Here is a 72,089-nt window from a genome sequence, read left to right on the forward strand (position 1 = left end):
TGACAGCTGACATCAGATACCCGTGAGTAGCTCTCGTATGTCCTATCCGTAATCGGCAGAGGACCACTTCCTCACAACGGACTTTCTTGTATGAGGAGCCTCATGACAACATAGAATCTTTAATGTACCGGAGTTTGTTATCTATTGTAGCCGTCCAGCCATCTTGCCACTATGCGTGAAGAGTGAGTTTTACACAGTTAATAAAGTCTCATGTAGTAACACGGTTAGTGAAGGACGGTTGACTACATGCGTCTTTAGCAGCGGAATCTGCACGTTTATTATTCGGAATCCCCACGTGGCTGGGGATCCAGGAGAAGCTCACTTACGTGTTGCGATGGTTCAACTTGGCGATTGCATTGTAGATTTCGGTGACGATAGGATGCGTGGAATAAAACTTTTCTAAGGCTTTGAAGAACACTATGCGAGTCGCTAAAAATAAGGATATTACGGTTCTTAAGGTTAGTGATATTCAAAGCCTTATTTATATCGTATAGTTCAGCTGTAAAGACACTCGTAAATACAGGTAGGCCAAACATACAGGTTCGGTTATTAACAATAAATGCACATGCAACGGTATAGTTCTGTTTCGATCCATCTGGGTATACTACTGCGTCCGGGTTTATCTTGGAGGGAATGTGGTGAAACATTTGCTGTAAGAAAACAGATAGTGTTGATTCTTTATTGTATTTTGTGAGATCAAACATAAAATTTATAAGATTGTTTGATTGCCCACGGAGGATATGAACACGGATAAATGGAAGGTGTGTCAACATTCATAAGGTGCAGTAAATGTCGGGTACGAATACCTACAGGCGCAATATATCATGGACGGTCCTCATACTTCGAAAATAAGTATTTTCAAGAACTGCGTCAAAACCGGGTCATTTGGCTCTCGCTTAAGGCGGGTAAAATAAGATGCTAATACCTGGTTCTGTCTATTCAAAGTGACGGCTCACCGCAGTCAACAAGGATGCTTACGACAGGGCTTGATCTAAAGGCATCTGTAGCAAGCCGAAGGAAAGCATGATATACAGCATCTAGCATTTTAAGCACGGTATTACGCGCTGAAGAGTAGGCGAAACAACCATAATCCAAACGGGAACGAACTAAGGAATAATAAAAACGCAACACCCACGTGTTCAGCACCCCAACTGGTATTGCTAAGGACTCGCAACATATGTAACGTTTGGAACGCCTCTTTTTAATTCTTTGATGTGTTTAACTCACGTAAGGCGGCTAATAAAAAAATAAAATAAATTTTTTAAAAATCTGACAGCAGAAGAGATAATAATTATTATCTTCCCTGAGTTCTCCACTGAGAAAGACTTGTGGAATAAAGGGGTCCCGCGGCGAGAAAAGACTACACATTTTGTTTTCTCAGGTGACAATGTGAAGCCAGTAACTTTGGATCAAGCTTCAAGGTGAGATATAATGTTCTGTAATAGCCTTTTTGCTGTGGTTGTTGAACGGGATGCAATATTTAAAACAAAATCATCAAAAAATAAAGAACATGAAACAGCGTCTGCACACATTTAGTTATACCGTTGATGGTTATAGAAAATAAGGTGGCACTTAATACACTTCCTTGAGGTACTCCATTCTCCAAGTCGACGCTACCCGAGAGAGAATCTCCTAACGAAACCGGAAAGTTCGGCCATTCAGGAAACCCCTAATAAAAGCACTTGACTCCCCATTCTTCGAGGGTGTTTAGAATACCACATCGCCAGGCTGTGTCGAACGCCTTCCTGATATCAAAGAAGGTAGCGACGAGGCGCTGGCGTAGTAGGAAACCGTTTTGAAAAGCTGTTTCCAATGACACTAAATTGCTAATGGGGGAGGATCGTCCTTGTCGGAAACCACACTGTTCTGGATATTAAAGGTCCTATCTCTCCAAGTACCGCGTAGTTCTGCGGTTCACTATCATCTTTATTCCCTTGCATAGGACGCTTGTCAAGGAGATAGGGCGGTAGCTTGAGGGGCTTGCTTTGTCGTTACCAGGTTTAAGTACTGGTATGACAACGGCTTCCGACCAGATGGGTGGGAAGACTTGTGCGGAGAATAGATCATTATAAACGTTCAATAGATGATGTTGTGATGCCAAATGAAGAGGTGCGACAGCATACCGAAACGAACGTTGTCAGGTCCAGGGGACGTGTCACGCGAGTTTGTAAGTGCGTGTTGAATGGGAACACGTAGAATGGGAATGAAGGATTTAATTCCCGAGCGAATCGACAATGTTTCCATGTATCTTGTATCTCTGAAATTCGTTACAATATAATGAGGTGAGAGACACCGAGCGGAATGTATTTGCTAATATAGTTGCAACGCAGAAGATGATGAAAGGAGTTCTTCTTCATGAAGAAGCCCGAGAATAGATTGGTCTGGTGACCCAAAATCATACGGATCTTTACGGTAGTCCTATACAATTTTATAACTTTGTATTTTCTTAACCTGACAAAAGAGAAATTTAAAAAAAGTTTTTTTTCGGCTTTATCGGTGCAGGGATATTTTTCTAACTTATTTTAGTAGTAAAGAGTGCATTTTTAATTAAAAAAAAAGAATAGTTTATTCAAATTGGCCAAAGTATTTATTTATCAAAGTCTTATTTATAAAAATCTAATATACCTAAATAAGTATAATTGTTATAAGTAAATATAATTTTACTTAACCTTATATCGATTGGGGGCGGGTTTAGTTTTTTATTCCTCTGTAATTGGTGGGAGAAATTCATCAATATATTCAGTTTAAACAAAAAAATTAATAAGTAGATAAAAAGAGATAATAAACATATTTTTATAAACAGAAATAAAGATTGAATTAAAAATTACATTTCACTGATGTTTGATTATATTACATTATTTCTTAGGTGTGTGTACATGAAGGTGTCATAAAAAAGTGGTTGTATTCAAGTATAATGGATCTTGTACCAAGCTTACCGGATGGTATGAGGAATGAAATGATGAGGTGAACCAAATACGGATCTATCTGCTTATCGGTATGCCAAGTTCACCGAAATGACGGTGATAATTAGCTCTGCAAGTTTTATCTTAATTGTTTGTAATGAACATCATCACTGTCATGTTAAAAAATTGTGATTGGCATTTCTTGTACCTTAAGCGCTTTACATGCATAACTGTTATGAAGTCCGGCACACACAGAGTAAACACCAATTAACATAATCCTTTACTTATGTTTTGTTTATACTAAACCTCCAATCAGAAGATGGAGATTCTTAGGATTTTTAGTGAAATACATAATACACTTTGTAATGTATGAAAATAAACTTTTTAAAGAAAACAATATAAAGAACTTTTCTACTGGAGTGGTGGTATCTTCGGTTTCAGTCGGATGGTTCTGGATTATATCCGGTTACAGCTCGGAATTTTTCATGCGTTACAAATACTATATATTATATCTCTATTTAGAAACTTTGAATTTATCTGTTGAATTGCTTGTCTACTAAAAATCGTTCAGAAAATGTGGTTAATACGTAATAAAAGTAATATTTAAAAAGAAAATTACAATTGCTTGGAGAGAACGATTAAAGATATTGATGAGGTGGACATCGAAGAACAAATAATTCTGAATAGAGAAGGTAACAAAGAAACAGCGAAAAAAAAGGTTTTTGAAGATAGTGATTGGAAGTTAGGAGTGGGATACTCAGAGGAAAGAAGGAAAGCAGCAAGAAGTGCTGGGAGGATGTAAGATAAGATCGGGAAGAAGAGTAAATAAGGATTTGTTGTACGTGGTGGTGCATAGATGGCTTGGGCGATAAAAGTAATACAAGATCGTCGAAAAGGTTGCAACTGTAAAAAAAAAAAAATCATCTCCCTATGTAGTTGAGATAAAGTATTAACTGGAACTGCAAAATAATCGGGATATCAAGTTTTTTAGACGTAACCAGCTGTGACCTTGAGGCAATGCTCACAACGCACAACGTGCGTTGTGCATATGCGCCTATTATTACAGGAAATGTTTATTTAGACATGCTACAACTGTACGTTTACCCGCAAGTTGACCAAACTGAACGAGAAAGTAACGTTGCTGTAATGTTTCATCAAAATGAAAACTTAAAAATTATTCTGCGTTTTATTTTTGATTAGTTTTTATATTAACTTGATAGAGAAACTACGCCCCAAATTAAAAAAAAAGATTACAGAATACGTTACACATTTTTTAATTGTAAATTAAAATGTTCTCTTTTTAAATGCTTCCCAGGAAAATAAATAGTATTCGTTAAGAGCTGGCGGGGAGGCCTACAAATAATTCGAGCAAAGATGTTTTTTGATCGCAGTTACGGTTAAAATAGAATCATGTTCCGAATTTCGTTACGATCGGGAAAAATACAGACAAACGTACTTAAACTGATATAAAGAACCTTACTGTTGCAGTTTTGTATAAACTCAGAGATTTTTAAAAGAGGAAATAGGATGTGAAACACATCGACTGGTAAAAATGTTTATTTTTTATCTTCTTGGGAGAAAGTCGTATGCAGAATAATACAAGTTTTATTAATGGATTTTATTCAGTAAATAACTATTATTTTCTATAAAATATTGTTTGTGATAGTTTAGTTGATTAAGAATGAATAATTTTTAATATATATATATATATTTTTTTTTTTAGCGAATAAATTCAATTAAATGCATTTGTCATATCGTATTATTTATGACTTTATATATTAAAGTATTTTGTATCAACCTACTTCAGTTATTATTTAAATATTAAAAGCAACTGCTTTCATTTACAGTCTGTTTATACTCGATTGTATTTTATGAAAACGCGATGATCGTATTTAAATCTATAAAGCGATCGATTGAATGAAAAAGAGAGATTTAAATCTTAAGATTATGATCTAATCGATATAATAAAGAAACAATACTTTTACGTAAGGACCGCTGATTTATCGATCCGATTGAACTGTTGCCAATATTATTATATCCTTGTGAAAGGAGCGCATTTAATAATTTAAAGATAAGTAATTTGTTGAGTGGTGAAATAGAAATTTATCGGTAATAAATAGAATAGCGGTCGCCGTTTTAAACAAACTGAAGTCGTAGCCGGTTCACCGGAGAATTAATAATATAACCTTTTATGTTTTAAAGCTTTAGGATATTATTTGTTTTTAAAAATTAGAAAAAATGTCTAGTAACGTAAAGAAAATCCATAAACGTACTTACCAGTGAAACACAGAATTGACTATGAAAACAAAATATAAAATTTAATTTGCAAAAAAGGAAACTTATCCTCATAAGAAAAAATTTATCAGGAAATTATTTTAAAATAAGATAATACAGTTTATTTTAACGGTTTGTGTTTATCTGTATTAGTAAAAACTTTGTAAGAATTCCGATAATATGAACTATATGGTATATAAAAAAATTACTATTTGGTAATTAAGGAAAATTTAACCATTAAAAAACCGGTTTATTCAAATCATTTCCGTGGTTTACCAGTTTTCTAAATAAAAATATGTAAAGTGAGAGTTTCTTTGTTTGTGTTGTTTACGAATAAAATTTTAATAATTTAAATAATATAATTTAAAACAAAGTTTATTTTTAAAAAAAGTCACATCCATTCATTACTTGGTACAATTGAACAATCATAATTATTATAATAATTAATATCGTAAAAAATAAAATAAAAAAATCCTTACACATTTATGAAATATAAAATTAAATAAACTTATGTTCTAATAACTTATTTTTTAAATCATATCCGGAAATAATAATAATTATTACATTTATTAATAAATTAATAGATCGTCTCTCTTTCTTTTATTTGTTTTCTTATAATTTAAATTTTATTAAATTTCACTATCACTGCTACAGTCTTTCGATGTATTTTTGTTTGTTCATTGTAAAATTTACATGCACATCGTGCATCGGTGAAGTTTATATTACTTCAGTTCAATCTTCCAGCAGGTTTGAAGATTTTAATTTTTTTTAATTTTATTTTTAAGAAATTATGATTTCTTAGGCTTTTTGTCATCTTCTTCATACCAGTTTTCACTGAAACAAAAATGAATAAAAATAAATAAACATTATTTTGAAAATACGAATTAGTTTTTATTTTTAGTTTCATTTCATCAATCTTGATCTTATTTCAGAATATTCTTACATATTTTGAGTTACTAGTATTTTGTATAATGTAAGTAGAAATTCTTTATTTCGTTATTGCGAACTATCTACTTATAAATAAATGAGAAGTTTCTTAAGTTTTTAAGATTGTAAAAGATTTTTATTTCTAATTCAATATTTTCATAAGAGAAGTAAGTCAGTGATACGATTACTGCCTTATTACCGCCGAACAAAAAAGGTAATTTTCTTAAAGATATTCATTTAAATAATAATAAAATATTATATTTTATTAAAATATAATATTTTAAAATACAGGGTCCGGCATATAAACCTGACGATTTTTGAGGTATAAAAATTAAACTGTGTTTCGCACTATTAAAACATTTAATATATCAAATTAAAAATCAATTTTTGCAATTTATAGTGAATTACTTACATAGATTTATTTTTATTTGAATATTATGTCGTCCAAATGTTTTCCATTAATCCTCACACACTCACATAACCTCATTCTAAAATTTTACATTGCTCGCTCAATCATCACTTGTGGTACTACTTCAATTTCTCGTTGAATGGCCTCCTTGAGTTCTGCAATTGACTGTGGTCGACTACTGAAGACTTTATGTTTGAGATACCCCGCAGAAAAAAATTACAAACAGCCAGATCAGGTGAACGCGCCGGTCAAGGAATGTCGCCAAATCGGGAAATCAAACGTCCAGGAAAGGTTTCTCGCAGAACATCCATTTTGATTCTCGTCGTATGGGCGGTGGCACCATCCTGTTGAAACCAAATTTCTTGTCCTTCGGTTTCGGTCGCAGAAATTCATTCGACATGTTTACGTATCGATGAGATGTTACTGTTACTCTGCGATTTAACTCCTCAAAAAAATACGGGCCGATTATGCCGAACTTTAAAATCGCACACCACACTGTAACATATTGACTGTGAAGTGGTATTTCAAGAATTACTGCCGTTTTACTGAATTAATTTATTAATTACGGCATTAATTACTGAATTAATGCCGTGGATTATACGAAGCCCAATAACGGTAATTTTGTTTCTTCACAAATCCTGACAGATGAAAATGCGCCTCGTCACATAAAAGAATAATGGCATCCTGGTGGACATTTTCGAGGATGACCTCGCAAGCTGCTTTGCGAGACGCCCAATCATTTGCATTAAGTTGCTGCACTAACATCGTCTTATACGGATGGAATTTCAGGTCGGCATGAAGAATTCGTCGTACACTTCGATCAGAAATGGCTAGCGCAGCAACATGTCTCGCTGCTGAACGTCGTGGAGACCGCTTAACAGCAAACCTTACAGCGTTAATGTTTTCAGGCGTTCTCACAGTCCGTTTTCGTCCTGTTGGTTTCATTTTTAAAGCAGACGATGTGTTCCTAAAATTCTTCACCCACAACAATAACGTATTCCTACTAGGAACAGACGCGTGTCGATTTAAATTGAAATGTCTGATAAATAAACGCTGTGTTACTACAATAACCGAGTCATTTTGAAAATAGGCTTCAATCACAAACGCTCGTTGTTCACTCGACCACGACATACTGGCTACTGAAATAGCATGAATAGACCTGTCGATGTACAACACTCCCGCCTTCTCATTGACAGTGGTGCCAACATAACAATTACTACAAAATCGTCAGATGTATATGCCGGACCCTTATTAATATTTTAGGTGATGCGGAATATTGTTTCTATTTTCTTATTTTACGGGGAGTTCTTATGTGTTTACCGTTGTGCATATCTAATGTCTTAGTAATTATTTTAAATTGATTTTGATGATTTTATGTGATCGCTTGTTGTTTTAAGAGCGTGACATTCCATCGGTGGTTCTTTTGACCATTCTAAAATATTAACCGATTTAATGTAATATTTTTCAGAAAAATGCCTACAAGTGTTGAAAATATACTCGTGTGTTTGTTGGTAATCAACTCGTACATAACAGGCAGGCGCTGAACAAGACCGAGACCCGGTCTCTGGGTGGGCGGGCCTGGGAACGACATAGTCGGGTCCGGTTACTCTTCCTGGATATGAAGAGGCAGGCACCCTAACCAAAAGAGCCGGCCGGAATTACTCCCGGTGGTTGGGGAGGCCCCTTAGAGTAAAAGGACACTCCCCTGGGCTGTGCTTTACTTAATTGTACATCCGGTTCATGGAAATAATTTTTCAGTTAAGATGTCACGGCACGATCCATTCGAGATGCTAACCCTTTCTGCAAGTTGTTTGACAGTCGATCGGCGATTTGCCCGCACCAGATTATTGATTTTCTGAATTTGGGTGTCATCAATTGAAGTCGAAGGCCTTCTTGGTAGAGGGTCATCTTCAATTGACTGTTGACGACCAGTTTTAAATCGTGAAAACCTTTCACAACATTGCGGACTCAGAGCATTATCTCCGTAAGGTTGTTTCAAAACATGAAAAGCTTTTTGTGAAAGTTTTCCCCGGTTTTACGCAAAATTTGACGTTGTATCGTTGCTTCCAAAAAACGCACATTACAAAAATTTCTACTAATACTTAAACACGTTGCATTCAAAACAATAATACGAAAACTAAACGGGATTCAATAACCCAAGAACATGTGGTTACAGAGGAGGTTATGCGGAACACAGTGCTGCCAATCGCACGTGACTAAGTATCTCCGTTGGCGCGTAATTAAAAACGTTCGGTTATTTTCTGAGCAGACCTCGTATGTATGCGTGTTTGTTCACCGTAAAAGCTTAACGGCTAACCAATTTAGATGTATGATACTGCGTTGGAATCCTTACGTTACCGGGAGTGTCAAGTTATATATTTTATATATATACGAAATGAACAATGTCATTTCCAAAATATAGGCAACGGGAATTTTATAGTACGTGGGCATTTTAACCAAGTAAAATATTTTAACCAACTCGTATTGTCATAAATCCTTCACAGATCTAAGGTCTGTTCTTGATGACACAAGAACTTTAAAGCTTATTATGTCGGTTTATTACATTAGGGCCCATTACGTTTATATATATATATATATATATATATATATATATATATATATATATATATTGTTCAAGTTGCCAATAAAATTAAATTGAATGGAAAAAACAATATCCTAGAAATGACAAATTTATTTAATAAAACTATTCATCTCTATATAAACGTTTAATTTTTTACATTCCGAAAAACGGAACGACTTAAATTAATGATTATTATTTCTGTGAAGAACTTATCAGCGATTCCAAATTTAAATGATTAAATTTACGTATTATTAAAACGTGATACATTTAAAATATGCCGTAAAGCAGGATTATTTTGCTAATTCTTGACATATGGTAATTCTAAGACAATATCTTATAAGAATGACATTCGAATTATAAAGTTTAAGAGCTCCTGTCGAACAGTGATTTCTCGGAAAATTATATAATACTTATTGAGAATGATTATTTTAACTTCGCACTAAGGTAGATTGTTAATGCCGCAGATTTTAGTATCTCTGAGCCACATTATTTAAATTTATCGTATTACTTTTGGATTTGAGTATACTAACCGCTCATTATGCTATTAAATTATTTTACCGCTTATTTATTTCCTAAATTCGTTGTTTCTACGTAAATGAATTACGACAAAAAATTTAAAAATATTACTTTTATAAAATACGTAAAAAGGATGTTTACACATCCGACTTAAAGAATTTTTTTTAAATTTAGAATTTTCAAAACTTTTACTGATAAAGACGAATTATTTTTTTTACTATAAAAATAAGTCTACTTCTCTCAATCTGTCCATAAGCGTGTTCATAACTTTATGTTGGAACCGATCCAACCGATTTTCCTTGAACTAAAGAAATCGGGAGAAAAGTTTCTATACGAAGGTTACGTGTATATTTATTATAGAATTAATTCATATTAATTATTAAAAACCACTTAAAATTAAACTAAATAGAAAATTCTTTATGTAGGTGTGAAATAAATATATACACAGTTTTTTTTTTTACCTAGCCACACGTGGTCGAATTTTTGTTGGAATATATAGTTTAATATAAGCTACTGATTTTATTGTCATTGAGGTTACGCTTTACTCTATTATACAAGAAACCGGTTCTTTAAGAACTTAACTAGTGACCTGGTGGTGGTCAGGTTTAGACTGGTATTATCTGAACTGGCCCTATAATTTTTTTTTTCTTCCTGGTCGTGTTCCACGTATGTTACACGTAAGCTAATATGAAAGTAAAAGCTTAAAAGTAAAGTAGGGCTTATCTATTAGTATATATGTATTTATAACAAATCTTTGAGTTAAATTACTTTAGACAAATAAAATATTTTAATTAATTCATTTAATTAGTCGTTTAATTTCTGGTATTTTCTTTAGTACGTTCACATATGGTAAAAATATCCTTTGCTCAATTAATGAATGATGTCTTTATGTCCTATTTATTCAATCTCTGCTATGTATTTTTCTTCATCTGCTGATTTGTAAGTAAATTTTTGTCCTAGAATTTTTCCAATAAAACTTGAAATATTTTATTAAAAATATTTCTGTTGGGAATAAAACGTTAATTTTTTTTTATACCGGGTATTATTTTTGATTTCAGTATCTTTGTTATTGTAATAACAAACATTACCGATTGAAAATTAGATAAATGTAAGAACTATTAAGATGTAAATTTAACGTGTCATGCATCCAAATTATAGTAAATAATTTATAAAAGATTTGAATGGATACTAAGTGAAAATCATTAATTCGGTTCAACAAAAGTATGAGGACATATACAATTTTACCATAGATTTAAAAGACAGGTTGAAAAAAATCGAGGCTATATGCGACATTTTTAGATGTATAGAAGTTTTCGATATTGTAAATGGAATGTAATATTTCATATTTTAAGAAAAGAGGATTGTAATGTACAAAAGAAGTGTTATTTATAGTTTGTGCACGAATTTCATGTAGCTCTAAGAATAGTAAACTAATTTGAAAATTAGTTTAGAATAGTAAACCAATTTCAAAATTAATTTCTATTCCTCAAAGTAAACTGCGGAACAGAAAATTATAAGAAAATAATACAGCCTATTAACCTTATCAACAATAATTCGTTATAATTTTTCAATTTTATAAGTATGAAAAATTAAAAGAATTCAAAATCATTGTAACAATTCAAAAACAAGAAAAAAAATTAAAATTCGCTGTCTTAATAAATGGTCCAATCAACCTAAGTTATCCTTTAACTTTGTTACGCTTTCACCAATTAAATAATTTGTAAAATTCTATTATTGAAACCTCCTCGTTTTGTACTTTATCATCCCGTTGCTTATTCTGTCCTTCGGTTTAGCTGCATTTCAAAATTTCTTTTCCTTCTCTTTCTAGTTTTCCATTTGTCCATGTTTCGATGTCATAAATATTTATTATTTTATAAAAAATATTTTGAAGAATTTCTTGAATTTCTATGTGGTTTGGTAGTAACCTTTACTGCAATCTGTTTTTTATATCTTTTTTCTTTGTGTTCATTTTTTGTAATTTTACTTTCTAATAACATTTTTTAACTTTTGGCTTGTATTTACCTATTTTAAAATTTTATTCTTATTACATTCAAAATTGTTACATTTTATAAAACAGGTGTTATTCTATTTCAAATTGGTTTTCTTTTAGCAGTTATAATTTTTCTCTTAAAAAACAAATATGTAACATCTCTATTTTCTTTCCATGTTTTAAATTTTGCTTTAAATTTTTTCTTAAATCATTTCTTTTATATAAAAGTTGAAAAATTACTTTCTTATTAATTATATGTCCCACTACTTCTTAATTCCTCTTTATCTTTTGTTACAGTTTGTTAGTTATTGAAAATGTAACTCTCTTCTTCTCTATATTTTAATTTAATTTTTCTTAAGAGTTAAACAAATTTATTTTATTCAAATTAATAAATTCCTTCTGAATGTCTTAAAGTTAGCTTCGTTTTTCTTAATCCTTTTAAAAAGGTTAAAATAATTTAAAAAAAAAAATATTTTCCAAAGATTAATCAAATTAAAATTGCCTTTCCATGTCTTTGTACTTTTATATAACGAATTTATCTGCTTGTTTCACTTCTCGTAACATTACTTTTTATTTTGATTATATAATTTTTTTTTTGTTTAACTTCCGGATCCACTGTTAGGTATTGCTTCAGAGGATGATTTGTAGGGTCTGTGAAAATGCTATGCCTGACCGGGATTCGAACCCGGGACCACCGGATGAATGGCGGAGACGCTATCACTCGCGCCACGGAGGCCGGCTGATTATACATCTTGTCTTTTATTTATCTTCTCGTGCTTATTTTTTAATTGATGAAGAAACAAGGAAGATTTTATTTTTTTCCTAATTTGTACGTTGCGATATGTTCAATTTGTGAACAATAAGCAACCCCTTCCCTCCGGGTGGGGGGGGGGGTAATTTTGTACAGATTCAGGCCGACCATTCCTGAGATAAGTGATTAATTGAATCCCAACTACCAAAGACACCGGTGTCCACTGTCTAGCATTCAAATCCGTATAAAAGCAACTGTTTCACTAGATTTTAAACCTCAGAACCTTAGACTTCGAAAATCAGCTGTTAACTGATTTGCGACTACAAGATAACCACTAGATCAGCCCGGTGTGCTAAGATCTTATTTAACAAAGCGCTTTTGAATTTACTGGAATAGATATCAGTTTTTAAAATATAACTTTCTTTTTCCTATTCTTGGAAGTTTTCGGATTTTCTGTTGTGTCTTTTTTTTATTTCTTACTCGTGAGAACTCTTCTTCTGGGTATTTCTTTAATAATGTGTTGAATTAAAAATTTTACTTTGAATCTGCTTTTACGAATCATAATTTTCTTAATATTGGCTCTGAGGGCAATGGAATTAAATTTTGAATCTGCTAATGTCTGAAAGCTTAGACGCAATACTTAAAAGAGAGAAAAAAGTTGGTTAAGTTAGATATTATCCGTATCACATGCAATATTTTCTTTTACGAATAATGACTAAATCTTAAAAAATTACAACGAAGATTTTTTTTAAACTTAGTTATTTTATTCTTAAGGTAAACAAATTAATGGTTTAATTATTTTGAGGGATAATATAAGTACTTTTATCGCTTGATCGAATAATTAGTAAAAAAGGGATGCTAACTTTCATCTGTCCCATATTTTTTTAATTTCTTGATATCTGTTTACCTTTTCTTTCTTTTTCCTGTTTAGCCTCCGGTAACTACCGTTTAGATAATACTTCAGAGGATGAATGAGGATGATATGTATGAGTGTAAATGTAGTGTATAGTCTTGTACATTCTCAGTTCGACCATTCGTTAATTGAAACCCAACCACCAAAGAACACCGGTATCCACGATCTAGTATTCAAGTCCGTGTAAAAATAGCTGGCTTTACTAGGACTTGAACGCTGGAACTCTCGACTTCCAAATCAGCTGATTTGGGAAGACGCGTTAACCACTAGACCAACCCGGTGGGTTGATATCTGTTTACCTGTATTTCTTTTATATAACCTCAGTTTTAAGCTGTTTTACAAATTCCTGTTTCGAGTAAACAGGAATATGTTCAGTTTGTCCTTAATTTTATTCTTATAGACTGTTTAATAATCTTTCTAGAAGGCTTTTTTTTAGGTATTAATCTGGTTTTTATTTGATATCAACTGTTTTGCCTGAAAATCTACCTTGTGTTTTTTTTAAACTTGAAAAATTTAATTGATTATTGTTTCTATTTTCAATTAGTAATCATATTTTATACTATATAATAAAAATTATTTTTACGAAATTTTTTCCTCTTGTTAACGTTTAATTTATTTTAGTGTTTAGAGTACATTTTTTTCAATCTAGATTATTTTTCTTTTTAAGTTATTTGATCTTTGTCTTTTAAACATTTCTCTATTTGAGAGAAAGTTTATGGAAACTTAATATTTAGTTAAATTTACTATTAGGTTGAATTCTAAGCTATTATATATATAATTTTGTTATTAGAATATTTTTAAATAAGTTTTTAAGTTATTTTAATTGAACTATAATGATGCCGAATGTTTTGCAATTTTTTTCTCAATAAACTACAATGTAATGGAATAGTGATTGTAGAGAAATTTATTTGGAACTAGAAATGGATTCGTGTTTTGAATATGCTTTCCTTTAACTTAAAGAAACGGTAAGAAATAGACTATTTTATCAATTCTATTTATTTAAATAAAAATTTACATATTTAATGGAAAAAATTGTAAATAGGTTTTCAAGTAAATTTGTATTAAATCTTTTACGGATTCCTTGATTCTATTTTCTTGGTAGATTTTCTTTTGTTGTTACTTTACAAAGATTTTGATAGTATATGAGAATAATAAATAATATAAAATATTTTAACAAGATGCTATTCTGAAGAATCTTTATTAAATAAACAACTGTATGGGGTTTTTTAAATGAAAATATCATATATTCTGTATATATAAAAAATTGTCTTAATACACTACATATTCTGTATAATAATGAAATGTTATGTGGCGACTCGTTTATTAGGATATTGATACGGTTACATTTTCCTGAAAAACGTCAACGGGACGTTCCTCCTAATATAGTTCCTCTTAATCTTGGTGGGATTAAAATAGCAAGTGAAATTTTACAAGAACCATTTTCTTTTAATCAATCCACGTTGTATTAGTTTACAATATTCTTTTATTTCAACGTCTAATCTATTTAGTAATTTTATGGTTTTATTAATTTATAACCGTAGATTCTTTATAATAAAAAAGTTCTTGCTGTGAAAACTTATTTTATGGCTCTGGATAAAAATCGGTCGTATTTTATTTTAAATTATTTAATCAGAATAATATTTAATATCATTGCCAAAATAAACTTAACAATATAGTTATTTTTATATACATACCAGCCGGGTACACTTTCTGGGTCATCACATTTGAAATTGACATCATTATATACAGTTCCAGCCGGACAGCTACCGTGTTGTGGAATTACACCGTTTCTACAAATGTAAAATTTTTGACAGTCATCTGGATGAGGGAATGTCGGATGCGGTTGTGTCCTTCCGTTTGGTAATGTTACTTCACCGTCAGGGCATGAAAATCCATCCTCAAGAGCATCTGAAAAATTTAATCAAGATTTTAAATTATTTACGAAAATTGACTATTTAATTATTATTATACTTTTTAAATTATTTATAAAAATTTTTTCTTCAATTATTATTACACTATATATGTATATATTTTGTCGCGTTTTCGCGGCTTGATCAGGATAGTGAGAGATCCACAATTGAAAATGTTTATATAATTACAATTTATTAGTTAAAGAACATAAGTAAAACGAAGACAAATCAGTAATGATGACAATAGTAATAATAATGAGAACAATAATAATAAGTGACAATAATAAACAACTTACAATAATAATTAGAATAATGACAATAATAAATAAATAATCTTAGTAGTAATCACAACCACAACAACAACAACAATAATAATAATAATAATAATAAACAGTGATTACATACAAAACACAATTTACAGTAATCGTCAGGATTTATTCACAGGTAGATAAATAATGAAAAGCAGAATTCAGTCCTATGACAAAAGACATTAGCATAACCGCTAGTCATAATACTTTTAACCACTAGTCTTGCATTAACAATGTACAATAGATAAGACAAGTATAAAGTTCTTTAACTGCAATTACCTTTGCTGCTTACAAATAAAACTACCGCTAACAATTTATGAATGAAATTTAGTACATTATCTCTTTCATTTAGTCTTACAGTAACCGAACCATTTCTTGTTTTTGTGTTCTGGAATTACTTGTGGCATCACCTTAATCGCGTCGAACGTGTACGCCTAGAAATTAGCTTCTTCACTGACCTCGCAGAATACTGTCGCTGACTAACATCTCGCAGAACTCTCCTCTTAGACTCACATCATAACGTCTCGCTTAGACTGATCATAACGTCTATCGCAGACTGTCCTCGCCGACTCACATATCGCAGACTGACGTCATAACATCTGACTTATATTGACTTCAACCGGTCTTCCCCACTCTTATTCTCTTTACCAGCCGGACTGGATCCAACTCAAAGCGTGAGAATGATCGTCGGCTCTCACATTTTCCCATGAAATTGCAAATCTAGGTCCGGTAACCCTTCTTAATTTGGGACAGAATTTGTTTAGGTGTATCAGCGTGCAGTATCACAAAGGACGATTGTTAAACGGACCTGTTAGCTTTACTAAAAGAGTTCCTTTTAATCCTTTTCTGGATTCTCCCATTATTATATTTTCTACTACTTTCTTCTTAATTGATAGGAATCCATTACCCAGGTCCGTTATACCGGTCTTGTCACTATATATATATATATATATATATATATATATAGTATATATATATATATATATATATATATATATATATATATATAGGGAGAGAGAGAAAGAGAGAAAGCTTGTATATCTTATCTGTATATGTCCGTGGTAATCTCGGCAACTAATGATAGTGTAACAAGTCTTGTATAGCGGCCCTGAAAAACGGATTCCTACCAATTATTATGAAAATAGTAATATAATAATTGAAGAATTCAGAAAAGAACAAAAAATGTATCCTTTTAGTAAAGGTAACAATCGTCTTTTGTGATACTGTTTTCTGACACACAATAAACACCTGTTTTTACCGCGAGTGAAGCTACCGGAGCTGGTTATGAAATTCATGGGAACGAAACACTCGGTCGATCGTTCTCACGCTTCGAGTTGGGTCCGGTCCGGTAGGTAAAGAGGCTAGAAGTATAAATAGTACGGGGTAAACCATTTAAAGATCAGTTGTGTGGATTCTGCGACCAGTCCAGCGAGAAGAGTCTGCGGTGTAAACTGCGAGACGCCAGTCAGCGAGAGTATTCTGCGGGGAGGAAAGTAAACGAACGAATTTCCAGTGTGAATTATGTTCGATACGATTAAGGTGACGCCACGAGTAATTTCAGTAAACAAGAACTGCTATCGGTGAGTTACTATAAAAACCATAAGTGAAAGAAACAATGTACTAAACTTCATTCATAAACTGTTAGTTTTATTTGCAGTAAAGGTATTTGCAGTGAACTTTATACTTGTCTTATCCGGGATGCTGTTGTTTGTTAATACAAGACTAGTGGTTGAAAGTGTTAAGATTAGCGATTATGCTGTATCTTTTGTTAAGGGGTCTGAATTCTCGTTTTCTGTTTATTTACCTGGAATAAATCCTGAACGATTATGTTAAACTCTGTGTTGTGTGTAACCTCTGTTTATTAATACTATTTGCTGAGTGGTATGATGTTAACCGTTTTGATTATTACTCTGTGGTTGTGATCAATATGATTAATATTGGTGTATTTACTATTTTTCGTTAATTGTTTTATTGTTGTCAGTTATTATTATTATCATACCATTATCATTAATATTGATTTGTGTTGTAATTATGTTGTTAAACCAATAAACTGTAATTACATAAACATTATAAATTCTCATACTCTTAATATCCTGATCGAGCCGCGATCACGCGACAGTACTTTTCGAAAAATTCCTTCACTTAGCGATTGCTTACCTCTTTCCGAATGAAATAGGCTGGCTATATCGTAATTTATATCATTTCTGCTAGCTTCAGTCTCTGTGGTGGTATTACTTCGTATAATATGTGATTAATTATGTAAAAAATAAATTATATCTAATTAAGAGGAAAATATTAACTTTGGATCCATAAATAGAAATTCACAAATCCTGATAAGGGTCCAAACTCTTATAACCCTCCCACTAATCCAAATAACTTCGGTGGTGGTTAGGGAAGTGAAATTCAATATTTGTACCGTTCCAGATTTAGTTTCGGTGTCCACCCATATATCTTACATCTCCTTGGAATCTTAACAAAATTTGAAATTCGAATTTAAAACAGTTTAAAAAACTTTAAAAAACAGTTAAAAATAATTTATTATTGGTTAAAATTTTGGGATCTCTTGCTATCCCAAGCCCTCTAATATCCTTCAATTAATAAAAAATTGAATTATGGATGTCTTTCAACCGTCGACCGTTTTCAATTTTCAAATTGATCTCTCAATCGTTTTTTTATAATATTTTATTTTTTGTAACGAATAAAATGATTATTTTACTCGTGGTCCATTGATTAATTATATATAAACGAATTGGGTCCATCGTGGTTCCCCAGGACTTCATCACCATTAGGGCATGAACTTGTTAAAAAGAAGTACAAAATTCTAATTTACCTCGCGTTTAAAATGAAGGCAACATTTGAAAAAATGAATTATTCTTAAATTAAGTTACGTATTAAGTTAAAAAATTAATTACAATTTCTACAATAATCCTCATAATAAGGTCATAGAATTATTTTTCTCATAAGCCCATTTGGTTCCTATTTCAAACGGTTTAATTGTTTATTCATAATACATTAACAGAGAAAACAGTTTTAATGAAACCTACATGTGGAGTTAATTATAATTGAAATTATCTTCTAAGATAAAATTTCTTTTGGGAAGTCTACCTAGATTTTTTTTTCAGTTTAATAATTCAGGTTTAGTTTAATAAAGTGTTAAAACAAAGAACATACAATTTGCAGGAATGTTGATGGAAATCATTTTATTTTAAATTTCAGATGGTGGATTTTAGAAAACATACTTTTTCGCGATTTACTTACTAAGAGTACGTTTTAGTAAAATTGCAAATTAAAGTATCTAAAATTTGAAATAAATTTATAGATCCTTCGCTTAACTAGTATACGTACAGAATTCGGTAAATAGTGTTAAACAGAGCTTATCGGAACTGTATTGTGTATCGTTTTTTATTTTATAAATATTTATTCACCAACTATCTGGGTGAAGCCGAGTATACTCGCTTTCATTTTTAGAATGTTTTCCTGTAATTTTATTGCAAGCTGATTATTAAAACACAAATATGACAACATTAACAAATAAAAATTGTTGTTCGTGGGAAATAACATTTGACTAACCCAATTCAGTTTTATTTTAATAAAGATCACACTTTCTTTCAGCACAATTTTGTAATGTTTCTATACTTATTATTCCCCCCGGGGGAATCCGGAATCAAAGGTTGACAACATGCGAATTTACAGAAAGTGCTCAAATATAACTGCGATCCAAAAATTCACATAAAACAATTTTTGAGAGAAAAGATCATCCCAACCCCGTAGGGGGAAGACGCCGCCCACCTTGTGACGTTACCGGTCGCCACACCACCCCCTCCGATCCAAGCCCTGATGGGCTTTACCGGAGGTCGTCTTTAGATCCTCTAATTGATTACATCTCACATTCATCAGCCAGGCCTCGGTCGGGGTGCCACCAAACACCTCGACAAACATTTGCATCAGTAAAATCCAGATAAAAGTTTACCTTCACGTAGGCCTCAAACGAACATCTTTACATCCAATCTAACATGATCTCCTCAAACTAACTAACCGAAACCGCAGATCCGCGGACCCCACGCCTAGATCAAATTTGATAGCACCGTTTGTGACTGTGAATGCCACAGAAAACGAACCGGCTGAAAGTTAAATTAGTGCTATACTCATATCGATCAAAGTTGTTTTACGCAACATAGAAATTCAGACCTACACCCAAATAAGTCGACTAAATTAAGTCACCTAACAAGGGGAACGTAACCTCATTCCGGTCCGTACAGGAACCTGGGAAAAACTCCGCACCACCACCCGGTCCCATCATGGAGTCTCGCGTGGCATTACCAAGTCACAATCAGGACCGCCACCGGCGGAACGAAGCCACGCCCTCGGTCGCACGGACTACCATACCCGGTAGCGCGGCCACCCCTGCCAGCGGGAGCTGGTTAAGATCAACGAGTTAACAATAAATCGACTGTTTTAATAAAATTTCCACGAATGATTTTATATGCACACACATGTTTGTTTAATGAAGAACAAGCTACATAAAAATGATATACCTTTGTTACGAGAATTGAACCCAATACAAACTAGAGGGCTGTTTTCATCGTAACTAGTGTTATCCATGAGCTGGCGAACAAAGCGCAGGAATCACCGGTTAAGCGGGCTAAGCTAAGAGGTGAGCAGTTAATTATTCTTCTGTTTCAAGCATTACACAAACGGTGGAAGCGGTTTTGTAATAACCGGCAAAGGTGTACATGAGATCCCAACCCCGTAGGGGAAGACACCCGCCTAGTGATGTTACGGTCGCCACACCCTGCCCGTTCCTAGCCCTGTTGGGCTTTATCGGGAGTCGTCTATCGCCCTCTGACTTTTTACATCTCATAGTAATAAGTCCGGCCTCGTTGGGATGCCACCGATGTAAATGCCTCGGTAGACATTTGCATCGGTGGTTTATTAACTCAGCTTTTGCCTTCGCTCTAGGCCTCGTCCGGACATCTTGAATGTTCTACAACGTAGTTCGCGGAAGCACGAACCCCGCGCCTAGGTCTACTTATTATGAGCCAATTTCGTGAACGTCTCGTAAATCGAGGCAAATTAAACACAACATACCACCAACGATGTTGATCGCAACAACGAAATTTAGTCTGAGTTTCCCTTACTGAACTCAACTTCAGTTCAAACCCCAGTCTTAGGTTAAATTAAATTATGGACTCCGGTCTGGTCCACTAGGGAAGGCGGACAGACCTCCTACTCCCACTCGGCTCCATCGCAGAGTCCCGCTTGACATTCACCTCATAAACCATCGTCGAGATGTCGCTACACCTCACGGTTGCATGTTCTCCCATAACCATCTGCAGTGCAGTCGCGGTTCAGCCTATAGCTTTTGCAATTATAATACCTCTTGTCTACCTAACCGTGGCTCGCTGCCAAAGCGCCTATCGAACTTATCAGGCCAATCAAACTTTCCAGGCGGACTTTAGCCACTCAGGTTCCTACTCTACTAGATCCCCTCGGCCACCCTGCGCAGGGGGAGGAATCGAAGGAAGCCAGCAACAATTGCCCAGTCTCTGCGAGTCCTCTAGTTGACTCGCAGAAGGTTTACATGACAGTTAATATACCTGTAACCTAATTAATTACACTGAACATTACCATTAATGAGCCGGCGGTATATTCAAGGATCATACCGGTATAAGCTATCGGAAGTTCTCATCTGGTTCGAATTTACTGATCGGAAAGGCCAAATTAAACAATTAAAATAGATCACACCGCAGAGTAATTACTGTAAATATATATGATTGTTTCTATCCTTTCAGTTTCGTTTTTAACTCCTCTTTTTTATTATGTTAATTATATCCGTTTTTTAAAATAACAATTTATCTTTTGTTTTAGTACTTATAATCTACAACACGTCCCCCCCTCGAAAAATATTCTGTTTTATATATAGATTAATTTTTAATTGTATTAATCTGTTAAAAATTAAGCGAGCTCTACTTGTGTCCACCACTAATTTGAGATTTCCTTTATATTTTAGGCTACAGTATTATTCTAATAAAATGAAAAAAAAAAAAACACATAATTATATTTAAAGAAAACATTTTGTTTTAAAAATGATAATATCGTAAAAAAACTGCACGATTTTTTTTGCGCGGAACACATTGTTACTTGTCTTTATCATTCTCAGTTTAATTACTACTACTAGAGTAGATTGAAAAAAGGCGCGGTTTAGTTTATCTTTTATTTTTTTTTTATATTGTGAATAGTATACATTTACCAAACAAAAACGGGTAGAGATAAAACTTTTTTAATCTAATAAGTTCATTAATTCACGCCTTCTTCACAATTTTATTAATCTTTATCCAAATATTGTTTTTTTGACAATAAAGCGTTTTACATTAGAACGTTGAATTTTTAATTATTATTTTAGGTTTTTTTTTACTATACTATCTCTTAAATAATCTAGGATTTTTATATTCGGGTTTCATTGAAAAAAGTGTGAATTTTAAGAATTCACAATCGGTAATTTACCGTAAAATTAACATATAAATGTTTCATTTGTCATCGACTAGTGCCCGGGCGTCATAATTGTGTAATCATTTTTCTGCATTTGCGTTCATCCGGTGGTTATTCTATTTTTAGGAACTGAAAAATATATACATTTAAAAAAAAAATATTTAATTGATTAACTACTTTAAAATTCTGATTCAGTCAAGAAAAATGTTTAAATACTGACTATTATTATTATTAAATTTTATTTTTTTAAAAATTATTAAACATTATAAATAATTTTAAAAAGGATAATAAATCAATTTATTTACCTTTTTTATTTAAAGTAACAAATATATTTCAAAGTACGATTATGTTTTTGGAATATGATAGTCCTAGCAGACGCATAATACGTAACGCCCTCTACTATACCGATTATAAGATTTGAAACTATTTTTATTTATTTTTCCTTATAATTGCTTAGTATTACAGTGTTAGCTTTTAAAATTACCTATGACTTGGCGTCATTCTGTTATTCAATCTTTTCATGCGAAATTTTAATTAAATTTATAAACATTGAAGGTGAAAATAATACATATTTCGACATTCCCGCTGGAATGTCGTCTTTATGAGCCTTAACTCGCGGTCGGCATTAATCTCTTGGTGTCTGTGCACTCCACTTTTTATTTTTTTATCTATACTTTTTTGTTTCTTACAAACTACTTTTTTTCATTGGTGTCTGTTTTTTTTATAAGAATAACTATGTTCTAAAGTAAAATAAATTAATCGAAAAAAGTGAACTCTACCTAAAAAATGTCTTTAAAAATAACAAAGTATAGTTTGTAGTTAGTAATACTGTTTTAATTTTTCACCGACTTCAAAAGAATTTGTAATTTATTTTTCCTGCTACGGTTATGTTTTTTAATTTTATTTTTACGATGAGGGATGAATTAAATTATATTGTTAATTAAATGTTAATTTTCCTTGTTTTTCTAGTTCTTTAAAACAACTTTAATAATAATTGTGCTTGTGCAAGAATAATATTTTCCACTAACGTAAGAAATCCTATTATAGGTAAATACTTGTTGAACTTAATGAACGATTTGTTTTTTTTTTTTTTTTATTGTTAGCTGTAGTATCCGCTCGTAACGAGAATGATAATGCATATATTTCAAGGATCTGTTGGTTATTTTTTTTTTTTATTTATACACGCATTAAATCATGTGTTAAAGAACATTATATAATTTTTATGCTTTAAACAGAAACAATTAAAGGAGTATGTTCGGGATTTCCACCTTTGAATATTAATTTTTATGAAATGGCAATTGAATAATAATGTTTAAACACGTTTAACCATATAAAGTAATTCAATCACAAAATACGGCAATTCGAGGAACATTTACCTCATTTTTTTCTTGGAAATCCCAGAAAATTTGTTTAGTAAAGTGGGTGAGGCTTTATCAAGACCTTGTAATGGAAGTTAATTTATTATGTTATATGTTGCATTTTGTAATAGGATTAAAGGTATTAAATTTTCTTCTAATCTTTCAATTATGAATAACTATTTAGTTCAATTTTAGTATTCAGTTTTAATTTAGAATTAGAAATATCAGGTGTTTTTTAGGAGTAGCATTGACTAGATATACTTTACCTAATTGTTTAGGTATAAATCATTTTAAAATATATAAAAAATTTAATTAAAAATAAATTGCTATATAATATATTGATCAAAGACTTTTTTTTGTAATGTTGGTTAAGAATCCACGAATTTTTAAAAAAGTTTGCGTGACAATTTAATGTAAAATTTTTTGATTTTACATTTTTAAATCGGGTATCTTTCATAGAATACTGTTTTTTTTTGTTTTTTTTTTTTTTATATGGAATTTTACGGGCATCGACTGCTAAGGTCATTAGCCCTCGTCACAATCTTTAAAAGAAATTACTATCACCATCTGGATCGTCATATGTAAGGGTGTAAAGGACCCTTACATTTTATTTAAAAGCACAAACTACACAAAACATTTAAGACATAAAAGACAAGGACAATCACAAACACTTACGGGGTGTAAAGGGCCCCGATATTAAAATTTGAGATAAGGTTCTCAAAAGACCATGAAATTAAAATTAAACTTATCAATACCATTTATTTCTTTCTTTATATATATATATATTATATATATATATATATATATATATATAAACTACCGCTTAGAGTATCTTTTACCACAGCTTTAAACTTTCATTTTATAGACTTTTAAGAAGTTCACTGGCGTGTAGAAATGCAACTATATTTTCTTCATTTCCATTATCCAGATCAGCACTAATATTATTTGTAAGACGGAACCTCTTTCTGAGGTCCTCATATATGGTACACTCTTCTATTAGATGCTTGATTGTGAGTGTTTTATTACAAACACCGCACATTGGTCTCACTTCGCCGGTTAACAAATATAAATTTGTTAATCGCGTGTGACCGATTCTAAGTCTGGTCACAGCTACTTGTTCACGGCGAGTCAACTTAAAGTCGCTTTTCCATTTATAAGGAGAAGTTTTTACTGAGTTTAATTTTGTATTTAAACTCCTCCATTCAGCGTTCCACTTGTTTCTTACTATGTTTGTTAGACGGTTTTTAACATCTGCCACTCTTACAGGAAATGCATCCAAATCATCGCAGACTGTTGCCTTTCTGGCAGCTTCGTCTGCGATTTCATTACCTGTAATACCAGCATGCCCCGGAGTCCATACAAATACGCATCGCTGTTCTCGTTGTTTTAGTACGTATAAAATGGACAGGATGTTTACAATTAGGACATCCTTAATGTTCTTGTTCCGAATTGCGACAAGTGCACTTAATGAATCGGAACATATTAGCACTCTCTCTTCGCAATAGTGTTCAGTGTAGCGAAGAGCCTGCTGAATTGCAGTGAGTTCTGCCGTGTAGACACTGGCCACATCTGGCAGTTTCCAAAAGTGGGCTTCTTCATTTACATATATTGAGCATCCAACACCATGTTCGGTTTTAGAACCGTCAGTATAAATTCTAATATGTTCTTCGTAGCTACTGACGGTTGCCAAAAATTCCTGCTGGATGATCACTGCTGGTTTCTTTTTTATTTCTCCTTCAGAGAGATCCAAGCTTGTATTTACCGCCATGGCAAGAGCCATGGCGGTATTTCTCTAGTAGAAATTGCCAATGTATCTGGAATGGCAGTTTCATATTTATTTCTTAATTCGTGGTACCTAATTCCGGCTGGTCTGGAATAGGTAGCACGACGTTCGTATAATGCAGCCATGGGATGATTCGTAAATAATTTATTATTTATATGAGCAGGGAAAGCCCATACATTTGCTGCATATCTTAACAAGAGGATCTCTCTTCTATAATGTAGTGGCATTATTCCGGCTTCAGAGATCAGACTAGCCGCCGGACTTGTGCGGAAAGCGCCTGTTGCATATCTTATTCCGCTATTATGAACTACGTCTAACTTTTTTAAATGCTACTTTCTAGCGGATGAATATACGATACATCCGTAGTCTAGTTTAGATTGAACCAATGCTTTATACAATCTCAATAATGTCTCTTTGTCTGAGCCCCAATTTAAGTTCGATAAACATTTTATAATGTTTAGGGCTCTTTTGCATCTATCACTCAAGTCCTGTATATGTAATCCCCATGTAAGGGATTTATCCAATATTAGTCATAAATATCTTACGCTGTCTTTATATTGTATTGGATTATCATCAATTGTCAACGCAGGACTTTGATGAGGAATTCTCTTCCTACAAAAGTGCACACAGCACGTTTTTTCTGGTGAGAATTGGAATCCGTTATTCTTTGCAACTTCATTTAGAGCATTGATCGCTCGTTGCAATTTGTACCTCACCATAGCAGTCTTGTTGCTGGCATACACAATTGCCAGATCATCAACATAGACGCTTTTGCTGATTTCTGCTGGAATGGCTAATATCAATTTATTGATGGCAATGGTAAACAAGGTACCGCTCAACGGCGAACCTTGTGGTATGCCATTTTCCAAATTTCTTACAGATGAATATTCGCTACTGACTCGTACTTGGAAAGTACGGTCATTCATATAGTTGCTCAGTAAGACTGGCAGGTTGCCACGAATGCCCCATACATGTATCTGGAGCATTATACCATGACGCCAGGTCATATCGAAAGCCTTCTGAAGATCGAAGAAGACTCCGACACAATGTTTCCTTTTAATGAAGCTGTTATATATAACGTTCTCTAAGCTGATCATTTGATCAGTGGTAGAATGGTATTGCCGAAAACCTGCTTGATACGGTGATATCAGGTTTTCTTTTTCCAAAACCCAGACGAGTCGATTATTAATCATTTTCTCCAATATTTTTCCCATAGCACACGTCAAAGAAATAGGACGATAGCTATTGGGGTCTGTTAAATTTTTCTTTTTCTTTGGTAAGGGAACAACATGAGCTTTTTTCCACTGCTGCGGGTACGTTCCATCCCGCCATATTTTATAATAAAGTTCTAATAATCTACTCTTTGCAGTGGTATTCAGCTGCCTGATCATATTATAGTGGATTTCATCCGGACCAGCAGCTGTGTTACCTGATTTTTCCAACGCTTTCGCGAATTCTTCCATTTTAAAAGGTACATTATATGAGTAATTATACTCAGTTCTGAAGTTTAGTAGACCTTCAAGTTGTTCTTTTTTAGTACGAAAATCTTCTTCGTAGTTGGCCGTTCTGCTGGCCTTTTCGAAGTGATTGGATAACAGCTCTGCAATTTCATATGGAGTGTCTTTTATTTCATCTTCATCTTGAAGGCTAGTTATGGGAACAAAATCATTACGCCCACAAATCGCCTTCACTTTCCTCCAAACATCTGATGCAGTAGTAGTTTTGTCAATGGATGACACGTATTGCTGCCAGGATCGTTTTTTCGAGGCTATCATAAGACGTTTTGCATACGCCCTGTATTTCTTAAAGGCAACAAGATTTTCTATACTAGGACGCTTCTTAAAGGCGTTATACGCCCTTTTCTTTCTTTTTATAGCTTCACTTATTTCATCGTTCCACCATGGAACGGGTTTCTTCGTAAGTTTCCCAGATGTTTTGGGAATATATTTCGATGCCGACTCAATTATTGCATTTGTTATGGCGTCGACATCGTCTCCGATAACTCCAGTTGTTTCTGGGAGTATCGTTCTAGCTGTGAAGCTCGTCCAGTCTGCCTTTTCAAATAACCATCTTTTAGGGATGGGATATATTGTTCTTGTAACATCAGTTACAATTTGCACCGGGAAATGATCACTTCCATGCAGATCGTCTATGACATGGAAGCTATGACGTGGTGCTATCGATCCGCTTATAAGTGCAAGATCTATACAGGACGTCGATCCATCTCTGGCATTGAAAAAGTTTCCTGATCCGTCGTTTAAAATAATAAGTTCTGAATTCATCAGGAACCCTGAATACTGAATACTGTTAATCCCCTCACGTACGTAAGATATAAACTAAAAAAGCGAGTTACCGCTCAGTTTTTCAATACATTTAAGAAATATTTCATAAAGATCGCGCTAGATTCCTAAATATTTCCTATTTTGTTTAATTATTCAAATATAATTCCTTGTGATCTTGTGAGATATTTGTAGATAAGACGTTAGTTAATTAAATAGCATTTATAATTAATCTCGATTAAATCTGTTTGTTTTTAATTAAGATACATTAATTTGTAATAATACATATAATTTATATCAATTAAATATACCTTTCTTAGATTGTGTACAGTCTTTACGTACTGATTCTGTCGGCCATGCGCATGTAGATTTAGTATCGTCGTATATCAATCCTGGCGGGCATGGAAGTTCATTCGGTACGCCATCGATACAATTAATAAATTTATCGCATACACCTTGGTCGTAATGTCTGAAAAATCCGTTTGCCCTTGGGCAACCTTTAGTTGGTTGTGGTTCCTCTGAAACATATTAGAAGTTTTTTAAAAATTATACTGATAATAACTTGCTGAGTAACTTAACATTATACTGAATAACTTAATATAAATTTAAATATTTTTGTTTTGTATTATTCTTTGCTTTAAATATTACTCTTTAATATTTTAAAAATAAGTAAGAAAAGTATGTTATACCACGAGCCGTTTACTCGTGATCTATGAATACAAGGGAAAGTGAACGTAAGAGAGTATTATAATGCCCTATATGACGTCAAGTTATAATATGTTGTCACTATATTACACGAATAAGTGCATAAAAGCGCATTATGGAACTTGAAAATACTAAGAAGTATAAATTCGAACAATACTGTATCATTTTATATGATATTGTGTAGTATTGTTCGAATTTATAATTCTATAAAACTCATTATTGTTTTCAAAACGAATTAACTGTTTATAATTTATCTGAAATAATCTTTTAGTGCTGTTTGCCTTTTTGGTAACTAGATTAAAATACGTTGAACATTTTAAGGAACATTTTTTTTAAGGATGTAAAGTATGTTTATATTCTAAAAGAAAAAAAACTAAAAATCAATCGATAACCCTATTAATAGAGTTATGTAGGTTTGCATTTATTATATAATTATCGTGATATCGATTATTATATAAAAATCATTCATTCTTTAGAAGCACTTAAATAAATAAATGATTAAAAATCGCAAATATCCTTGCTCTATTATTGAAATTATGAAAAAGAGTAAACGATATTATTTTACTAAAATAAAAATAACAATGGTAATATTTATCAGCCTGCGTCAACTAGATCAGTATATTATAGTTTGAATTTTAAAAGAACTGTATAACGAAATATGTAGGTGGCCGATGATAGTACTCTTCGATGTACGAATAAATACAGCTGATTGAATCCGTTCTCATCACTAAAGTTAAATTATTCATTCTTTGTTATAAATCCTTTTTCCTTCTAATCTGTATAATACTATTAGAACTTCTTCGGCTGAGCTCAAATATTATATATAACGTATTATCTCACAACAAAAAAGTATGCATTTGAAATGCGTCGCTTTACATTACCGGTCCGAGTAAAGCACCTGAGGAACTAGAGGTTTTCTTTTCTATTAGAGTAATTATGTCTACTATACAGAAAGTTACGTTTTTGTGGTAATCAAAGCGAGATCACGTTTGGGATAAGTGTCGTCCTCATTTCGGTGGAGTATGTTGATGTACAACCCTATATTGGAATCTGTAAACAATTGGAATCGGGACAATTGGAAAATAATTCACTCCTCGTTTTTTCTAGTATTCCTTGTATGGAGCTCGTATTACTGTAGTCGTGTTTTAATTTAGATGTTCATTTTACATACATCACTGTATTTTATTTCAAGTAATTTTGTTAACAGATGAAAAAGGCGGCAAAGATCTGTTAGAAAGGCCCAAGGGTACCTTTTTTGGGGAATGCTAGGGCAAATTTTCATCTCAACTATTTTAATATAAAAAAAACGTCAGCGATGAGATCAAACTACTTTATTACAACGTCGACTCGAGCAAACCAGATCGCAATCGGTCAAGAAAAAATTACTTCAAGAAAATACGTGGGTTTAAATTTCAGGAAATGACCGAATTAAGTTTGAATTGTTACTACAAAGTCCCTATTCACTGGATTTGGTTTCCTACAATTTTCATCTGATTTTCCAATCCAAAGAAATTGCTAGTAAGAAAGAAATTTTCGGACGGCAGTAAAACGATCGATGCTGTGAAGAGCTATTTTTGAGTTGAATAAATCGTTCTAAGAATGTGTTATAACGATACTTGAACATCATTAACCAAAAGGATGTCTTGCCAAAGGATTGCTTTACTGTAAATAAAGATAATTCAACGTAGATAAATAATAGTTATTTCATTTATCTTAGGCTACTCATGATTTTTAATTACTCGTCTGGGTCGAGGAATAACGATAAAGACTGCAATTTATCAAATTTCCAACACATAAGACGGCGTATGGACATCTCAACAAATATACTCATAAATAATACAGAATTATTGATAAACAGATTAAAAATAAGTGTTTCAATTTAATTGTAAGAGAAAATCAGTGCGAACGGGGGTAGAATCGTTACGTGACCAACGTTTCATAACGAAACTGCTCTGTTATGAAGTTATGTTCACGATAAATTTGCCGCTTCTTTTGTTAGGATAAAACAGAACAGTATACATCCTCTCACCGCATTGTTTATGCGATCTACTTTTAAACTAAACAGTGGGATAGTACAGTTAACTATTTTTAATAAGCGATCGATGAAATAAATAGTTACAATACGATTATGAAATACGTCTCTTTTAGTAACAAAAATAAACATTCTTCGAAAGAGTAATTTATAACCGCGACTGATCGCATGATACATGATTTATTGTTAATTTTAAAACGATTGACTGTTACCTTTGGTGCTTGTGTTATTTAAGTCGTAAAATTTAAATTAATGTTTATTTTTAACCTCGGCCTGTTTTATGTTTCAGTATCGCAGGGAATATCGGTTGAATTTTTTTCACGATTAAACTTATTATCGTGAAATACCGATATCTAGCAAATGCTTTTCTTTTCATTTTATCCCCACAGAAAAATTCGGTGATGAAAAACAAGTTTTTTTTGGGTTTAAAGTACAGTAACTTTGTTAAATGACTAATACATGAGTAAATTTTATTATTAAAACTTGTAGAGCATTTAATTGTATCAATAATTATAAATATATGATTTAAATTAATACCGTAATAAATGAATTACATCGATTCAAAAGACACTTGCTACATGGTATCAAGTATAGTTATACTATCACTGAATAATATTTTTATTCGATTCGAATCAGGCGCCTTCAGCATTACATGATATTCTCCAGTAGATGATTATTGATTGTTTTAATCATTGTGGTGGTATCGATTTACATCATCTGATCGATGATGAGTAATGTACTTTGTATTAATATTATTTCCACCATTCATTAAGTATATTAATACTTTGTATTAAAATAACTTAGATCTGTTAGAAATTAATTACTTATTTGATTTTTTTTCTACGATTGATTTAGTCGAAATATATATATATATATATATATTTTTTTTTTCTTATTTAATCATTTTATGTTCTTCATCTAGACGTAAGATAATTATGGTTGGCCAACCGTATTGTTATCTCAAATTTATGGCACACCGGACATGAAAAATATTTTATCCTCATTAATATTCAAGAGTAGATTTAAAATTTTACTGTAATTTCGATATCTTTTTTAAATCTATATGATAATGACGGGTCGTTGAACTGACAGTATAGAGCGAGTTATCATTATAATTAATCTGGTGTTATTAAAAATTAACATCAGAATAGATCCAACCATTAAGCAGTCGTCCGTGTACAACTATACAGTCCAGAAACATAACTTCATATTTTTTAAGAAAGCATAAAAATCGATAAGTTTCTTGCCGTTCATGAGTAACAAAATCATGATTTCGAAAATTTATGAATTCAATAAAAATATATATATTCTTCTAATATATTAATGATTCCATTTAAAAACGTTCTAAAGCTATGGTGAAAACCGGAAAACAATATTTTTAACGTTATGCGTTGTAGTTTAATGTTAAATGATCAATTTAAATTATTTTGCGTTACAAGAATGTGATATAACGGTTTCAAAAGTTGAAAATTTGGGAATTTAAACCTTCCATGTTTCTTTTTGTGGACTAAAGAACGTCTAGACGTGTTGAATAAAGTACATATCTTCGATTTCAAATAAAAACACTGAAACTTATTTTGAATATTAATGTTTCCCCTACATTATTTATTTGTTAAATCTTCTAATAATTTATCGGTTAAAATACATTTCGTGTATACGTACAGCTTTTTATTCATTTATTACTTACGAAGTTCTGTTCTATCTCCACATTCTACGTTGACTGATGTATCACATCTTTCGTGACTTGGATTCGTATCGTCGAATAATAGTCCGTCGGGACATAATTTCTCTTCAGAAACACCTCTTGAACAGTGATAGTAGAGGTCGCATTGTATCGGATCTGGGAAGTAACCGTTCTTTTCTGGACATTTGAACTGTGCGTTTGTTAAGCCTGAAAAAATAAAAGATAAAGTTTATAAAGATTAATTCTTATAAATGAAAATTTTCATTTTACATCAGTGACCGAGTCGGTAAACATATTTATTACCGCTCAGTGATTTTAAAATTAACTTAAAATTAAAATTAAACTACGAAAAAGAGATCTCTGCAAAAGTATTACTCATAAAGAAACTAAATAATTTTTATAAATAACTAACGGCTACTCGCGGCGTCGCACGTGTATTTGTGATGTAGCATGAACTCTCCGATGTTAATGTGTTTGACAGTTTTGGATGCTGCTTAAAGTTCAGTTTGCAGGGTTTTTGTTAGTTATATATTTCCCTATAAAAAGATAGAAATTAAAAAAAGATTTATCGAAATCGGTGCTGTAATTTTTATGTGATTTATTAACAAACTTTCAGATTGATGTATTAGTATGATTATTTTCTACTGGCAGGATGCAATCTACTACACTATTTATTAAAGATGAAGTTATATTAAACCTACAATTAAAAAAGATTAAGGTATATTAAAAAAAAAATTAATAAAATAAAAAAAGGAGTATTTTCATTTGTTGTTATATAAAGCTTATTACATAGCCAGTTGCGTAGCGCCAGCGTCATAACTACCTTTGGGATTCATTTTGTTGATCTCCATAGTTATTTCGCTGTAATTAGGTGTACAATCCAAATAAGCCTTGCGCAGCATCATAAAATCCATACTTCTGAATTAAGATAAATCTTAATAAATTTATAAAAGTATAACAGTTGTATTATATTAAAATGTGGAACAAATAGTCGTTTTCGACAATTAACGTAATTGTTTAACGATAATTAATGTAATTGATTTATATGTATGTTCCAAGATAAATAAATCTTTTAAAGAAACTCTTAAGTAGTATCCGACTCAAAAATATGGTTACATTGAGCTTTATAAAAGTTATTTACATATACTAATGGAATAAAGAAATTTTGTTATATTCTAAATAACTCTGTAGGACGTATAAGTTAATGTAACGTTTAGGGAATTGAAATTCAAGCCGACATTTTAATCTCACATTTACTTTTTGTCTCCAACGGTTCTAATTTTTTAACATTTCTCTTACATCAGTAATGTGATGCCGGAATCATCTGGTACACTTTATTTATACTAGTCGCGTTGTATCTTTGTTTATGATTTTTAAGTCATGCGGGTAAAGAATTGACGCGTCTAATTTTATTTTCCAGATATTTTCTGTTTACAAATGAATTCTATTTCTGAATTTTTGTGTAAAACAACTTAAAAAATACTTAATTCTAATTATTTTTATCTTTCTTGGTTTTTACGTCTCCATAAAACGCGCAAAAAAACAAATAATACGTCTTCCTATTAAGTACATAATAAATAATCTTTTTCTCATTAATTTTTTTTTCAGCTCGGGCGCTTTTTTTGAGAAAAAAGTCTGTAACTTCTCGGATACTTATTACTATTTACAGTCAAGAATAGTTATTTTTTTTATTTATATATATATTTTTTTTAATAAAAAAACTAATATGTTCATTTTGATAAGCTGAATATGAAAATTTATGTAGAAATGTCAGTTGTTTTTGAGCGGATGAAATGATATGTGTAAATAAAAAGTTGATATTAATTATTTCGTAGCACATTGTAGGAGATGTACAATAACTTTTAAAAGAGATTGATTATCTGGCTCTTTTCTTATGAGCAGAAATCTATAATATCAGTTAAAAGATTACAAGACTATAATCTTGTAATCTAAGCGGTTAGGACAGTACATTGCTCTTTGTTGCAGTTATAAAATAATTTTTTGTTCCTAGATACCATTTTGCCCGTGTTATATTACTTTTAATAACCCTACGCACTTTCTAATTCAGCTTTTGAAAAAATAAACGTTTTATTTAAAAATATTTTTTGATATTAACCATTCATTCCTAGCTGAAATTGTTATTACTTGAAAAGTGAGTGATAACCAAAAGTGGTAGATTTAAAAACGCTCAAATGAAATGAAGACGATAAAAAATAGAGGGAATAATTTTAGATTTTCTTTTATGCATTTCATATAAGAAAAGATTAAAGGCAGTCAAAAACAAGATAATTTTCTTCAGCTTTTCCTTTATATTTTATAGAAATTTCAAGATCTTTTAAAGATTACTGTTCATCTTTTTCCTGTGACCTATTTTAGAATCTATAAAGTTGATGCAGAAGGTGTTTTTTAATTATTACTATACATAATTTATTTATTGATTTTTTTATTTTTAAATTAAACTAAAGATAATATTAGAAACGTTATCTGAAATATAAAATATTTCCAAGGCAAGTTGAAATATTTTGCCTAGATTACGTAATCAATTTCTAGTTAAAGACTTATTTAATTATTTTTATTCATTAAGGTTTTTTTCATGTAAGTAATTGTAAAATTTACATAAAATGGAAATTACTTTTTTTTCCTTTTACTTGTACTATGTTCAATTAATAATACGTTAATGCTGTGTGTGTATACATATACGTACACATTCCACATTCATAATACATTTTACTGAATATAAAAATGCAGACTTGGTAGACCTATTGTAGATCTATAGACTAGTTATCCTTGATTTGGAGACAAGGCCGAATATTTTGCATTTCTTTACCTAACGGTTGTACAATGGCCAGAATACTATAAGGTTTTTCTTTTTATTTTTTAAATTAAAAGTGCATCGACCATTAATGGTTTCTTTATTCTTTCTTTTATGATTTTGATTTAAAGTTCTAATTTAATGAATTATCTTTTTAAATATTTTAATTATGTAAGGTTAATGTTCCAATTTTTTTTGCTTATTCTGATCTGGTTTAAGGCAGTTGTCTAACTATCCTCTGATAACTAGAGGAATTATTTATTTTTTGATCTTCTTTTAAAATTACTCTAGCCATATTACAGTGTATTTTAATATGTTTAATAATTTGCTTTTAATTTTAAAAAAAATTGTTTATTTATCAAAATAAATCTATCAAATTTATTTTAACATTCTAATATTTGTTTTCATTAATTTAGTACTCTATATAATAAAAGCAAATCAACGTTATAGATTAAAATTTTTGAAGTTATTCATTTAATTTTTTATAGTTCATTAAATATTTTTATTGTAAATCAGTATTGGCTAATTTCTGGAGCGTAATAAATTTTAATAAATATTTCCAAAAAAAAAAAACTATTTCTGGTGAAGTAGGTAGGTCATAGAATAATGTTCTATCAAATACGAACATTAATGTCCTCAGTTTTGTAAAATTGGCGCCGACGTCGAATACTATCACCGGTCATAAAATTTTGTAGACAACCGAAGGTTTTCTCTAAGGAAGTTCGATTCTGTTCTCAGATGGCTCTTTATTAAATGGAGGTCGCACTTTAATTAAAATTTAAAATGTTGCTTCATTCTGGGTCTTTTTTTCTGCACGAAGTTTTTTCTCTTATCCTTTGTAAGTAGGTATTGAAAAACGTCATTTTTTTTTATCCTTGATCCCTCCGTCGGAAAGTGAAGAGATCCTTAAAATTGCATCTAAGCTAAAATTATGAGGATCATAAGTCCTTGGTGTTTGATTCTGCTATATATCTAATCGGGATACAATATGTAATCAAATCTGTTTTTGTACAAAAAGTTTTCGCTTAGGTGTACAAAAACTTTTCGCCTTGTAGAGCGAATACAATACATAAAATATTTTATTGAAAACAACTAAAATTAGATGAAATAATATAATTTTTTCTCAAAATTTTCAGTGAGGATATTGCTGAAACGTCCCTTCAGAGTTAAAAAAAAATAAATTAATTGAGTTAATTAAAATAAATTAATTGAGTTAATTAAAATAAATTAAGAGTTAATAAAAAATAAATAAATAAACTTATTCATCATAATCTTTGCTTTGGGTCCATATGACAACCCTTTCCTTTTACTTTCGCAGTGAGAAAAAAATCGAAAAAGGGTTGCGTAACTTTCACAGATTTGCCGACAGATTTTTATCTCAAACACTTCAAATAATTTTAAAGTGAGTATTAATGACTTAATTATGGAAAATTTAGATAAAATTACGAAAAAGATCAAAATGCTCTGTAAAAAAAAATTGAGTGTGATTTGATAATCCCTTCGTCAAATTTCTTTTTTACATTACAAATAATGCAATATTTAAAAGTGTAACTAAAAAAAAAAAATTTTACAAAGATACAGCCATAATTCTACATAAACAAAAGTTGTAATTTTCTAGGAAGGGGGTGAAAATGTTACGCTAATTCTTTTTTCTTTCAAAAAATACTTAAGAATAAAGATTGAAAAAAATAAGATTTTTAGATTTTTAATGTAATTGTTAATTTGCGAGATGGATTTAAATTTAAAATTAAAGAATATTTTCTGTTACCACAGACCACTGGAATGGGGTTTGAAGGCTTACTAATGTAGAAAATGTAGATACAAAAACAACGATAAACTCCTTTCCTGAAGAAAGATAGCTAAAAAAAAAGAAGAAAACTAGGAGTATAGAAAACTCGTATATGTCATTTTTTGTGTATATTAATTTATCTTTGGGTGGTATTAAATTTTTTTTATAACTTGCGATGTTGATAAAAAAACCATGAACGGTTTTAAGAAATATTTTTTTGTAAGTGTCCCAGTAAAGGTTTGAAATTTTATTTCGGCCAAAACACACACCCCCTTTTCCAATTTTCGAAAAAAATTAATACATTCTTTCTCCCTGAAGGTAGTAGCTTACCTGCTTACCGAGTTTGAAGATAGGTTGAGGAACGGGGTCCAGAGTTTCAAGACCAAATACAGGCCAACACATACATACGTACAAACGTCTATCTGACACAAAAAAATATATTGTAGGTGGGATGTTTTTATTGGAATAAAAAACTCTTCGCAGACCATTCACGATTTATTTAAATAGATTTCTTTTCAATTTAAAAAATGGCACAAAATTTCAAAAAGACCAACTTTAAAATTTTTTTTTTGATCTGATTTGTATACTTTGCCGTTATTGCTATATGAGCACATATCACTAAAGCCGGGAAAGGAAAAATGTGGGAAAAATTACGGATACCATATTTGGGATAAGAAACATTGAAGAAAAGATAAGCTACTTGAGAAGTGAAACTGATCGGAGGATTTGTGAAACAGGGCATCAAAAAATATAAATAGGCGTAGCATGTTGCTAAAATGAGGTAAATATATACTAGAGAATCTATTAGTGACGAAGTTTGTGAGTAGTATAAATGTCGATGATAGTGTCTATATAAGGGGAGAAGAAAAAATAGTAAACCTAAGAAAACGGAGTGCGGATATTGAAAATACTCGATTTGTTTAGCCTAGAGAAAAAAATGTAAATATTTAGAAATATGAAAGAGATCTACGGCCTAAAATATTAAAAAAAGAATATATTTGTTTTGTATACCGTAGTAGGCTGAGATTTATTAGAACACATGCTTATGTTTCACATCCGATTCGAGAATAACTTAACAGAAATACGTAGGTCTATATGTATAGTACTGCTCTTGTATTAATTTAAAACGGAGCTCGTCGATTATAAATAATCGTAAACGTTAGATATGAATGACTTGCAGGCCGAAGGGTGGTTAGAAATGTAAAATAAATATATGTATATACAGAGAATTTTATTAACGTTATCAATGTTCAGTGTTGCAATATACATTTGTGGGTGTGGGGGAGGGCGTGTCCTTTTAGTGGTACCTTTTACATGTATAATGCACTTACAACGAATACGTTACTTGTTTGTTTTATTTTGTAGAAAATGCTTGTCAGTGAGTTCAACACCCGGCCAATTGCGGACACTAAACCTGCAAAAGTATGTGTGATATTACACGCACGCACGCACGCACGCACGCGCTCAAACACAAACCTAAGTCTCTCTCACACTCTCTCTCTTTTTTCCCGGACTGTCTACGATTAGTAACAGTGTAATCTGATTTGTTATTTACAAAATAATTTCATTAATTTTTCAATTATTTTATGTTAATTAGTTATTTCCAAAGAAATTATTATTTCATTAATATTTATTATTTTTTTCGTCGATGTTATATATCGTATATTCTATAAGGATGGTAGATAAAAAATTGTTAACTTCGATCAGTTTAATCCACCGTGAATTAATCTTATTCCTAAAAGCATTCGGTTATTCAAATGCTAGTCGGATTGATTACTGTAAAATCCTGTAGCAGTAAGAAGAAGGTGTTATAGAACAAAGGTAGGGTTGTAGCCAGCAATTAATTAGAGCCCACTTCTATTACGATTCAGATCGTGTCTGACGATTATCGATCGATAAATTAATCAGATAATTATATCATCATTATAAGGTTTTTGCCCCCATCTAGATTCTTATCACTAAATTTGTTTTATTTATCTTCTATTTCACGCTCTTTAATTTCGTTTCTCAGAAATGGGTTTTATTTTTATTCTTCGGTTTCATCCATTTGTTTCTCCTTTAAATCTTTAAACAAGTCGATCCTTCTATCTTAAAATAATAGTAAAACATTTTCTCTGTTTTCAGTTTTAACGAAAGACTTTTATTTTTCCTCGTTTTGTTTTTACACCGTTTCGTTTTTAACAAAAGGTTAACTTATCGAACAGTTCTATTTTAATCTTTGCCGTATAGAAAAGAAATAATCAACAAACCTGTTAAAAGAGGTACTTAAAAAAGTAAATAAAAATAAAAAGTTATGCTACAGAATATATTAATATATTATTATTGTCTGATTAATGATTATTATTCTGTCAAGTGATCAAACCGAATAGACTTGAAATATATGTCCCGTAAAATGTAAAGTAACATTATTTTATCTGCATGTACATGTTTACATTTTTACATGTTTACTATTCACTCCTTAGCATCCTTAATCGTAGATACATTGTCTATTTCAATTTATTCTGTAAAACATTTATTCCTGCAAGAATATTAAACGGTTTATCACTTCCTTAAATTTTTATTCAATTCATAACGGAATATCTTATTTGATCGGTTCACTTTAACTTTCTTTATCGGTGTGATAAATCTTTATCTTATCCAGTCCTGTATAAGGATGGTTAATCTAAGTTGGAAATTTCAGTGATTTAAAATATTTTTAAGCTGATTTTATTTAGTCGATTCTGGATTTGAATTGTCTAAAACCACAGAAGTCGTTTGTATTATTCATTTTTATTCTGTAAACAGTGTTAGAAATACATATTTTATAGGGTTTTGTAATTATTTCTTATTTATTGGTCAGTATTTACTATTTATTATGTTTTCTTTTATGTTTTTATTTATTTATATATATCCTTTATTATAAAAAATAGAAGTCAATAGAATATTCAAAGAAAAAATGACAGAGAAAGAATTAAAATTATATTGACAATTACAAGGAAGTGGGATCTATCAGGAATTTACAGGTTTAACGGGAAATAGAATAAAATTGATTCGGATATGGTGTAAGAGCTTGCTGCAGTACAGATCTGTCAACAAATTGATGACAATGAGTGCTGTCCGGATTTTTTTTACAGGTTCTTATATTCTTTAAATCATGATAAATTAAATCGTTTAAGTTTTCGTGATGTATGATTATTATCTTTCTGATTAAAACTGAGAAAGAAAAAAAACAATTACTTTACTTTTTAGGAAGGAGCTGTGAACCGGAAACACGTCTTCATTACCCTTTTCCGTTTTGTTTCTTAAGGAAAAAAACTTACCGTTAACTTGGGTTAATGACTTACGTATTGCTATTAAAAAGCCGTCGTATTTTACCGCAGTTTTCAATTAGCTTTATATGTACAGTTACTTTACTTGTGTAACTAACTAACTTGCCAGACATTTATTACTGCCTATAATCATTTTAACCTAAAGTATTTTATCTTCTATCTAATTTTCTTTCTTTTTTAAAATTTTATTGCTATATATGTTGTTAAGTACGGTATGATTAGCTTATATGTCTTTAAAGGTTAGGGGGTTTCGTGAAATTATTATTTTTTTGAAATACACTTTGATTGAAATTAAGTGTTTACTTAAGGTGTTGTATATCTTTAGAAAGCTCTTTCTACCCTTACATTTACAAAAACCACAACATATATATGTATTCTTATTTTATTTCAAACACAGGTCGACTGGGCAAATTGTTTATTGCTTAAACAAACAGTGTAAGTAATGCCCTCCGTCACTGGATCATATGCATAAGAACACAATTACATAACGTTGCATAAGAAAATTCTCAGAAGAAATTTACTTACAGTAAATTTCAGCTAAAACTAAAAAACAAAAAAAAAACAAAATTATATATAGTTTCTGTTATGGTCCAGTTACCAGAAAGCTGGAAGATGAGACTTGTAAAGTTATTACAACTAACAATAATTACAGGGAACCAATAGAATGCAATGTACCAGGTATTTCTCATAGGATGCTTATTTATTTCATATTCAAAATTGTTTGAAAAATAAGGGCACTTTAATTTACCTCTAAAACTGCTTGCATGACAGGAGTGCTTGTTAAAGATAACCGCACCCATTTTTTCTTCAAGTCGGCTTAACACCCTTCAACAAAACTGTGCGGATAGTTAACTTATTCGTAATATTTTTTTTTTTTATTAATAGAAACATTTTTATTGTCCTTTATATAATACAATATGATTGCTTTGTAATAAATTAAAAAATTATAAAATTAAAAGAAAATGTAAAATGTAAACTTAAAAAAATGGTTAGATTATTCCTTTCTTTTTTGGATTTTTAAATTTCAATCTAATTTAAAAATTAATTAATTAATTAATTAGGGATAAGATTTGGGTATAATTAAGTAATATATTCCACATTAATCACTGTGTAATGCCTCTGGTGTGTGAGTGTGTATTTGTTTGTTAGGAGATTAGCGATTAGTTTGCTCGTACAATGCGTAAGATTTAATTAAGTTCACTTCCTTGAACGGTTATGGTTATTTTGGAACAATTATGAGACTAGATTAAGAAATAGGAACCTAGCAGTTTAGTAAGTGTATTTAATTACCCTTTTACGTATATATACAATAGCTCGGTGTCCACTGATAAGGTAATGTAGTTTAAGTGTTAGATAATATTATCGTAGTTAATTATGAACAAACTGGAACGGTAGAGAAACTTGTAATAATATTTAATGTCGGTCCGGCTGTTTTCTCGCTGCGTCGGTCGGCTTAGTCTCGTATTACACAAGTCTGTTTGTTAGTGGCACGCGGCACATGGCACGCTTTTATACTTGTAATGTATACCTATATAAAAGTAGATTGTTCGATAATCTTAATAAATTGGGTGGTCATGTAATTGAGGGCGGAATTTATTATTTTTACGGTTCTAATAACATCGAATAAGTTACGGTTACGAAATTAAGATAAAAGGCAGTCAAGATTCTTATTACCTTCGCTATATCTATAGACTAAATGTCATGGACTTCTATAATCGATTTTTGATAATCTTTATAATTTTTTTAAATCGCCAAGAATATTATTATTTTAAGTTAATTCAATAAAATTAGGAAATTATGAATTTCATTATTTTAACTATTAATTTCGTTATCAACATTCTCCGGTTGTTTATCATAAATTAGTTTTTCTTCTGTGACCGCGCTTTTTGGAATAGAATATTGAGATTATTTTTATTTATTGAATTATGTGTTTTATGGTGAGCGGAGAATTTTTTGGTACGTTCGATTTTTTTTTTTTTTAATTTACAGTTCACTGGTTTGATGATTCCTATCTTTTCTGTGCTAATCTTTTAACTTTACCATATTTACTGTATCCTTGTGTCATCAGTTATCTGTTTTATATATGTGTATATAAAACATTTATATACACACATACATACTAGCCGGTCAGGGTTTGCTTCGCCTCGCTCCCTGGACTCCCGACGCGTTCCTTACGGTTGTGAGAATATTAAATATTTTGCAAATATTCATTAAAGAAAAAAAAGTTAGTCATTATACTTCATTATATTTCTGTTTCCATGGTGACAGTAATATAATGAAGTAAAAGGCTTCATTTTTTGTTCCTTTAGTGAATATTTTTAATTTACAACGTCACTCCTAGAGGGTGGGCCTCGATCTACGACTTAAAACCTTACCTCGGATAACACGAATGTATCCTGAAAATTTGAAAGCAGTCGGTCATTTGGTTCTCACGTGATGCTGTTGAAAATAAACAAATAGCAAATAAATTTTCGCATATCCTAATTTTCATCTTCCGACTTTTTTTTTTATTAATGAGAGAAAACTGTTTTAAAGTCACAATACGTATTCATTCAAGTGAATTACATGATGAGGAGGTACTTTTTCGTTTATCCTCCCCAACAGTTTGCAAAGTTGTCATATGAAAATAATTAAAAATAGCAGGAATTATTGATATTAACAATAACCAGGTTGGAGAAATAACCCGATAACACACTAACATGCTGTTTTATAGCGGTCATTTTAAGTATTCTCTATATTAACATATTTTACATATTAAAAATGCATTAACGCTTATAATTATAGATATAAATTATAAATGTAATCTAGCCAAACTTAACCTGAGCTCGTTAACCTCGACTAATTAACAGTAAATATGATTTGATTATTTAAATACTCAAAACATTACTGTTAATTAGTCAAGCTTAACGAGCGTAGGTTAATTTTGGTTAGATTATATTTATAAAATAAATATAAATGGTTATAAAAATGGTAATGTAAACGGTTATATTGGTTTATTTCTCCAATCTGGTTATTGTTATTATCAATATTTCTTGCTATTTTGCGTTATTTCCTTGTGAAAAAACTTGCAAACTTGTAGGGGGAAGAAGAGAGAACGTTTCTCTTCTTCCCCCTACAAGTTTGCAAAAAGTACCAACGAAGGAATCTACTAATCTACTAGTCCCATTACTGAATTCTTCTGAGGAATTCCATTACTTATTAATAGTCACCAGAAATTAGAATACACCGATCATAATGTATTAGTTTTCACAGTAATAAAGGTTACCACCTGGCCGATCACAGCACGAAATAATTTTGATTATTGATAAAATATTTATTTTTTGATAGATATAGATAAAATCTTAAATAACAGTTGTAGTTTTTTCGACCAACGAAATGCCATCACATTTTCCTTTACACATTACGGCTTTAATTTAATGATATTGTAGTAATTAAATAATATTATGATATTGTAATTTTAATAGCTTAATGTGTGAATATCTATATTCACATCGTTGAAGTTTAGTCTATCGTTTTAGTTTTGGCGCCTGTAAAGCGACTGAAACGTAAAAGTTACTGGACGGTGTCCCTTTCTTTTCATAGTAATTATGTTTAATATAGTCAGTCCTTGGAGAGAATAGAAGGAAGATTTTGGGCTTAAATATGACCTGTATTTCAATGGGCTTGGTTGGCGTACCGATGTGCAACAGTATATTCGGATTAGTGAACCACTTTTTTCTTTTCACTTTTACCCCTCATAAACTTGTTATGATTTGGAATGATTTTTGTTCAGCGGTATGTTTATTAAACCTATTAAAAAGATTTATACCACGTAATTCATTTTTATAAATTTTCCATTCTAAATATTACCGATCTAAAATTTCTATTTTATTTTAAAACATTTTTTCGTACCTAAATATAAGTCATTGACTTTATTTTATACATTTTGTTTGTGTAAATTATTTGGATTTATTTTAACGAAATAAAAAGACAGGATAATCTATTATATCAGACCGACTGACATGTTTTCATGAAATAAATAAATAAAACCTTTTTATTTCCAAAATGTTTATTAAGCGTTCACCTCTGCGATCTGTAATTAGGTCTAGGAAGTTTGAATTACGGTATACAATGCGCGTGCGCACACGCAGACACTCAGAATAACTTGTTGAAACTTGATTCTGTAATTAATCGAATGAATGCTACTTTTTAATTAGTTTTTTATTGTATATCAATATTATTTCTATTTGATTAATATAATAAAAGAAGTTTTGAAAGAGGTCAAGGAATACCGCATACATCTCTTTTTATTCATTGTTAAAAGAAGGCAGGATATTTTCACCCGTCGTATTCTGTAATGTCGTTAATTTCTGATTTATCTTTTTTTCACGTAATATATAAATAGATATTTAATGAAGAAATTCTCTACGTCCGGATTTCTCAATTTATTTTATTAATTTATTCCTTCCCACCAATGTAATTATACTGTAAACATTTTATGCGGTGAAGATTTCATCTCTATAAGTACGTGTTTATTTTTTTCATTATTATTTCTATTTTTCACAAATTAGGTTCATTCTGTACGATTATTTAAAGTTATATACAGACAAATAAAATTTAAACGGTAGACAATTTTACACATGAAAGTCTGTTTAATTGTTGGTAGGCTTTCACGTAAATTATTCTAAAATGGGGAAATAAAACTTTTTCGGAAATATTATCACGATAATTTTTGATAAAGGTTTATTTTTTAAACTAAGTATCGACGTAAATACAAGAGGGATTAAAAATAAACTGTCAAAACGATTTACAAAATTTGGTTGCCCGGTCTTCTTTTCAAATTAAAATTCTACCTGCTACAACCTTATTATTTAAACCTTCACAGTTATCTGGATTGTCGCTTCTCAAGAGCTAACTACAATCAAGAGTTGTCTGTTTTTCGATAATAATTGAGGAATTTCACAGGGCTCAGTTCTGAGACCGGTTCTATTCCTGGTCTACACTGCTGATCTACCTAATCCGGACAGTGTTACAGTTGCGTCATATGGAGATAAGTCGGCAATCTTGGCGGTTGACGGTAGCCCGAATATAGTCTCGGTGAAATTGCAATTTGCACTGGATACCATCAGTGTTTGGCTACGTAAATGAATAAAGGTAAATCCGACAAAGTTTAGCACGCAACGTTTCACGATGAGAAGAAAAGATTGCCCTAAAGTTCATTTAAACTGTGTCAGAGTTCCTTATGCCAGTAAGGTAAGGTATCTGGGAGTTTACTTTGATGGCCGTTAAACTTGGAGAGATCATGTAAGGGACAAAAGGAGGTTGCTTGACGTTAAGTTTAAAAGGATGTTCTGGATATCGGGTAAGGGATCTCAACTTTCTTTATCCGACAAGATTCTGCTCTATAAGGGTTTCTTGAGGCCGGTTTGGACTTAAGGAATTGAACTCCTGGGCACAATCAGTAACAGCAATGTGGACATCATTCAACGGTTCCAGAATAAAGTATTACGTAACATACCCAAGCGCTTTGGTTCACGAGAAATACTGAGATCCCACGATTACATAGGCATTCCATACGTTCGAGAAGTTGAATGCCTAGTTCAAAACACCGGAAAGCTTCTGGCAATTATTTTTACTGAAGGTTTTTGTTAGTAGAATTAAGGAAAGTAATAATAATTGTAAGTAGAGTTAGCAATTTCTAATTTAATTATTTTATGGCGAACAACTAATTTAATATGTGTGGGTGTGGGTGTAAGTTGTACAAAAATTTAATATTTTTAATTTGTATTTAAAATAAATAAATTTAAAAAATTAAAGGAATTATTTTTTACTTTCTTGTACGAAGTAAAGGAAGTATTGTGATCGCGAAAAATTTCTGTTTTCAGAATTCAACGGAAATATCCATTTTCCCCATCCCTGAATCCATTTTGACTAGTTCGGCGTGATGTCTGTTCGTTTGTATCTCGCGTAAATCAAAAACGATTAGCCGTAGGATGTTGAAATTTTGGATTTAGGACTGTTGTAACATCTAGTTGCACACCTCCCCCTTTAATTGCAATCGACTGAACCAGAAATGTCCAAAAAAGCCCAAAATAAAAAAATTGTATTTTGGACTTTTTCTTAACTGCAGTAATAAGCCCTTATTGAGAGCTTTTCAATTATATAAGTGGTACTTATTTTCATTGGTTCAGAGTTATGGCCAAATAAATTTTTAATTAACTAAATATTTGGATGTTACAAGGGGAAGGGACATAGGTTCGAATCAGACTTCCTATCCTTTTCTTTTTTTTTAAAATTTAAATGTATTGATTTATTAATAATTATTAACCTGTGATTGTAAAAAAAAAATTGTTTGATAAATAATTCAGTAATAACAATAAAAAAAATATATGAAAAAATATCAAAATTTATTAACGAAATAAACTTTTATGTACTTTTCATTTAAAAAAAATGTGTTTATGTAATTTAGTAGGCGTACAAGTAAGTCGTTACGTGTCCACATCAGATATTTCTTTTGTAAAACCGTAATATTTCAGCTAATTTTATGTAGTTATTTATGTTACAAAAAAAAAATGTTAGTAGCAAATGTCAACTATTACAAAATTTCAACAAATAAATTACTTCCTTTTCTTATAATTTCCATAAAACCTCTTTCAGTTATGCATTCTTGTTGCCATATAAAAAAAAAAACAGCCTAACCTAACAAAGATTTGATTTCAAAACTAGTATTATATTGTTAGTTACACATCCGTTTGTCTAATTTAGAAGTTGTAGGTATACATTTAAATCAAATTAAAGTCTGGTTTAATCCTATCAGCAGTTAAAATAAACTTAACCGGTTGTGGTAAGGGAATCTAAGTTTAGACTTATTTGGAATTAGTTGATTAGATATTTACACGATCAGATAATGCAGGAAATAATCTACTGCAGGATAAAAGTGTACGAGATAAAATTAATGTATTATTCCTTTTTTGTCGGAGATAAATAACTTTAGTGTATCGGCCATCGACACGATCTGACATTTAAAAATTTCATAAAATTTACATCTAAAAATACTGATAGTTTTCATGTCAGCTGACATACGGAATTCTCTTTCGTTGGTCATACATCTCAAATATTCATATATATTTAAAATGAAAATGTAGATAAACTATTGCTGTATAATTTATTTTCAAATTGCATACATTAGATAAATTTGAAGCGAGGAGTTCTAAGACGAATTGGAGAAAAATACGGTAAATGTAGATTTACGATACGAGAAATAGTTTAAGGCTTCTGTTGACACAGATTAGAAAAGAAACAAAAACCCTAAAAGTTTATAAAAATTAATTAAATTAGCCTGAGCGGGTGTAAAAGTTCAGGTTTGAAAAGATTTTACATGAAAGATTTTTACATTATTTTTACACTATTTTACATAATTTCAAAGCTAAATTTCTCAAAATTGTTTCATAGGATTTTAATAAAAACTTAATATGTTTATTTTTGTTAGAATGAAAAACTATTTGACCTATTTTCTTTAACTGTAGACATATTTCACAGAATTAATAAATACATTTTATTTTTTTATACCATGCAAAATTTTGGCCGACTTTTTAGAGAAATTTTGTTCGCTTGTTAAGTTTTTATCATAAAAAATCAAAATTCATTAAGAAATTAATATAAAATTGGATTTTAAGAAATACTACGCGTGTGGATGTATATGTGTACAGTGACGAGTAATGAAGAGAGTTTATCCTCAAGTGGGAGTCTGTCTGAACGATTAGTACAGTTCAGTCGGATAATTCCGCACTACACACAATATTTTGTGTTTTCCCATCGATGTCCACCGTCTGGAAGTCTTCGAGATTGTCTTTTCGATGAGAGGAATTTATCTTGTATCATAGTCCTTTTTTTTACGGAAATTATCTCTTTCTCACCATCCACCACTTACCTTTATACTTCATCCTTTCCTCCGTATGGTTTTCTGTAAATATTTCTGAAAATATTTGTTAGACGCCAACTGATTGGGATGTTAAAGCTGCGAGGAAGCCTTAAGTTATTATTTGTGTGATTCGTTTAAGTATAGAATCGATAAATTTTGATATAATTGTATTGCGTGTGGGTGTGTGTGATATCGAGATATCAAATTCACTTAGTATGTTACTTGTTATTTTTTATGTAACTTTCGTTGTTCGTTTATAAAAAGCTTCTTTTTGTTATCGCATTTCAACTTACTACAACCTGACGGAGATGGCTCTTTCTGTGGAACGATCAGAAGACTACTTTCTATCCGCTGGCTGTACATAAAGCGCATACTAGGATTGACGTGTTAGTCGGTAGAGCGCGAGGTCTTATAGTTCTTAATATGATATTAGAATACGAGAAAGAGATCGAATCGACCGAAACGTTTGAAGTTCTTATGTTTTTTAAAGAATATTTGAAAGAAAATTCTCTTCTGGTAATTTCAATTATACGGAATTTTCTTTATCTATAGATTTTATTTCAGCCTAAAAAACTAAGTAGACTTATGATAAAACAGCTAATGTTATTATTAAGATAAAACGATTTTTCTCTGAAATCAAATAAAGGCATATTAAATGAATTATTTCTAGCACGATATCTCTAGTGTTCCTCCTCCCCCCAAAAAAAACTATTTTGGGAAAATCTTATTTTTAATGTTATATAGTATTAGTTAAAGTAGTATCGGTTAAATCAGTATTTTACGATTTCGATTAATGGAGACGTAATTTTATACATCTATTCATACTTATAATTATATGTAAATTCCATACTGTTATTTCTTCCTAGTAATTCTTTTAGTAAAACTTCCTAGTTAAAGCATGGTTATTATTAAATTCATAGTCCTACTGAAACCGCGGATTTCCTTGGCCTACCTCGCCTATAACAGACAAGCCTGCTACGTGTAGACTATATATATACACACACATAGTCACACATATTACTAGACTGCCTAGGTGACTTAACACTGAAATAAAGCCAAGACCTTGGAATTTAATGCATAAAATATTTGAATTTCCAATGAATTGTCGTTGCAACTAATATATATTAAATCTATTTATTGTAAGTGATTTGATATCGTAACTATTTTTATATGTTGTAGTAATTTATAAATACTTATGTATACTTGCAGAAATAATAATTCATTTAATTGATGCAAAGTTATGCATAAATAATATTTATCGACCTTTTAATGACCTTTATAAAATCCTGAACTCATTTTAGTTAATTTTATTATTATTATTGTTTGTATATATGATAATGAAGGAGTTACGAAATACAGGTATGACCATATGTCTATGTTTCATTACTTTCGTTTTTATTGGATTCAACCAAAATGATATGTTTAATTAGCCTAAAGGTTTTGGCTTATTAAATTAGTAAGAATTAAACATTAATTTAAATTAAAATGTAAATTAAGAAGCACTTTTACGTCAGTTAAAAATAAATAAGTTGGAATTTTTAAGAATTTTTTTAAAATTACGAATATAGATCGCAGCGTAAGCCTGGATAAAAAAAAATAAGCGTTCAAATCTGTTATTAGGAATGAAAATTATGGGTTGATAAATTATATTTAGGATATTTTATTTTTCTGGAACTCATCTTCAAGAAAAGTCAGAAGGTAAACAAAATCCTAAATCAGACATTTGAAGTAGAGAGAATGATTTAAGTTAAAATTATTTCGGAAACTGGGATGTGTTTGATAGGGACCGGAAAAATATAAAATACAAACTGTGATAAAATGTAACTAAAGATGTAAGGTAAAAAAGATTAGGCTATAATGAAACTGTTAAACTTTAGAAAGAATACCTTACAAATTATTAACGTTCTTAAAATATCAGTTAACAACATTTTTCCTCCAATAGGCCTACTAACATGGGGTCTTATTTTCCCAACAAACATTACTTCCTAAAAGTAGGTATTAAGGAACTTCATTAAATCTCGTGTTCATTTTTTAGGAGAGTGCTAAAATTTTCTTATTTGATTACTGAAAATACTTTTATTTTAAAAATTCTTTGAAGATATACCGCTATTTTAGAATAATATTAATTCCTAAAATGTGACGGCTGAATTTGTTTTTTTGTAGTTCTACTTAAATTCTTTTAATCAGGTATTTAAAGGGATTTAATAACTTTCATTAGTACACTTTCTGTCTGTTAGTTGTTATAAATAAAAACCTGTAGAATTTCTATAAAGGTATGCCGTTTGACATAAATGAGTCACTAAACTGCACTGCAAGTGCCGAATCTATTTTCAAAGATGACAAAATTCTACGCTAGGTTTATTGACGAACCAATTGAACGAGGTATTATCCCGTCATTTCCTCACTGACGTAAATATGTTATTCATATCACCGTGATAAGCTTAGTAAATTGAGGGATGTTCAACCCTAAAAGAAGTAGTATAGTGAAGATCATTATTTTTAAAGAAAAAATTTATTAGAATGTGAACATAAAGTACAAGAAGCATCCGTTACAATGGATGCTTTTTGTGCTTTGTGCTCTTTACATCTGTTATAGAATGTAAGAAATGTTGCGGTCGATAGAGTTTAACGGCAAATTAATGATTACGTATAAGTTCTGCTTATTCGGAGTAGGTAAAACAAGCACGTTACAAATTCAAGTAAATTTGAGGTGTTTTCAGTAAGTTTTATTTTTAGGAGATACAAAGTTTAACGTTCCAGAAATTTTCTACTTTTTTTTTAATTTAAGCAAAGAAATCAAATTGAAGTCGGTATGTGATCTATATTAATTAACCTTTAACTATTATTTTTACAGAAAATAAAAGAATGTATTTCAGTTCATTTACAAGATGTTAATAAAAAAGGCAGTTAATAAAAAGTGAAGGCAGTTACTTTTATACGGATTTGAATACTAGATCGTGGATACCGGTGTTCTTTGGTGGTTGGGTTTCAATTAATCACACATCTCAGAAATGGTCGACCTGAGACTAATTCTCTTCATTTTCTAAGTAATTTTCTTCATTTTTAAGTCATTTATTTTACAAGTATTTATTGTTAAGTATTTATCTTTTCTTAAAACGTTGATAAATAAGATTACCTCATTCCTAAAATTAAAAATGTACCGTTTATTAATATCTCTTTTAATTTATTCTTTCATTTTTTATATTACAATTAATTGGTCAATGTCCATAGGATTTTAAATATTTTTATAATCGCATATAGTCAATTATTTCACGTGATGAAATTCAGGAGAATAAATTTAAATATTTAAATGCTTACTTTATAGGTAAGTAGCACTTCACTTATACATATCATCCTCATTCATTCTCGGAGGTAATACCTGACGGCGATTCCCGCAGGATAAACAGGAAAAAGGAGAAAAAAGTAAATAAAAATATAAAATGTAATTTTGTATTATAATTTGTTTTATTAGAGTTTATTTGAAAAAAAAGGAATTTTGCTTTATGTTTTTCTTACAATTTAACAATTGGTATTTAATAATAGAATTAAATTTTAGTGTAATTGAATCGTTAATCCGTAGTATTTACCGCGTAATCAGAATTTATTATTGTTTATTTTTTTATAATATTATCATTGTCGATTAGTAGTATTTATTTTTTTAAAAACAATATTAAATCTAATACTTTCCTTTTATCCATTTATTTAATTTGTACTTTTATATAACTTTCACGCTTAATTTAATATTTTAATATTAATAAAGATTTTTTTTTTTTTTAGCTAGTGAACCGTGCCTAATTTAGCTGGGTTATTTAACCACAACTACACTTACATAATAGAATAAATATTTACATTTTTAAATGATTCAATTCTAATAATTTCAAGGAAATGTAGAATAAAAAAATACTATGATTTAAATGCTTTGGCCATCGGTCCAACGGTTAAGTCATAAGTTGTTTAACATTATGTAAATTGTCGAAATAACACTTTTTTTATGATAGTTATAGTATTATGTAAACTAGCCTAAATGTTGTTGATATTATTTGGTATTAGTCTATAAAATAATACATTATTTTATAACTCTTGGATAATAATTTTTTTAATTTTAACACTTTAATAAATAAGTTGTTTTGTTAGGGCTATTTGAGGTAGATATAATAATATATTTGGAACTAAAAAGAAGTCTTTTCCAGCATTTCTGCGGTACAAGATCGATCTAACTTGATTATTTTATGAAATCACTTTAGTATTTTATGGCTTAATCATTATTATTTAGAAATTATGTATCCAGATGATTAACTTAAGCAACGAGAGCTTTTATTTAATCTAGTTACTAAATCAAACACGGATATAATAATGAAAAATATTCACTTGTATGGAGGAGTTCAGCGCTGTTTCTTATTGTCCAATAGGAAAAGCAAAAAAGAAAAGAATACAGGTCTTTGAAATGTGATGTTAGACGAGTGTTAAAAATTGGGTAAGGTGACAATATTCGAAGTGAAGAGATCTTTAACCGAATATGAGAGAAGGGGAAATATTTACATGAATCTTATTAGATTAGTTGACCTATTTGTAAAAATCAGGGTTTGACTAGTTTTGTTATTAACGGCTGAATAGAGAGAAAATTGTATAGGAAATTCAATATTAACATATAAAACAGATTACTAAGGATATATGTAGTAATTATAATTATGTTAGGATTTTAAAATCGAACAGAAAGAAATTGAGAATTCAACTAGTCAAATGATAATTTCTTAATAACAATAAAAAAGGTATATTTACTTATTTAGTCTAAAATACGAAATAAAAAACTACATAAAATTTTATTTCTATTACGTCTGATATTTTTTATTGTTATGATTGAATTCTTATTTATCGTAAAAATTTTTATAATGAGAGGTTAATAATTATTAATAAATCAATATATATAAATTAAAAAACAAAGTTAAAAAAGGAGATGAAGTCGGATTCGAACCGATGTGCCTTTCCCTTGATCTAAATATTTCGTTAATTAAAATTTTATTTGGCTGTAACTGGAACCAATGAAAATAAGTACCACTTATTATATATACATCGTTGAAAAGCTTGCAATGGGGACTTATTGCTGCAGTTAAGAAAACATCCATATTGTTTGGATTTTGAGCTTTTTTTGGACACTTTTTGTTCAGTCGATTGCAATCAAAAGGGGAGGTGCACAACTAGATGTTACAACAATCCTAAACCCAAAATTTCAATATCCTACGGCTAATCATTTTTGAGTTATGCGAGATACATACGTACGTTTAGACGTCACGCCGAAACTAGTCAAAATTTATATTTCCGTTGAAATCTGAAAACCGTAATTTTTCGCGATCATAATACTTCCTTTACTTCGTACAACGAAGTAAAAACAGTTAAATTCTTTCTGTAATTAAAAAAAAAAATCGGTTAAAAATTTTAAATCAAGTCGAAAAAAATATTGAAGTATTGATGGAATGTAATCTTTCATGTAATTAATCTTAAAAAATTTTTACGGTACCTTAAATTACACTTGTAAATATAAATATTTTTAAAATAATATATCGTGTTTTAGATGATGAAAAAGTGCATTCTACAATTTTATCTTTACTAAAATAATAATACATTTTGGGCTACTAAGTTTTTGAAATAATCATCAAACCATTTTCCAAAATTTTGATCAAAAATTATTTATTTACAAAATGAAGAGGATTAACCGAAAAGGTTTATTTCAGTTGGATTCAACAAAACGAAAGAACCGGTTCAGTATTCCAGGTTATCACGATTCAGAAATCATTCTTTACTGAACTTGAGTTACAGTGTTCAACCAGGGTCTTGAATTTGTAACCATGTATAGTTAACTCTGTTTTGAGTTATACAGGCGGAGAAAGATATGCTTTAAAAGTACGTTTGAAAAAATAATTTCTGTTTAAAAAAAAAATAGTAATTTGTATAACTTTTTAAGCAATCGTTATTTTTGAGGATTTACGTCGGTGACATACTGACCGGGGCCTGGCTGATGACTGTGCGATGTAATCAGTTATAGGGTCTAAAGACCACCTCCGGTAAAGCCCCTCAGGGATCGGAACTGAGGTGGCGGTGTGGCAACCGGTAACGTCATAAGGTGGGTGTCTTCCCCTACGGGGTTGGGTTGGAATTGATATTTTGATATGGCGGTAACGGAGGCTACATTGGCTTGCTCTGAATAGCTGTTAGATATCAACTTCCAAGCTCTCCGAAGTACAGTTTTATTCAGCCGTTCAAATGACATCTTCACTATAACTGTATATTAAACATTATCTCTTTCAGATAAAATATTGTCGAATTGTGTTTCTTTTATCTTAGGTGCAATATTTATACAGCCAAAAGAAATACTGGTATATATAAAGCGAGTTAAACGACTGTTTTTTTCTCGTCAAAAATAAATGCAGTCGGAAATATATAATAAGATTGAAGATTAAAAAATGGTTGTAGTCATTCACGAAAATGTTTATAATTTTTAAAGTTGAAGAAAATTTTTTTTAAAATGAGATACTTGTGGAAAAAGTTATGTAAGAAATATAACTTTTTTTTTAAGTAAATTTTTGTTCAAATAATTCATGTAAGATTTTCTCGATAGCGGTTCGTAGCTAAAATTAGTGGGGGTGCTGCTACAGAAAATTTTTTTCTGGGCCATGGTTAAAGTTTTCTGTAAAATAAAAGAACCGAAAAAATGAATCAAATAGAATAGCTGGAAGCAGGATAATAATCTAATTCTACTCTTTATCACTTTCAAGAATATGGTACACAGTTTTTAAGCACAACACATGCGGAGTAAAACAAAAACTACCTTCTACCAGCACGCCAGGGTCGGCACTGCGGGAGCGACAGTGCTCTCTCTCCCTCGCAGCCTCACGTGCAGCTTCCTATGTGCGCATGCACAAAACAGCCGAACATCCGCCGCTGGAGCTGTGAAGCGCACAGTCCCATACAAAGATTTTTGTATCTTTTTCATAAACTGGGGGATGGCTACTGACATTAAGCTTAAGGATTATATATTGTACAAGTGTAAAGAAAGAAGGACTCATTATATTAAATGTTATCGTTAGTATTAAGTGAAAATAAGGGATGCTGGAGTTCTACAGTGCCTATACGCGAGCCGCCACTGGATGTTCTTAACATGCTAGATGCTTTCATGATTTTATTCTATACACAATTGGTTTAATCATTTACAGAATTAAAGATGTTATTTTTCCTTAATAAATATCATTAGCGTAAAAATGATTTTCAGTCTATCAGTTGAAGAAGTATTAAATTTTAAACTGTATTCAAAGGTCATCAATATTAGCAACATCGTGGTTGCCTCCGTTTTTTTTTTAATTTCAATTCGTTCTCTGTTTTTTATGCCTTTCGATTTGACTAGACCATGCAGTAATGTCAATTAATATTTTTATTAGATTTTTCTTAGATATTTGCTCGACGTGCTTAATATGTATCCTCACTTATTAAGTGCAATAAATGCACATATAAATATATTTTATGTGCTGTATACGCGTGCGTGCATGCCGGTATGATTCTGAGAGTTTGCATAGACTGGTAGTACTTTTTTTCTTTCCTCTTGACCTATAAACACGATAGTTATATTGTTATTATAACTGTTATTAATTTTAATATAACCCTCCATGTTACAATTATAATCAGACGTTTTTTACTCATCTGTTCACGATTTTTGTTATTATAAACGAATAACGGATATATTTTACTTTTTCATGAGAAGATATTATACTTTCGTAAAGTTATTGACCTTTTAATTTCGTCCAGACGTTGCGGACAGACAACTGAAATTAAGGCTGCATTATGACTTGATATTTGCATTATAATACGTACTACATCATGGATTTTATTCTTATAAAGTTCCTTATTGATACTGTACCGTGAAATAAACTTGTAATAAGTGTATAACCGTTTGACCTTTTAACTCTTATTAAATGCTTTATTTATTTCTCTTCAAGTTTTCATATAACCTTTATGAAATATATTTTAATTTTATTGTATTTCTTTTAAATTTTTTAATTAAAAGTATAATTTATACAAACAAGATGTAGATATATTAATTCAAATTTCATGTATTATTTACAAAATAAAATCCTTTTTGTGGTTGTTTTTCAGTCCTGAAAAATTTTATTTTTTCAAATGGATTTAGATATGTGTGAATAAAAGCTATGTAATATCTCTTTTATATCAATATAAGAAAATAGATTCTAATCGTATTATTGGAAACTAATATTTCCTATCTATCCACCTGTTTCTTGTTTTAGAAATTCATATATACAAACGGGTTGAGGTATTTGAATAAATTTTAGTACACGTATTAAAACCGGTATATTCTATAAAATAAATAACGTAATGGTAATTTATTTATTTATTTTAATGTAATTGGTAAATAACTTGTATGAAAAATAAAAAGTACTGTAATTAAAAATGATAATATTGTTTACAAGTTGCTATTACAGAATGCTGCATACAATGTCCCATTTTCTCGAGAATTACTGTAACATCTTCTCCACCGGAACACATCACATTTTTATTTACAAGTATCAATTTATGCGCCACCTAATAAGAATTACATTTAAGTACACTGCACCCATGTTCTTATTCTACTTATTGAAACATATATATTATTTTTTTAAATTTTTATTTATTGAATAATGGTTTATAAACTGTTAATAGTTAATAGAACATACTTTAAGTTGTTTTAGGGTATTACACAGCTTACACTCTGTTGCCTTAAATATAGTCAAAAAGACTGAAGACAAATTTCTGTAATGAAATGTATGTATTAATAGAATAGTAATTAGGAAATAAAATGAGACATCCTTGGATTTTTTGTAGTTATTTTAAATGTATTAAAGCTTCAAACTCATCAGTAAAGATATAGCTCTACTGGTAAGCTATATTTTTTTCTTTAAACGGTAAATTTATTATTCATAAGCGACGTCATTTTTAGTTAAAAATATTTTCTATGTGTTAAGATTAATTGATATATAATTCACTACTCTAATCTTGAATTCAACCTATTTTATTAAACATGTGGATGTATATACATTGTTTATCTTTATACTATTAAACATACACTATTTTCATATACTTATAACTGTTAAATAATGCTTCAATTAGTATGCAAACACACACCCACACACACAATCAAATACAGTATATTCCAAGTCGGTTGAAATGATAATAAAATACCTAAACATGTTGTTTTCATTATTGCTGTTGTTCATTCTTTCATAGCGTAAAGGTTAAAAGTTTAAGTTGTTATCATCTAATTTATTAATGCTACTTATATTACTCTTAACATTTCAACTAGAAAATTATTCTACATTAATTCATAAAACGATCAAATTATGTAACGTAATAATATGGTATCGCTTAAAGAAATTAGAATGTTGTACATGTTGAACATAGATATTTAAATGGGTTGTATTTTTTATACGATTCTAGGAATACTCATTTTTCAGCCTTTCAAAGTAATTTAGATGTCGTAATATTTTCGTTTATGTATGTTAAAATAAAATGTACAACCACCTATCCGTACTTTACGTTCTGTATTAACATATATATTGTAATATTTAACCTTGTTATAAAAGTATAAGTGTATGGTTATAACATACATTCATTACTTTTTCTTTGTAAAATGATTAGAAATAATTTTATTAGAATAAAATAATTATTAGAAATATTGTATTATATATTTTCTTTATTGTCAAATTTTATTTGAAATGTAAATAAATGGATTTTCACTTATTATTTTATGATAATTAAAATAAAAATCATCATTAATAACAGATGAGTTATTATGGTTATTTCACGTTATCAGTATAAAAAAATAAATTTTATTTAGATAACTATGCGTTAAGCGAACTTTTTATATAAATTGGGAAAAATTCTTTTGATATCTGATTTTGCATGAAAAACCCTAGGAAACTTGAATGTATACAATTATGACAACATAATAGCTTTTTTATTTGAAATTAAGCTCTGTTGGCGGAAAACGTTTACGGTTTTTGAAAGTTATATTGCCTTGTTCCTTCATAGACCACGTTTCATTGAAGGAAAATGTAATAACTTTTTATATGATCTAGGTGACATTTTGTGGAATAAATAAGTTTTTACTTATATTCAATAAATTTTCATAAAAATTTAGGCTAATTTTTATAGTTTCATAAAAATAAATTTCGTCTGCGATTTTCTTTTTTTACGCCGAATCACAGTAATATGGATTCGTAAAATAATACGCGTGTACACTTTTGAAATCTAATAGATCGATGCATAATAAAAAAGAGTTAATAACGGAACAACACATTTGTAATGGCTTTTCTTTAAATAGTACTAATAATTATTCTTGCTCTTCTATAACTTTTCATGATGACTGCTTTTAGAAACGTTAAGTTAAAAATAAACAGGAAAACATACGAATTCAATTCCACATTAATACTTCATATTAATTAATTTTAACTTTTATTTACTATTCGTTACGAAATAAGCTAATTAACTATTAATTGTACAACATATCGTTATTTTTGGTTCGCATTACGAAAATAACTAATTTTAAAATTAAAAGTACTTATTTAACATATGAAAAATTGTTTTTATTACTGACCGAATAAGAATACCGCTAATATAATGCCAGTTGTAGTCCGCGTGGTTGTCATGGTGATAATAATGGTGGCGTGCGATGCACGATGTGTAAGGCACCAGAAGAAGAGATAGAGTGTTTGCTACTCGTGGTCGCGGTAGGTCAAACCAGGAGACCTAGGAGGGCCTCCTCTTGCCCTAATCCCCCACCCCTTTCATTCCTCATTCTAATACGACCAACACCGATGACGGAGAAATTAAGACTTCCCTCTTTTATTTGAAAATTACTTCAAATGTTTATCATATTATATTATTTTAATTAAAATAAAATTTTTAACCGTAATCGGTTAAGGTGTTGCTGTGTTTTTTTAATACTGATATTCTTTTCTTCGGTTGTAAGAATTTTCTACAAAAAAAAAATATATTATTTAATATCGCCTAGATTAGCCTTATTTATCCTTCCTATAAATTTAACGTCCTTTTTAATGGAAAAACGATTAAAGGATTCAGTATTTTATGAATATTTCCGTATTTTAACAGATATTGTACATCGTACAAGATATTCTTGTAATTTCATATTTTGTTGTGTCATAGAGATTATTGTTCATAGGGTTTTTATCCATTGAAATGGATGAAACGGATTAATCGTTTACTATTATTTCATATTTATTGGTAATAGTAAGTAGCAATATACAAATAGGGAAATTATTACCGATATATTTTTCTTAATAATGACAAGAATTTTTGGCTGTTTTATTACTGGTATTTTTTTTTTTTTTAATAAGGCTTACGATTTTTTAGAGAATTTATTACGAAATTTTTTTGAATATTTTAAATTAACACGTAGCTTAAAATGTTCTGTCCATAAATGGATGATCTTATTTAAAAAATTCTTTGTGTGTCTTTTCTTACTGAAATAAAGAACGCCGAAATTTAAAAAAAAACCTTTTAAAAAACGAGGCCAGATCTGCATTTATAGTATTATTTTTCAGTTAAAAAGAAAAGTCATAAATTTTTCATTTCCGTTGAAAAAAATAACAATTTCTATTTTTTTTATTAGCCATTTTTACTATTTATATTTTAAATTATAAAATAAAAGTAACCTTTTTGTTTTCAAGAATGAACTTTCGCTCAGAAAAGACACAAAAGATTATTCAAAACAAACAGGGAATAAGAAGACGTGTTTGATGTGTTCTTTTATTTTTGTAATTCTTCTTTAAATTCCTGTCAGATTACATTTTTATACAGGAATTGATCATCGTATAAAACTGTAAAGGTAAATATAGAGGACATTCAGCATTATGTAAGTAAATGAAGTTTGAAATAAAGGATTATTATGACTTTCTACGGAAGGAATAATTTTGAAACATATCTTTAGACATCCGGGTTCTTTAATTTTTATCTAGAAAAAAGCGTAGGTGGAGATAATCTCTGTAAAGGAAAAAAAATTGTTGTGCTTGGCATACATGACGTAGGAGGTGGGATGGAAGATTCATTTACTTTAACACAGTAACGTATAATTTTAATCTTTTCTTTAATATCGATGAGAATATTTATAATTTTTGCTTAGGAAAAATGTTGCATAAAACTGAAAATAAAATTAGCCTTGAAAGAAGTTAAGTCATCAGATCAGTTATATGATCTAATGTAAGTTGAAGACGGTAACCATAAATGTTGTAGGCGGTTTAACATGAAACACTGATCGCCTCAAGAAAAGATCGAATCATATTAAAAAAAAAAAAAAAAACATCCCGTACCAGGCTTATTAGAAAAATTAAGGAATAAATTGGTTCCCTATTCCCTTTCTCATTGAACCGAATAATTGATGCGTCATACAACGCAAGCGACACCACTATGTATACTACATGAACTGGCTGTATAACAATCATCATTATTCTCAGAGAAAGTAATTCCAGCTAGTGCCATTTATACTGATACTATACACCGCTTTTTGAAAAAAATTAGGTAATCTTTGTCGTTTATAGATAAAACAAACATTTGTATTTAAAAATTCCAAGGAGTAATAATTTACAATTGTAATAAATTATGTTAATCTTCTAAAATTTACTAAGAAATCTCATTTTATTTAGTACAGTTATAAGAAAGTAGGAATAAAAAAACCATTTACATAAAATTTCTACTGTTCTTCATGTTTATTCAACACATTTTATTTAGTGAACTCATTTTGTTTATTTATTTATTTTTTAATATTGAAATTAAAGCTACGCTTCGTTGCAGTAGAGTGCCTTTTGACATTGAATCTTCACTTTCACAAATAAAATATTCTTTAATCTTCTCTTCTGTACACTTACCTGGTGTATTTGTAAGCGTATAAATAATACTCCATGTGTTTTCTATTAATTCTAGTAAATTTCCTTTTAGTTGAATGCATTTTGGCAGTAATTTTTATTAACTAAGTTGTGCTTACTTTCACATAAGTAGTGATTACATTTTATAACTTTTATTTTTTTTAAATTTCTTTTAAAGATTATATTATACTAGTTGAATTACTTAGAGGTTTCCCAGTTTGGAAACCGTCAGTCAACATTACCTGTAAAAACGTCCTTTGAAACGTTTTTCGTTTTATGTGTTTTTTGTCAATTCAAATCTTCAAATACTTCTAAATCAAATAAAATCTTCATGTAAAACTTAGCTTCCTAACTCTACCTCAGGAAAATGAAAAAGTTAAAAAAAAAAAATTGAAAAAAGATTGCTCCTTTTTAATATAATCTATTAAAGATTATATTATAGTAGCTGAATTAATTCTAGGTTTCCCGTTTTGGGAACCTTCAGTCAAGATTGCAGGTAAAGAATCTATGAAAAGTCTTTCGTTTTATTCGTTTTTCTGTCAGTTGAATTCTTCCACTAAAATTCATCTCCAAATAGTAATTTAAAAAAAATCTTATCCCTATATGGGGTAAAATCCGCGTTTGAAATCTCAAAGATGTTTTTATAATACATTTTAAAATTATATTTTCTTATTTGATTGTTGAAAACACAGTTTTGCTGGTTAACAAAGAAGAAATTTCTCTTTAAAGGAGGTAGTCTCTCGATTGATATGAAAAAAAAAACTTCCAGGGATAACCGTTCCAAATTTTATGTTTAAAATACATCGTATTTATATAAATTGAAGTTAATTCTGGAAATTCTGGAAACTAGTTTTTTCATACTTGTGTAATCCTGTATCAAACAGAAAATCCAACTAGAAATTAAGATAATGAGTAATGAAATAAAGTGATCTGCTTCAGTTTGGTATAAAACGCAAATGTAGCTTGAATGTTTAGAGACAAAACTTTATATTGTAAATAAGTAGCGGTTACTGGAAAAGATTACCTCACTTATAATCTAAAGACGGAATGCTTGAAATCGAACTTCCGTCTTATTGAAATAGGAAAAGAAAATTCACGCCGTTTTATAAATTCCATTTTTGGAAACCACACAGGTTCATCGCAATTTAGACCAAGAAATAAAATTCTGCTTAAACAAAATTATGCTTTAGACTGTAAAACAATGTTAACAGTGTTAACATGTTTGGAAACTTCTTGAAAAACTTATCCTAAGCTCTATCTCAGGAAAATGAAAAAAGTTAAAAAAAAAATAGTTGAAGAGAGATTGCCCTTTTTTACATATTTTTTTTAGTAAGTTATAAATAGCGTTGTCTTTATTCTACGTTAAATTAGATATGAAAAATTATCTTTCGTTACAACTATAGAACTTATGAAATTTTAAAGTTTTTTATTAAATTTCCGATATCTTGAGAACAGTTTATCCGAATTTTATTATTAAAATTCTGTCTAATTTATGAATCTTCTAGCTTTTTATAGAATTGATTTTGTTAGTGAATGAAGATATTGTTACCTGGAAAATTCCACACATTAATGGTTTAAGCTATATTGCTGATCAATGGAATTATCTGGATAAATATAACTAGAATTTTCTACAAATAAAGTAGTAAAAGAATGATTTAGATAGGCTACTGGTTTCTAAGTTTTTAAGTAAACGTTGATACAAAGTAAAGCATTCAAACTAACCCAAGTGTTTTTGTGAGTTTTCTGTAAAGACAAGCTGAACTTGCTGATTTTCCTTCAGTTATAATATATATTAACAGGAATGGATTATTGGTAGTCAAAATTCCCAAAAATATTTCATTAGGAAATTATTCCAAATTTTACTTAATTCTTGTCCTGAAATTTTTTACTGAAATTCATCCACAGCGTGTAAATTACAAAAAAAAACTGTCTCTGTAATAAGGGAAGGAATCCTGTTTGAAATTTCAAAAAAGTTTTCTTTAAAGTTCTATATGATCTATTTCTTTTAATTTTTATCTTCTAAATTTTTTTACTAAAGTGTATTCCGACAGTGTAAATTAAAAATAGTTATTAAAGGGAGTGCTACAATTTTTGAATTTGTTACATTTTTTTATATAATATCCATTCTGAGCGAATAAGTATCAAAAATATGTTTTCATCAAGAGGACGGCCCACTGGTTAAATATTTTAAGATAAATAAAAGGAGAGATTGCTAAGTTTTCAATCTTGTAAATTAATATATCTAGTGAAAAAAAGTTCATTCTTCAGACTTCGTCGAAACAGGTGATGTTTCATGAGCGATAACTATAGCGAAAATAAATGAATAAACATCCTTTTGATTAATTTTGTGTGTAATGTAAAGATAAAATGAAAATAAAACACATGTTAATGATAATTTTAATTGTAGATTTACAGTAAATAGTGTTCGTTACAAGCGCAAATAAAATTTACACCCGGTTATTTAAGAAAATCGTAGCACCTTAAGAAAATGTTATAAAATTGCTGATATTTCGAGAACAGTTTACTTGATTTTAATATATGAAATACCAAAGGAAATATCAGTTTTTCTAAATAAACCTCTGCAAACCATATTATCTTTTGTAGAAAATAATTTTGTCAACGACAGTGGCGACTCGTAGCTAAAATTAGTGGGCGTGCTTCTCCAGAAAATTTTTTTCTGGGCCTTTTCAAGCCATTGTTAAAGTTTTCCTGTAAAGTAAAAGAACCGAAAAAATTGGATCAAATAGAATAACTTGAAGCAGGATAATAATCTAATTCTACACTTTATCACAAATGTGCTTAAAACCCGTATTTGGTTTAATCGAATAAATAATAAAATGTCAATACACATAATATTTTTAGTATTATTAGATAATAATTTAATAAAATGTCCGCTTAAAAATACTATAGTCCACTGGTGCTTAATTTAAATTTCTACCTTTTTAAGCTTATATTTAAATTGTTTCTCTGTACTCAGAAACCATTCCACGATTAGTTTCTTATTAATTACCTTCTCTTTCGCCCTTCCAGCGTGTTTTTGGACAGATTTGGCAATGAAAGAGCCCTTGCTTTCCGTCATCTTCTGATCACTACTGAAAAAACAACTAAACCATTTTCATATTCCTTCCATCGACTAAACTAAAAAAGGAACATTCCTTTGTTCCATACACATGCAGAGTAAAAAAAAAATACTACTTTCCGCCAGTACGCCAGTCTCGGCACTGTGGGAGTAACAGTGCTTTATCTCCTTCGCAGCTTCGCGTGCAGCTCCGTATGTGCGCATGCACACAGCAGTCAAACACCACGCTGCTGGAACTGGGAAGCGCACAGTTCCATGTAAAAAGTTTTATATCTTTTTCATAAACTGGGGGATGACTACTGACGTTAAGCTTAAGGATTATATATTGTACAAGTATAAAGAATGAATTAAAGAAAAAAAGACTCATTATATTAAATGTTATCGATAATATCTAGTGGAAATGGGATATGTTGCAGTTCCACAGAGCCTATACGCGAGCCGCCACTGGTCAACGACTTAAAATACAATTACATTAAAAAGTAAGATTTTAAGATACGTCAGTTCCCTATTTATGCTTTACTGCTTAACTAACTTAGTTAAAAACTTTAATTACTAGAAGTACCCCAAAATTCATATATTATACAGGTAAAAGAATCTCTAATCGGCCCAGCCGTTCTTGAGTTTCAAGTGAATATCAGTACGAAGATTCTGATTTGTATTTAAAACTATTTGTGTAATATTAACGTCGTTACGTTAATATTACACAAATAGAAGAACGTTTTTTCTAGGTCCATTTATGTCAAAACCCGCTGGGTTGGTCTAACTGTGAACTCGTCATCGCAAATCAGCTGATTTCGAAGTCGAAATCTAAGGTTTAAATCATAGTAAAGGCCTTTACTACTTTTATACGGATTTGAATACTAGATCGTGGATACCGGTGTTCTTTGGTGGTTGGGTTTCAGTTAACCACACATCTCAGGAATGTGTCGACCTGAGACGGTACAAGAATGCACTTCATTTACACTCTTACATATCATCCTCTGAAGTAATACTTTACGGTGTTTCCGGAGGCTAAACAGAAAAAGAAAGGTTCATTTATGGGATTAGTAATTTTAAAAAAATAAACTTAAATCTATTGTTTAAATATTTTTTTTTTTTTTTTTTTTTACTTCGATTTTATTTTAAAGACTTCTATATAATTTTGTAGTATGTGGAAAAATATTAATTTTTACTCATAATTCATTAAAAATGATCTTTCATTAATAATAATAATAATTATTATTATTCCACTCAACACTATTTAGAGGTTAAATTCAATCTCTTCACACGTATAACAATGAGAGTGCTAGACTGGCATAATGTTAACTTGACACTGATTCCAAAAAACTCATTTCATTAACTATTAAAACTCATTTTTCATTTTCAATAAAGACCACAATATTGTAAAGAATCAAACACTTCAATGATTTAATATTTACGAATCTTTTAAGTTTATTAAAAAAAAAATAATAGTCGGTTTCTATTTAACCAAGCAATTATCCTGCTGATTTCTATCGAACTTCCGACGAAATCATGATTCCTAGGATGTAGGTAGTTCACGTTTTAAAATTTTTTAATTTTAAACTTCCACTTAAATATGAATTAAGATATTTTTCAAGAAATGTCTTCTATTTCTTATTCCATTCTATATTATTTTTATTACCTTAAAATATCAGCATCGTTTTTATTTCATACATTTATTAATATAATTTATTTATTAAAACAGCCTCTAAAAATAGAAAAATGTTTGAAATTTAAAAACCAAAATTGTTTAATGCCCAATTAAGGTAATAAATAAATATGCTTTAAAAGAGGGTTTCAAATATGCACAAATTACAGCTTATTTGGTACTGTAGATCCAGCATGAAAAATATTTACATTAATAAATACTTTAAATATAATTAAAAATAAATTCGTATATTTTAAAATAATTAAGTACTATTATAAAATAAAAAAAATAAAAAAAACAGTTTAAAATAAGTTTAATTTGTACCAGTGAAATTATTAAGAGAAAATATGACAATTTTGAATTATTCCTTAAAAAGTAAAACAGTAAATTTCATGAATTAAATTTGTATCTATATTAAAAATAGAAAAACTGAACTTTCATAATTAATGTTTTTAAACTAATTTATTTTTCACCTTTTAAGTATGATATACTGGGTTGGCTAAATGCCAGTTTAAAACAAAATTATATTTGTAAACGTATATAAAATTAAAACGTAATTATATTGTTCGCTGTTTGTGAAGTCTGTAACTATTTAAGGTTGTCCGCTATAAACAAACCGTATGGTTTCTTTTTGTACTTTTATTCTTCTTATATATACTCTTTTAATTAATTCTTTTCGTAATTCACTAAAAATTGTTTCCATTTTTGGGGTTTCTCGATACCCTATTATTTATTTTTTGTTAATTTTTAACAACCTTCCCTAGTTGTTTATTTATTAATTTTATATTTTGCTGTGCTGTTCTGTGCTAATCATGTTTTTCCCATTGTTTTCGTTGTTCCTTTCAGGCAAATACTGGAGCAGCTCACCTTTTTAGATGTAAAGTAGAAAGATTTTTTTTTGGAAGAGGACAGTATAGAAATAGATTTTTAACTTTGTAAATTGGTTTATTGATTTAATTTAAATAACCTTTAATTTTCCACTTATATTTTATCGGAGCTGCATTAATGGGAGTACTAGATTAACATAAAGGTCTCTAAAGGTTTGAAAATCATCATATATGTCTCCAATTTTTTTTTCTTCCTCGTGAAGTTGTTTTCAGCTCCGAGCTTAAATACTTTTTTATTTTTTTTTTAGTTAAAGAGGTGGAGAAACCCCATTTACGGGTGCCAAGGCAGTGTTGGACTCACTAACAGGTTCCGCAAGACGATATTAAGTGCGAATGTATTCCTGCGCACTACCGACTAAACCTCCATCCCTGGCTAATCACCCTTCCTGGAAACCGCATATGTGGCATTATTTCAGGAAGGGGGAAACGCCCACACACAATCGGTCACCGCAAGTTCCACAGTTAACACACAAACAAACACGCATTCACTACAAAACGAAACTCAAAAGTCACACACGGACAACAAATTAAGTCAAAAAGATCAGCAACCACGCACAAAAACACCAAACGCCAACATATCAAGGAACAACCAAAACATACACACATCTCACAAAACGCAATAAAGCTACAAGAAACGCCCGAAAATACTGTCAAAACACAGTACTTACCAAACGGAGACTATCTTTCTTCGATGTAACAGCGAGAGACTAATTGGGCACCAGGAACGGAATGTCCACGGCTTCGTCGCACCAAGGCGACCTCCAGATGCTCAGGAGACCCCCAAGGCGCTCGGCCGCGATGCTTAAATACCTATAAAGCTTTAAATAATTAAATAAATTGTTTACTTCTTTACGAATCCATCCTTTAACAGAAACAGGACTACTTAAACACAAATTCTAAGAAGTTTGAGGGGCTTAAAAATCTGGGTTACATTACTCATGTCATGTTCTTATGCAAAACGGTTTTTAACTCCCTTAATTTCGAGTTCAGCGGTTGAATCGTTTCTTACTCCACCGATGTGCATTCGTTATTCTAGATCTCTTTTTCCAAGCATGTGTACTATGGAATTAAACAATAATAAAAGGGAAAGTAGAAAGGAAATTAATGCATACTTTTTGAGACTGTGAGTAACAGCTGTTTTCATTTTTATGTACGGTGTTATTTTTGCTGGGAATGATAAACTGTGATCTTAAATCTCTGTCATGTAAAGGAAAATGCTGGAGATAATATTTTATCTTGTTACTTTTATTATGTGTGCACGCGCATATTATAATCGCCGTCACAAAAAAACGTTAATTATCTTTACTGTAAACTTGGCTAAAACATAAAGATTACTGACTGGTGTTTCCCATTTATGGTGTGAATTAGTTAACAATGTTTAGTATAATTAATTTTTACCAAATTTATTATAATTATATTGATCAATCTTCTTTGAAAGAAATGATTTATAGAACCTATTAATTATACATTCTATCCGATCCAGTCTCGAACGTTTCAGCTTCTAACAAAAAAAAAAAAAAAAATATGCGTACGTCTTACTTCTAATAAGTAGCTATGCTAATGTACCCAGACCTGAAGTAGAGATATTTCCAAAAAGGTTTACAGTTAAGTACACTTCACGCGTTCCGAGTAGCATGATGTTATCCTTTTTTTATCTCCGGTTTCCAATTTTAGGAAGAAAATAATTTTTTTTGGATCGTATATTTAAGCTAGTAATCGTAAAATCATTGATTTGTAATGTACTCCTGCCGTATGGTAAAAATACTGTGATCTCCAGAGAGATTGAGAAGGGAATGACATCCGGTGCTGGCAGGAGTCCTGGATCTGTTCTCTGGGTTGGGTTCTTTTTCATCTCGTTCTTTGATTTCTCGTTTTTTTAGCTACTTTTTCCGTAATCCTTAATCGGTTCTTCTTCATTTTTGGTTCTGACAGTGTAACTCTGACCTGCCTTGACAAATGCTTGTATAATTGGACCTGTAAAGCTAATACGTCTTTGTTATGAAATAATGAGAGTTGCCTATGGTTCAAGCACGGACGCTTAGTTTGCTTTCACTTGGCTGCGGTAAGCATAACGGTTGAAGTGCTTAGCGGGTATTGCCAGGCTTCATAATTTCTTCAAAATTTCAATATTCGAAATTTATATTCTTTTATTTTTATTTATTAAGCGGGCTTAATATTGATTAATCTTTTTCTACATATATAATTCGATAAATAATAAAATGCAACATTTCCTAATTATTTAAAATGTCTATAATTATTATAACTCAGTTTATAAACAGTTTTATAGTTCAGTTAATAATATTATTGGTTGATAAAAAAATAATTGCTCTTGAGTTCAGTTTTAATTTTTCATGTACAATTTTGTGCATTTGGTTTTCCTCATTAAAATGTGTACATTTAAGAATAAAATACGTATACATACACACACATACCCATATGGTGTACATATAAGTTAATAAGAAAAAAAAAACAGTAACAGTAGTTATATTATCCCAACGTATGCCTTGAACCCTGAAATAGTCATGTAAAATTCGAAATGTTATGGCTTAAAATTGTACCGAATTATAAAAATCCAACTTATTTTTTTATGTTAAGAAATAAAATAATAAATAACAAGGAATTTTTAAAATAATTTAAATTTTCTTTGATATTAAATTGTTAATTATTTAAAAAATCCTTTGAAGTTGTGAATATTCAAGGAAAAACTCAATTTTTTTTTATTTGGGAAAAAATTTAATTACACAATTCTTTTAATATCAAAAAACTTTTTCAGATGATCTATAATTTACATTTTAACTTCACTAAAAAAATCTTCAAAATAAGAAACCATAATTTAAATATAAAAGAATAACGGAGTAATTTTAGGTTATTAAAACTTATTATGCTTAAATAAATTTCAAAAAAGTATTAGAAAACTCTTAAAATCTAATACTTAAAATATTACGGGAAGGTATTCTTATACGTAAAAATATTAATCATTTATCAACTGCTGTTTCTTGTTGTAATATTTATGTAAATACTCTTCAAATTATTATCTGTTATAAGGCGATATGAATATATTAAATACATGTATTTAGTTATTTCTTCCTGGTTTATGATGAATTACATTGTTTATAAATTATCGGGATATTTTCGAGGTAAACAATTTATTATAAAAATTAATTCTTCTTTGAAATATTGTTTTGTTTAAAAAAATAATAAGTTAATTACTAAATATTAAAGCTAAAATTAATTTTTTGAATGAATTTTAAGAATAAATTCAACTGGTTTTTTTTTAATAATAAAAAAGTTTGGAGAAAGTTGTCGGTATGTTAACATATTTACCTTAATTATTTAAGGAAATCTTGTTATACGTTTATTTCTTGTTGTAAATAAGAAATACTCCTTCATTTACAACGTATAATAATTCATTACTACGCTGTTTTGTTACTGCGTAAAGGAGTTATATATTTGCAAATAATAATGAATTGCAAATTTTCTTTAGTTTATTTTAGTTCTTTATTCTTCCTTTTTTTATTGTCAACACTGATAACTGAAGTTGTTTTTTTCTATATTCGTTATTTATTTATGAATACATTTTGCGCCGCCTACAGACAGATACTTAACGGTATATTTATTATTTATGTTTGAATGATGAATATTCTTTTTTATTGTAAAAAAAGAAAAAAACATTCAAATATTGTTATATTTTGTTTTCTTTATTAATTGTATGTAACTTAGGATGTAGATTTTTATAAAAATTATTTTCCTTTAATGTTTTATCATGAAATAAATTTTTATTGTAAATTTAATTATTAATTTTTATATATTTGATAGAACATTTAGAAAGTAAATTATTACTGAAAATCTTTTCCGTAAAATATTTCACCTATAGTCTAAATCTTAAAAGAAATTATAGAAAAATTATAAATTATTTAGATAATTAGAAATTATATTATTTACACTTTTTTGATTAAACAATATAATTTTGTTAAGAGTATCTTAAATACTATGTACATACTACGAACTTATTTTAAATTATTTAATCGTTATGGATAAGTATTTTGAATGAAGTTACATGAAAAACAAGAGATAAATATTAAAAACCACGACTGCCGAAAAAAAAATTGCTCTTTTTTTTCTGGATTAGTTCCATCGTGATATTGTATTATATTAGCAAATACCCCGTTTGAATTTTCAAAATCGGAAGATCGGTTGCGAAGATATAACGTTACCGAATAACTGTGATCTGTTAGATCAAGATCTAGTCTCACGCGCAGACTCCCACGGGAAGTCCATATTATTAAACAGAAATTTTTTTAATTTATTTAAAATTATTTTATCTTATTTCACGTGAATTTAATTCTGTTGTTTTTGTAATATTATTCATTCGAATCATTCACTTCAAATCCAGCTCATACAGTGATAGAGGATCACAGTTCATTAATTCAATTCATTAAAGTTTGTGCTTCAACCGGCAAATTTCCATTCTCTATCACTTTATATAGCTCTATATATATATATATATATATATATCCTATGATACTCTCGGTAACATAATGATTAAAACGCGGGGTCATACATCTAAATCGGTTCAGTCGTTGGACTGTTACGGTGGAACAAACAAACAAACAAACATACACCTTAAATACATTAAACTCTTTTTGGGCAGTTGTGTAAAAAACACGACAAATATTTAGAACAAAGATACGGAAGTGAAAGGAAACGAAATTTGACATTTTATTAGACTACTATGAAAGTCACATTGATCTAAAAATAATCTGAACGAGTTTTGTGAGTAACTGTTTAGTTTCAATAACATTTTTCGTTAAACAGTTTTATGTTGAAAAAAGTATGTTTAAGTTATATTTAAATAGATGCTCCTTATTTATACGTAATTATGTATTTATAGTTTTGTTTGCATGATGTAAAAATTAAATACATTTTTACTATAAGAAAAATTTTCCATTATCATATTGGTAATAGTAGTTATGTTATACGAAGAATGTTGTGATGAAGATTTTTATTTTAATCAAGGATGTACAAAGATAAAATAAGGAATGACGCAATAGTGGTGAGGAAGAGGAAAAAAATATTTATATACTCGTATAATACGACATTCTTTCCTTATGAGAAAGACGTTGTTTGTAACGCATTTAGAACAGAAAGGCGTACTTTTAATTTGTTAGTTTACACAATGTATTTCGATCTTTATTATGGAATTGATCCTAGTAAATTAATGATTATGTGATGTTCAAGATACACCGATCAGAGTTGCTTTTTCTAAGAGTAATGATAATCATTTTACAGCCAATCCTTTTGATTATACCCTCGATTAAATAAAATGATTGTATCACTTATTTAAAATGAACGACTGAAGAATATCACCTTCATTTCGGTAGGGTTGCGTAACTAATGTGAAACGTTATATTCAGTTCAGGGAAGAAAATAACGCAAACCACGAGATTCCTTACTTTTCTTAATAAACCTGGCATGGGATTTTATTATGCTTATAATGGTTATTTTTAATTTTGAAGCGACTAATGTCTCGAGTCTTTTTTTAAATGTTTTTTCTCTTGCTCCTCTGGGCCAGCTCAACATCACCAGCCCAGGGGAGTGTCCTTGCGACTCTAATGAGCCTCCCCATCTACCGGCAGTATGTTCGGCATGGGAGGTCGGCTTAACGGTTCCGGATCTTTTGCGGCTCTTTGTCTGATATTCTGCAACTGTTCGATTGTGAACCTAACATTAATCAACTAATTATTACAAACCAAACGGAAGATAGATATGGGAAGGCTGGGCGAAGATAGTATCATATCTTTTACCGACTTAATATACGATGGGAAAAAAGGGACAAAGGAAGTTTAACTCAAAACGTTTGATATATGTTTCGTGAATAATTTTTTTTAATCGGATACGAACACATTTTGCATCTAAAAACAATAATAAGCCTTT

At 30.1% G+C, this 72,089-nt stretch overlaps 1 protein-coding gene across 1 annotated transcript; it reads right to left on the reverse strand.

Moving 5' to 3' along the window:
• Positions 1-5,536: 5,536 nt before the first annotated feature.
• LOC142327460 (protein obstructor-E-like) lies at positions 5,537-58,413 on the reverse strand. The gene is made up of 5 exons (XM_075370552.1): positions 58,258-58,413; positions 31,816-32,019; positions 27,703-27,909; positions 14,959-15,172; positions 5,537-6,011 (listed from the first exon to the last, which is right to left on the reverse strand). Exons 1-5 carry the CDS (start codon positions 58,307-58,309, stop codon positions 5,966-5,968), a joined length of 723 nt encoding a protein of 240 aa, XP_075226667.1. The 5' UTR covers positions 58,310-58,413; the 3' UTR covers positions 5,537-5,965.
• Positions 58,414-72,089: the final 13,676 nt, after the last annotated feature.

The sequence above is a fragment of the Lycorma delicatula genome, chromosome 7 (assembly GCF_047948215.1).
Source record: "Lycorma delicatula isolate Av1 chromosome 7, ASM4794821v1, whole genome shotgun sequence".
Classification (NCBI taxonomy): domain Eukaryota; kingdom Metazoa; phylum Arthropoda; class Insecta; order Hemiptera; family Fulgoridae; genus Lycorma; species Lycorma delicatula.

What these genes read in the sequence shown, in the direction of transcription:
- LOC142327460 (XM_075370552.1), bottom strand. Translation starts at nt 58,309, where the DNA reads ATGACAACCACGCGGACTACAACTGGCATTATATTAGCGGTATTCTTA. An exon ending in ATTAGCGGTATTCTTATTCG is followed by an intron (nt 32,020 to 58,257) that starts GTCAGTAATAAA and finishes TTATTTTTTCAG; the next exon opens with GCTTAACAAACGCACAGTTC. An exon ending in TGGAGATAGAACAGAACTTC is followed by an intron (nt 27,910 to 31,815) that starts GTAAGTAATAAA and finishes AATATGTTTCAG; the next exon opens with AGGAACCACAACCAACTAAA.